This window comes from Nipponia nippon, unplaced genomic scaffold (genome assembly GCF_047370975.1).
Source record: "Nipponia nippon isolate SJK-2023a ecotype South Korea unplaced genomic scaffold, ASM4737097v1 scaffold_3, whole genome shotgun sequence".
In the NCBI taxonomy this organism is placed as follows: Eukaryota; Metazoa; Chordata; class Aves; order Pelecaniformes; family Threskiornithidae; genus Nipponia; species Nipponia nippon.
The window spans coordinates 29,752,227-29,824,315 of NW_028262347.1; the positions used below are offsets into that span (position 1 = coordinate 29,752,227).

The following is a 72,089-nucleotide window of genomic DNA, read 5'->3' on the forward strand; positions in this document are numbered from 1 at the left end:
AAATTTTGGTATGTATTGTTGTATCTCAATTAACAAAAGATCTACTAACTGAAGCATTGCTGTATGAATTCTAGTAAGGCTTTCAAGCATGACATAAATTTTGTCCTGATTGATTCTGACTCTTACTGTGTGCTGTTTAATTTGTTGCTTTGCATTTCAGAATTGTTCTGTGAACCCAGTGCTTGATGTTTTATACAATGATTTCTTCATCTGCAGCAATCAGATGTACATCTAGAGGTCTTAACTGATGCAGCATCCTTTATGACATTATTTTTACTTCAGCTTTGCGAGTTGTAGTCTCATTACCTTTTTTCTTTGATTGTGTCACAGGCTATAGGGATTAAATAGAATTACAGTTTTTAATCTCATCTTTGAGATGGTACTACTAACATAATGGGATAATTATCTCCACATGTCTAGCTTCTCTTTCATGGATATGAGGAGCAGTGAAGGCAGCAAACATACCAGCTATTAATACTGGAGCATCATTGATTTGCTTTTTACACCAGCTGTACTTCTTATATAAAGTTGTTCAACTTGTTGCACAATTATAAACCATTTAAGAATGAGACTTTGAGCATTCATAAATATGTACACGTGCTTATGTGCACACCCAGACACACACACATACTGTAAATGTCTGTGAACATTTCTATATTAGATAAACAATTTCAACAACTTACTACTGAGATGTTTGAAATGTGTCTTGTACAGAAAATATATGAATAGTTCAGTTCATGTGCAATATTGCTTTCATAACACTGTAATCTTCTGGATTATGAAGGTCAGTTTATGTATGTTTTCTGTAAAAATACTTTCACGACCTTTTTTAGATGCTGTTATCAGACAACATCCATTTCATAGTGTCTGCAGGCTTTTATCAAACTTCTTCTACAGTCTCCAGATTTAGAACAATCTCTGATTACAATGGTTTTCCTTGACAACTTCTTATTTCAGTAATTTTACTTGCTGGTTTTACACATAACGATAGCCATGAAAATATTAATAGAAAGTTGACAGTTAGAAAGAGAATTAATTTAATTTGTGGAATCCATATGTAGGTTGGGAAGAGTGGAAAATACACTGTTTCAGTTGCATTTAATGGCTGCTTTACTTGCTCATTTAGATATTTTATTGTTCTTAGTATTTACATGTATCACTGTCATACCAGGAACCCTATCATGTTGCTTGTGTATTAGAATGACTAAATAATTCTGAAACCCTTGAACAGACTGGATTGTGATCCACAACCTCAGAATTTTTATGGAAGAGGAGCAAAGAAGGATAGTAAAATTTTGTCCTATAGTGGAGCTGTATATCCCAGGCTATAGAGATATTGCTTTTTTTTAATTGGTATCTAACATTTTTATAATTTCTTGAGGTTTGAAACAGTACAATATTCTAGTTATATATTTTGATTTTTAATATGCTTATTTTAAAAATTTAATTTCATATTCTATTATTAAAAAATCCAGTCTGGGCATGGAGAGCTGGGCTCTCCTAGGGAAGGCCAGCATGGGGGAGAGTGCTGAGGGTCAGGGGTCTTCAATTTTATAGTCCTGCATGACATTCAAAAGCTGCAGCTTCTGTTACAAGTTAGGTGACCCTCTATTCCCTTCCCTCTTGCAAACCGGAAAATCAAGTATATACTAACTAACTGATACATCGGGCTTTTTTTTTTTTTTTTTTTTTTTTTTATTCTGGCTTTGTTAAGTGTCATATCTTTGCTAAAGGTTTCTCTTACACCCATTTGGACAGCATAGAAGCATGAAAACACTTTTCCAGAAGGCAGATTAATGTCTTTTTTCTTACTAATGAAAGGGGGGAAGCTGTTCTGTTGCAACTCACTGCTTAAAAAGGTAAATGTCTCCTCCAAAACAAAACCAATATTCTCTAAAAGAAGTCTATTCTCAGGCTATTTTTCACGACAAGTTCAAATTTATCTAATGTTTTTTCCTGGTGCTGAGGAATCTCCCATTATTTTTCTACTCCTTCACTTGGAGAGAGGCAGCCATTTAAAAATCCAGCAGGCCTGGTACTTTGTCTTGTTTCTACATGATCAGATGTTCATTCTTGGCTTCAGACACACCAGACCTTAGATGCACTAACACTTCACAAGTGTAGTGTAAACCATGCACTGTCTTCAAAGGACATAAGTAGGTAAGCTCTATATGCTGAAAACGCAGTACTAAAATGAATGTTAAAACAGTTAAATAAAAATGCTAAGTGTTGAAAGCTCCAAAGGGTTTTTCAATAGCTGACAGCTCTATCTGGAGACAAGAACTTCCCAGGAGCAGGTCCTTTAACTGAGACTTTGCTTGCTGAGCTATCAGGTTGAGTGAAGTCTACTACAGATTGTGCTGAGAAATCCGTCGGGCGCACAGGGAAATTAGTACAGTATGGTCTTATGGCAGAAATAAAGTCTACAAGCCTGAGTTATACTAACTTTATGCTCTGTTGCTTCCAATGAAATTAGTTCTTGTTTCCATGGTTGTTGGTAGGGTCAGAATCAGGCCCTATATCATCCTTCTGCATTGTTCTTACAGGAGTTGTTAAGGTCTTATTCAAGTATGTTGACATAAGCTTAGTTCTATCTCTGATGAACTGGGAATATTGGGATCCAGGGTTCTGCTTTGACAGTGTTGGCTGAGCCATACAAAAGAAGGTAACAGAGTAGGGCCATAGGAAAACTTGAAGTGGGAAATTCAGATTGGAACTGGAAGACAGCAAAGTGAACGCAGACACAGAAGGACAAAGTAAACCCTGGAGGAGGAGGAGGAAGAGAGGATGAAATAATTAATGCAGCTGGCCAGGTCCTCAGCTGTACCGGGAACAGGTAAGATGCGGAGGAGCCATTCATGGACGTTATATCCAATTTCCTATCTAAACATAGTGTAAACATAGGCTAAAACAGCCTTAAAGATCACAGGAGAGTCTGACCTCCAGCTTCTTTCAGCCACATCCTTTATGCCAAAGTACTGTTGAGGCAAGGTGGTACATTGGCTTTCTGACATTTGAGGTGGCCTTTCCGGGGCATTTCTCAGGTGCTTGGATGCACCTGGTCAGGAGCCTGTGTTGGCAAAAAGGTTCAAAACTTGGTTTATGGTACAAAAATTGTGTAGTTTCACCCATGTCCACATGATCCATGACACTACACCTTACTAACACAGATGGAATTAAATTTGCAAGTAATTATTACTATTTGGCATATAATATAGATTAGGGATGTTACAATTGTTGCATAGTTTTAACAGGCCAGATAATAAAAACCTGGGAAGGTCCTGGTTAAAATTACACTTCAAAGAAATTCAAAGGTTTAGGTGCAGGAGGGCCCATTTAAATCAAGCAGCCATAGCTGTGTCCTATAGTGATGCTATATTTTTCCTGTGTCATTGGGGCATTTTCACTTTCATAATCTCATTTCCGATTACACCAACTCTCAAAGAGGCTTTGAGTGTTTCCTTTTTTTCTTTTTTTCCCTCATGGTGTCACTACAGGCCAAACCTGACATATCCTCATGCATCCATGTACACAAGCCTCATGACGCTGGAAGAGGTATTTGTGCTCTGCTGCCTCCTAAGGGGATAGTTGTCTTCCATGACCTGTTGCAGGGAGTACAAGAAATGGATAAATCAGTGTGCATAAGTTTAAGTGGCTATACAGCTTGGAGGCTTCTTTTTCTGCAAAGCTTTTATTTGTGCCCCTGGACAGTGGTTATTTTCAATATGAAAGAAGACAAGTCAGCAGTTGTGCCAGACAGCAAATGTATCAGAAATTAAACTGTATACTAACTTTCTGGGCTTTATTGGCTGAGACATTTTATTGAACTTTTAGAATAAATATTTGTATAAACTGGTGAAGGTCAACGGCAAAGGCAATGTTATTATCTGGCTTAAAATTATTACCTGTAAACTGTTGTTAATAAAAGGTTCTCATGTTCAGGCCTAGTTCTCTTACTGCTCATCATTAAGATACAGTTTATTGAAAATGTTAGCAAATGTATGGTTCAAACATAATTTCATTATGCAGAAGTCATTTTCTTTAGTGCAAAAAGAAGAGGAGAGCAATTGGCAGTATTTATTTATGAGAGCATACGTGACCTCCATTCCAGCTATTTATGTCATACACTGGCATTTCATCTGTGTACTCCCGAAGTAGATCTGCTGTAAAAAGATGACCTCTGTCTTATTTATGGGCAGAACAGAGGTGACAATGGTCAAAATGCTGAGATTCTGACTTCCTGACATTTTTATCAACCCCGGTAATGCATTTCAGCTGGAAAACGCTGAAGTTGTCAACATGCAGTTTTTGGATACTGTGTTCATGTCAGATTTTCTGTAATTCAGCATTTGTAACTGTTGTTTTTACTTCCAAGGAGTCTCTTACACCACATGTGCTGCCTCAGACATTCCTGTACAAGCGTGTAATTCATCCATTTAATTTTCAAGAACCTTTCTGTCTTCTCATTAAATGGTAATTTCCTGTATCAGAAATGTAATGTCCTCTCTAGTTGTAGGATGATATTTCAAGATCAGAAAATTATTTATTTTTATATGCTAAGTGGATTTGGGGTTTGAAAATCAGGTAGAATACATAACTTGATTTGTTTCTTATTGCTTTTAAATTTTTACTTCAGGTTGTTTGCAAATTAGTACTTTGACATTTTCATCACAAAATGACATACTAACCCTACCCCTTCAGCTGTGATGAAAAACATTATTAAGATTGCAATGTCAAGCTTTCAGAAGCTAGGGGGAAAAAAATTACATCTTGTCTAAATTGTGCATTCCTACCTTGGCCCTTACCTCAGTTGAAGGCATTACAATATTGCCTTTAATTATATGAAAAAATCTATTTTTCCCTTGCCTTGTTTAATATCCAAAGTAGACCTGTTTTGTAGATTAATTAGAATCGCATAATGAAGAAATGCTGGGTTTTGTTGCAGAAGGTGGAAGGTATTTAGTGAACTCAGTTGGGAATTACAGGAAGAAAGAGGGTTGTCTATATTATGGCAGTTGAAGTTTGCCTTAAAGAGATGGATTCCTCTCTTTCATTGCTGCAGTATTTCTGGACAACTTATGGAAATCAAACTTTTCACAGGTGGTCACTGGTTTCCTTGTTGCTCGGGATCATTGGAAATGTTCTGAACACTCAAAGCTGAAAGCCAAGGCAATGGGAGCTGGACTTTGAGCACATAAAATGCTACACTAGGATTTCACAAACGTGATGTCCAAAGTGAGCGTGTAATTTTGACCTCAGTCTTTTTAAGCCTATGTTTCCAGATGTTCCTCATCTCTCAGGATATTTTGAAAGCAAATTATATGGCTTTCAAGGATAATAATAAAATAGTGATTGGGTAATTTTGTCTTCAGAACAGTGTTTGAACTATGCACAGTAAGAAAGCCACAGATACCCACTGAATGATGAGGACAAAATAAATAGTTGCTCATTACATTAAAAGAATCCACCTGCACTGCAGCATGTGGGTGCTATACAAACAAACAAAAAGTTAAAACACATTGAAAAAACAACATAAGAAAGCATACTGACAGCTACCTAATCAGACTGGAAATATCTAAGATGGGAGTTCTCAGGCTACGGTATGTGTACCACTAGTGGTATGAAAACTATTTCAAAGTGGTCTTCAAATAAAAGCTGAGCATCTGAGCAGAAGAATGTCTCCTCCTGCACGTGAGTTCCTCTTATCGCATTCCCACAGGAAACTGGGATGAAGATCTGGAAGCACGCGTATTGTTTGGTACATGCCACATTTCCACCACCATCACTAGTCTGGTAAAATACAATTCTTTTTCCAGAGCAAACTAAAATGGTTTCTCCAGGCTTAAAGGATGTCCTATTAAGCAATAGGTCACATTACCTCAAGCAAAGTGCCATGTTATACACTTACTTCCCTCCTCCAACTCTTACGTAGCAGGGAAGATGAAGTCAAATGGCAGCGTGTCCTTCTAGGAATATCTGCAGGTGCACTTCACAAGCTTTTGCCAAGTAAGCTAATGGAGCCAGTGAGAACAAACAGGAGTAAGTTGTTGTCTTGTGCAATTTTAAAGTAATTTGCTGACAGCTAAAGAACCATGAGTATTAAATTCCATCCCAGGCATTCTAGTACATAAACTATAGCAGGCAGAGACTTTTTCCACCTGCTACTCCTTAAACCTACCCTGACTCTTTTTATCCCTAGCTTTCACTCTCATCTGATTGTAATTGCCTGGTATTCACAGTTTGTATTCCTCAGCTTCTCCTAACTCCTTGCTCAGCACATCTGGGCTCCTTGTTCCAACCCTAATTATCTCCGTCGTTTCCTCAGCCCAGTCTCCCCATCCAGCCAGCCCCTGAGCCCCGTCTTCCCCCATCTCTGTCCAAGTCTCAAGTTTTATCCACAAGCTAGGGCTCTTCGTGACTAAGGCACAGCAGAGTCATTAGGGATTTACTACTCAAATCCACATTTTCAGTGAGCAAATATTTCAAAGCAAGTTTTTCTGAAAGCTTATAACTTAGCAAAAGCTCAATGTTTTCACCAGTATGCTTGCTACACTTCCCTGATTAAAAGTTCCTGTTGCAATGAGGTTTCTGGGTAGATACATACCTTTAACAAATATATTTAAGCGAGTGCTTTATATCATCATATGCTCTATAGCTTTGTAAGCAATCATATATATACATATGACTATGTAAACCGAAAGCATAGATATAAGCTTAAGCAATTATGCATAGGTGACATTATCTGAAAAATGAAAATTTCTTAAATGGATTACACCCAACTAATGGATAAACTCCTAATTAGGCATGTTGTAATTAACTAATCATTTAAGTAGGTTAATTAATATGTGGCTGTGCATTTAAGAACCAAATTTGAACTAAAAAACGTATTAAAGCTAATTTTGCAATCCTATTTCAGTTGAAATATTTATTCATCTGAACACTTATTCAAACAGAAGCAAGTATCCACTTAACTGCTAAAGATACATAAATGTACAGTGATTTTTAGATCAATACAATGCATCAGAATTAATAGTGCCAAGTGAGTACTAACCAATGTATAAAATTAAATGATTAGAAGAATTACTCACTTAGTATTTCCAACAGTATAGGAGGTGACAAGTAGCATTTCAAAGACATTCACAACTGACAAAGGAAAAATGTATTAATGCTTCCTACTCAACAGAATAAAAAAGTAAATATATGGGTGTACATATTTGAATATATAGTTATAAATATACATACATGTATATTAATTTGAATCTAATAGAGCAGTAGTATACAGTAATACGATTAATACAAGACAATTTAAAAATAATTTTATTGGGCAATCAGTGCTAATGGATTTACTCTTATACTAAATAATCTATGCACTGCCATTGACTAGTAGCATTATTAAAAACAGTACTCATAATTTCAAAGCTAATACACTTAGGTAATAATCATTGGGAATCACTGGCTTACATAAGTTCTTTTGCTGTCTTTAAACACATACAAATGTTCAAAACTGAGCAATATATATTAATATATTGTATCTTGACGGAGTCCCAAACAGAGCTGCCTGCAAAGTTACTGCACTTCAAGTACTTTCTAGTACTTACAGATGTGTCTGAATGCTTCACTTTGCTGCTGCTTTTGAGAAGAGAAGAAAAGGGAATTAGGGAAAGCCTGTTGAATATTTAGGAAAATATTCTGCTGCATAACAGAAGTAGCAGGAGATCCATAAAACCAGTCCACAGAAATGCTCTGTGGTTTATCAGTCTGTAACAGAGGTGAAAACTTCCCCATGATCAAGTCACTGTTTACATGCCACTTTTGGTATTCATGCACAAACTGCAGTCTGTCAGCATACAGCGTTTTCCACAGAGGATCCATAAGATAATGGGTTTGGTAAAGCCAATTTGGTGCTAGGTAGGAAGGATAGTGTTCCCGTGGCATGAAATAGTTCACAGCAAGACAATGTTCGAGCTCCTTTTGACGCCCTCGCTTTCGTGAACTTCGATGTTGCCTGAAGTCCCCGTGAACAAAGTCATTTAAATTTGATGGGTGGATACTCCAGTAGTTTCCTTTGCCGTCCTCACATCTTCCCACCTTGATGAAACAATCATTTAGTGAAAGGTTGTGCCTTACGCTGTTTCTCCAGCCTCGACCTTTGTTCCTGTAGAAAGGAAAATTATCTTCAATATATTTGTAGATAGCAGCTAAATTCAGTTTATTTGTAGGGGAAGAAAGAATTGCCTTTGCAATTAAGGCTATGTAAGATAGGGGTGGTTTTTCCAGAAATCTTGCTTCATCCACACTCACAGAAAGACCATTTTTGGCATCTATGTGAGAGCTGGGAATTTGGGGTGGAATCCTGTGCATGAGTTTTCCTTCTTCTCCTCCTCCTACTGTATGGATGTCTGGATTTCCTTCATTGTTTTCAGAAAAGTCTTCACTCATTATAGCAGCATAAAGTCTAGCATTTATTTTAAGCGTCCTGATATTTTACTGCAAGTAGTCGGTTGAATAATTGGTCCGCTGAATATAACCAGCAGGAGAAATTAAAGTTGGACTTTAAATGTGCTTTCTCACGTACCCAGATTCCTATTTTATACTCTGTTAAGTCAACATCCTTAACAATGAAAACTGAACTGCCTATGTTTACAAAAGTCAAGGTGCAAGTCCTAGCTGAATGAAAAAAAAATACAAAATAATTATGCTATGTTAAGTATGAAGATAAACAGACCATGACGTTAGCCTCTCACTTCATTATAATCTGAGAAAACACCCTTCAGTGTTCCCCATTGAAACATAATGATTAATGAAAAATTGATGGTGGCTAGATAGAGTTGTGAAAGGATTAGACCCTCCAGTGATATGCAGAACAAATTGAAACCAACATGTTGGTTCCTGTGTTCTACACTTAGTCAAACATGTTGTATTTAGTACAATAAACATTTGTTTTACACGCTAAAAGAAAGTACTGTGTGAAATGAAACTTGCCATCAAATTTTGTATCTGCAGGGTACCTATTCTTGGTGAAATTGAATTAAAGCACAGAACCCCCACAAATTGCTCCTCGTTTTTCTTAAGTCTCTGATCCCAATTGTGTGACTAGTTTTCATGCTGAGTATGCATGTGACCGGTCCTGCTGACCCAGAAAACCACTTGAGGGAGCAAGTACCCACTCGGAGGAAGCGAGTGTTGTGCTCTGTGACCCTCAAAGCATGACCTGTTGCTTGAAATTTGGCATTGCCCTCAGCCTCCTGAGGTCTGACACTGTTTAGGACAAGATACTCATCTGATTAGTCAAGGAAGGTAATTAAATATGTTCAAATATGTTCTAAAGCAAAACAAAACAAAATGGTAGAAGCTTTTGGGTCACTTTTGATGTTCAAAATCTGTATTCCCAAACGAGATCTGTGTTTCAAGGCATCAACAGCAGCCTTGAAAATTCAACCTTATGAGGCTGAAGTTGATGTGGTTGTTCAGGCTCTGACAGGTTCTGAAAATAACCCTTGGTTGCTTCATTCAGATGCTAATTCTGGCAAAAAAGAGAGAGAGAGAGAGAGAGAGAGAGGCTAGGGAACCCATTAAACTGATCCCTTTCCCTCTGAGCTTAAAGTTCACATCCTGGCTGATCATCTTGATTGGGCACTTGCAAGCCTTTTCTCAGGCTTTCAAATCTACCAGCCTATATTTCAGTTGGTAGCCACAATGTTTTTAGATGAGGAAACAAGACTCATAATGTAGTGCTATAGTCCACATGGGTTATCCAGCATTTCTGTGTCAGGGCAGAATTGCCACCTACTTGCTTGCAAGATTTAATAGATGACCTTTCCACTAACCATTGTGAATGGGATGTACCTGGTATTTTAACAGCCTTGGCTGTTCAAAAATCTTAGTGGTGACATGATGAGCTACTAATTCTTTTTCCTGGGTCTGAAGTCTCAGCAATGACTTCTTTTGAAGGCATTCATTTGACCTGCTCTATCTATCCCTACCAGAAATTCCCTGCCGGTCACATCCCGAGGTTGCCATCATCTTTCCATTACTGGTGGCTTTTCATAACATTCTGATGACTAATTTACCAAATTTGTTCTTCTCTCTTATTTGCAGCTGAACAGTTGCCAGATCATAGCAGAAATTATTGAGATTAGCTCTGAAATGTGTGATCTGGCACTTTAGACTATTTATTACAAATCATCCCATTTCTTTTGCTGCAACTGTAAGCAGGTCATGCCTAAAGGGGTTCCTACAATAATAACATCAAAGGTTTGATTTCAATTCAAAATACCAGATTTGCTATAGATTATTAGGTTATTTCTACTGAGATTTGTGTTTTTGTGGAACACTACAGCTGCAGACTGGAGAACAAATGCTGCTCACTGTGACAAGGACTTACATATTCCTTCCCCCATATCTCCAACAAAGAAACACAGAATCTACCACATTCTGCTATTTTAGTAGTGACTTTGTAAATGAAGAGGATTTTAAAGAAGGACCAGGCACAGAGACTAGACTTTGAGTGCCTACAAATACCCAAATTAAATCAAGAATAAGCAAAACCGTTTTATTAAGGTTTTCAATTTTAAGAGCAGGTTTTCAGAAACTGATGAAACTGGGGTTATTAAAGGGAGCCAAGTTGAAGAATTCAGAAATTTAAATGTAGTAAATGCCAAAAGTCAAAAGTATGAAACTAGAACTCAAATCCTAAGCAAGAAGAAAAAATTTGTAGGAAAGGGCTCCATACTTGAACAGATGAACAATCCTTTCAGTAAGTAAAGGAAGATTCTATGGGGAATGAAAGATAAAAGGGTGAGCAAAAAGTGATACATTTGGAAAGGCTGAAAGCCCTGATCTCCGAGATAAAAATTTTCTTCTTTTTAGATATGCCCTCAAGGAAAATATTCATCCCATACTTCTGGACATCTTGCTTGTTCCTCCTTTCTCCACATTATTTCTGGAATTAACTTTTGTTTTCCTCTGAATCCTACCTGTCTTTAAAGGTGAAAGGGTGAAAATCTTTCCCCAAATCAAGGTTCCTTCTAAAAAATGTAAGGCAAATTCCCTGTTTTATCCTTATTCTTTGTGGGAATCTTCTTGTAACTGCCTGAAATGTCTGCAAAGCTTTCACATCAGAGGGAGAACCACCTTCAGTGTCTCAATGTCCAGTTTTATCTGAAAAGAAGAATCAGAGGCAGGGAAAGCATACTGTCTACTCTTACTATACAGACTTTTTCCAACCCAGGGAAGCAGATTCTTCTTCAAATATTCACACACACCTTATTAAAGCAGCATTTTTGTACTGTCTTCTCTCCACTGCTGCTAAAATATTGGATGGTTAGGAATCTGAGGTGTCCCACAAAACACCGTAACAGAGAAGGGGCTAGCTTTATCAGCCAGACTGGTTAAATTTTTTATCATTTTGATTTGTTAATATATGAAATGTTCCCGAAAAGATGAATGGGGAAACCAGAGTATTTGGAAATTCTCTTGCTGTAATGTAATCTGTTCTAAATTTTCACGGTGCAAAGATTATCTTTTCCTCTGTCAGTCTTTGGCTCTCTGTCATCAATTTATGTTAAAGAGAGTTTTGTCAGTGACTTAGCTGTGATTGTATGAATGTGGGATATCCCCTTACAGTAATTCTAACGTTTCTTTTTTATATAGTTACAAAGACTACAATTTTTTCTGCTTGGCAGTGTGAAAACAGCACAAATTTTAAAGAGTGAGCTGGTTTGTACTCTGGGTCACAGAGTAAACCAGTTGCAGTCATAGGACAAAGTTTCGTAAAAAAATTCTGACAGTGCATACAATCTGTAACTAAGAGCAGAAAACAATTGAGGGCAGCCTTTGTCCTTGCTCAGCCTTTATTACTGATATTTAATTTCAATCATGTGTAATTTAGAGAGAAAATCTTACTTAAGTGAAATGCTGTGCTTTCTTCCTTAGCTGTACATACTTTAAGAATGAATTTCTGTTTCAAAATACCTCTTGCAATACTCCAGCAATGTTTCTTTCTAAAGGATATAACCTTTAAAATCTTTCTTCTACCTCTTGTTCAGCACTTTTGACCATTCAACAGTCAGCTAGAATAGTGTTCTCTGCAAGGAGAAAATGTTTTTATGCCTTATCCTAATAGATGTATTTAATAGCAGTGAAGTGAGTAATACATCTCATACTCTCAGCTGAAGAAGTGCAGTTTTCTAGGGCACTAGGGAATACACTGTTAGGAAGCCAAGTGGAACCAGATTTTATACTGCTCATCTTCAGTCCGTGCTTAAGACGTAATAGTTTTTCAGTTGACACAGAAAGGTATATTCTCTCTCCTTGCAGTTAAGGCCAACAAAGATCAGCTGGCCAGTGCTAATAATAGATATGCCAAAAACATTGGCAGGTGCAAGTATTTTTTAATTAAAGGTCTATTTGGCTATTGCTTTTGTTGCTCTGTTGTGTTTAATTAAGTCCCAAGCCTGTTAACTTTGTGATGGTCTTTTTTGGTCTGTTTACTATGCTGGTCAATAGAGAAGCTATCCCATATCGAGCTGTCTTATTTTCTACGCAGTCTTCCTCGGTTCTACCTGTTGTTTCCACTGTTACTTAAACAGTGTGTTAGAACACCTGGAAACCATTTGTCTTGATGCAACATTTGAATTTGGTGTGTTCAAAAATAGTAAGGAAGATGAGGCTTTAGAAACGAAGTGATTAGAGAAGTTGTCCCATTAACATGTTCTAAAATTACCTATTGCTGTTACAGTCTGAAAGGAAATAATTATTCTGTTGTCTTATTTAGGTATTTTTGGGCACCATTTTGCAAGATGCAGAGAATGAATGATATTATTTTTCATTACAATATTTTCACAGTGTTAATGCAATTCTTATATGTATAAATATGCTTGCTTTGTTGTAACTCTGTAGACACTTTTGGTAAAATACTTGCACTGTCATGAAAAGTTTAACCCAGCACAAACTGTCCAGGCAAGTTCTAAATCAGGTGGAGAATAAACATAAACTTCTACCCCTCTGCACTGAAGAAGATGAAGCTTGTGAATAGGAAATTGCTTTCCACAAGTATGTGGCCTTTGTCTGTTTTCAGCTGTGTTTGTTGGTCTCCACCCTTATAACCACTGATATTTCTTTTTTGTGTGAAGGCAGAATCTTTTCCTTCTTTTATATTGTTTATTTCTTATACAGCATTTTTCTGTTCCTTATTTTAACTCACCTTACTAACCACATGCTGCTTCTCTCACTAGATAATGGCACAAGACTGAAGACTTTGTTGCTCAGCGGTAGCACTTAGGCTAAACTGCTAAATAACCCTTTGGTTCCCAGCTCCCATGTTTCTATACATCCAGGACAGAAGTAAAGGATTAGAACTCAATGAATGGCAAGACAGTTACAGGTGCACAGAATAATCTGAGTCAATTAAAGTCACTGATATTACTTGGTTTAAAAAATAAAATAAATATTTGAATACATCTTTGTTTTCAGAACAACCTGCAGCCCTTGTTATGGCCTGTAGGGATTTGATGGCTTGGGCAGAATGTCTAACCTAATAGCTGCTGAAGCCAATGGAAAGGGTCTCCTTGACTGAACTGGTGCTGGACTAGACCAAGACAAATCACTGTTTGGTTTCAGCAAGCATTAAGAAAACAGAAATTACAACAAAAAATAATCAACAGATCAAAACCTTCTTTAACTGGACTATAACCTGTTTTCATACAGTCTAGCAGCAATATTAGTTTCATGGTTTTTCTTTTTCTGTTTTTCTCCTTCCATTTTCTACTAGAAATGAACCCATTCTCAAATCATGCCTTGGTCTGAGATATACTCTTCCTCCACTGGAGCGCAGTCGGTGGGCAGCCCTCCTCCTTCCTGCACCTCTTACCTCCGTGACCCACCAGAGGCCACCGAGAAAGTTACCTTCCCATTTGCATTTGTCTGTGCAGCTTTTTGTAAAGAAACATACAGAATGAAAAAGGGGAAATGGCTTTTCAAAGAAATAGGTGTAACCATTAGGGTAACACTGTCATAAATAAGTTCTGCTTGTTTGGATAATTAGTACAGTAGTATTTTCTTAGATTATGTTGACAGAAGAAATTGAGTTGCCATTAGAGCAAGAGGCCTCATTTCCCAAACTGTACTTAATTCACACAGTACAAAGCCAAAATGTGCATGCGGCAAATCAGCTCTGCAGCTATGTGCAGAGTGGTAAGTGGGAGCAGGCAGAAGTGATGCTTTTGGGATTCCACTGAGAAAAACTCTGGATTCTTCCATGGGGAGAGCTCTGGAGATCTCGCTCCTTTCTTAGACACTTAATAATACATGGCTGGACAGCACTACCATCTATCTTTAAACAAGGAATCTTGAATGCTTTTACTGTTGGGCCTTGTTGAAAAACACAGCATTGTACAGTACGGGTTCAAAATCAGTAATATCCACAGTTTATGGGCTGTGGTAGGGGTTATGTAGTTTACGGAGGAAAGCTGTTTTATAAATCTCTCCTTATGTGCTGTTGTCTCAAAATATGATGGTGCTAGGGGAATATGAATGTTTTTAAAATAGCAGGTGGGATGGCTATTGAGAGGTTAAGATGGAGAAGCATTGGTAAGACCTGGAGATGCTCTCATGGTGTGGGATCATGCCTCATCAGAAAAGGGGATTCACGGTAAGATGTGGTTTACCTTGTTGCCTGGTAATAAACATACCCAGGTCAGCTTTAAAGTTACCAGTGACACTGTAGCAACAGGGGGAAGGATTCAAAGTGGCCTGCAAGACCTGAGCCAATTCGAAATGTGAATGAAGAGTTAGGTTTCCAGCCTGTGCTGAGATCTGTGATGATGCCACTAATGCTGTCAGTCTCTGACATGGCTAATTCCAAGCAAGTCCCGTCATATTTATTAGCTCGTACTGCACCATTAGATTATAGTGTAGACTTACTCTTTGAGACAGACACAGGGGAAACAGGAGAGGTTAAGCAATATGAAGGAAAAAGGTGATATGTTGACTTCACGACCTTTGTCCCATAAAGACAGCATCTTTCCATGCGTGGAATGCCATAAAATTAAAAGCCAAATACTAACTAAGTTGATTGAGAAGCCGTGGTTTCATTTCATATCATGGGAAGGTGTCGTGCACAAAGGTTGAAAACCCTTTAAACAGTGTTTCTTCCCCCTGTTTATAGCTGTGTGGCACAGGGTGCATGTTTCAGGGTTGGCTGCACAAGTTAATTCTGCAAGTTGCTTTTCTCTCAGTTTGGCTGGATGATTCTAAATGCAGTCTAGCACTAGATGATTTCATAATCTAATTAGTGGTGAATACAATCATATTTACAGTGGTGCATTACAAGTTCATCTGCAGTGTGCTCACTTCAATGTTTTATAGCATTCCTGGTTCATTTAGGTTGTGATGGCTAATCCTTGGCTAGAAAAAGCTGGCATAGTCCTAGGATCTGGCCCACTGAGCTAGCATGGTATAAAGCCAGGGCAGAATGTGACACCGCACTTTTGTATTTGAAAACATTGTAAAAAAATCGCCTTGAAAATATATGCAGGAATAGCTTACAATATAGAAACTATTTACCTGATGAAGGATACATCCTAATCAGAGATTAATAGCTCCTCATTTGTGCAATGTGATGGATTTGTTGTGCAACATAAGTTGATGATCTAAAAATAGCTCAATTTTTTCAGTTTAACAATGCAAAATAGTTAGTTTTTAAATGCTATTTTTCTTCTTAACACGTAGAGCCACTTAAAAATACGGAATGCAATATTTGAAATGTATCGTTGAAATTATAACACCTAATACTGTCAGATGGAGAACAGGCCAACATAGCTCACACACCATAGCATCTATTAATAGGCCTGACTCCCTTTTGCAATGTCAACTGTAACATTAATCCTTGTTTTAAATCACACTGTCTCAAATATCAGCTGCTACTAGTTGTACAGTTCTCTTTCAGTTTATATCAGAGAGCCCAATGGAGTCTTTTGAGGGACCTAGTTCGGTTAGCAGGGCTAGCTTATTAGAAGTCCCCACCGTAAATTATTTCTCTTCAGAGGACGAAGATGACAAACCTGACATTAAACATCGTTTCTCTCCACTTCCCCGAAGGCGGAATTCTGCTTCTTCAGAGGAAGAGGAGGCAGATACCCCCAGCACCATCACAAGAAAAGTTTCATTTGCTGATGCATTTGGGTTTGATCTTGTGTCTGTTAAAGAGTTCGATACCTGGGAAGTTCCAAATACAGGACAAAATGATGACATAGAAGATGAAGTTTTCCCTCAGGAGGAATATTTTTTCTCTCAACTGTTTACGTTACCTGCTTCACAAGAAGAACTTTTGCAAAAAGTGCGAGAGCAGAAAGTACTGTTGGAGTCAGTCGTGTTCCTGCCTGGGATTACCTGTATGAACGGCATTATACGAGTCCTCAATGTATCCTTTGAAAAACTGGTGTATGTTCGAATGACACTGAATAACTGGCTCAGTTATTATGATATCCTCGCAGAGTTCATGCCTAATTCTTGTGGTAGTGAAACCGATCAGTTCTGCTTTAAGATTTCTTTGGTGCCTCCTTACCAGAAAGATGGAGCTAAGGTGGAGTTCTGCATACGCTACGAGACATCGGTTGGTACCTTCTGGGCAAATAACGATGACAAAAATTACACACTGATTTGTCACAAGAAAGAAACTGTGCCCAAGGTGGATAATAAACTGCACAAAGAGGTTACCGATAGACATCTTAAAGGCTGCTTAAAGACAACACAAAGCAGGTGAGGTTACACCTTAACTTTTGATAATTTACAATATAGCTGGCTAATGCTAACTTTCTAAGTGTGCTTGCTGGAGCTAAGACTGCCCATGCTGTTTTCTTCTTTTTTTTTTTTTTAATGGTAAATTAGACCAAGACTTGTTTTCAGGAAAGCTCTTGTATATATCAGCCAGTAGTTTTCTGCAGACAGATTGGTTGGGATCATAGTTTTAATATACGGCATGCGTGCCACTCATTTGAAAAGTAGTGTGAGGGTCTATAAATTATGGGCTGTGTACCAATTTTCATCTCTGTAGGATATAAACTGAGCTGACATCAGTGAAAGCCTTGCTCCAGACTGAGGTAGCTGTACAGTTAAAACACTTTACATCCACTTCCTTGGTAAGTCAGCAAAAATTTAAAAGCAAAACAAATCCTGGGTTTTCACGTGATTTATTTCATATTTCATTCTCTACATGCAATTATTAAAACAGAAATGGCACCGGTGGTTCAGGAAGCTGATAACTCAGGGAAGGATCCTATTGCAATTAGAACAGCTGGGACAAACTTCTCTGCAAGTCATTGGGCTGTTCTGCAAGTTGTATATTAGGGTAATAATTCCTTTTTTCTGCCACTGGTTGATATTTCTGTTTCACAAATGGTGAAATGAATAATGATCTATAAGGCAGAATTGGTAATATATTAAAGAAAAAAAGATGTATATAACTTAGGTCATATATATTATTCTAATTAAATGTAGGCAAGTACTATGTTAATTATAGAGTAAAGTGGCAGTGATTAACTTATAACTTAACCCCACATAAAGAGAGACACTAAGGAATAGCAACTTTTGGTTAGGGTTAGGGTTTTTAACTGTTTTTAACTCCTTTCTGTAATCAAAACAATGTTTTCTGCAAAAATCTAATTCTCAATTTTTTGCTCACCAGATTTGCTATAAATCAGTTTGAGTTCTGCAGAACTGAATCTATATTTTACCTGCAGTGTCCTTTGCAATACTTAGATCCCAGAACTGAATTCATGTTGAGTTTTTAGTTCCTATACTCTTTAGAAGTAAGGCAGTGCTGTTTGATTTCCCTGGTGCTCTTCCACTGGACTGAACTGGTGGGGAAGGGGAAACAAAACCACAGCAGTGGTGGGAGCATAAGGAGAAAGGAGACAGCCAGGGCTTCCCCTGGGCAGAACCTCCCTTCCCAAACGCCAGACTCACTGTGCTGAGAGCCTCTGCCAGCCCTAATCGCACATTAGCCCTGTGAGGAGAGGTGCGCAATATGGCTTTGTGCCTTCATCAACACCATGGTGTAAGAGCAGCCCTGGGGCTAACCCGGCACCGGACCCGGTGTCCCTTGGGCCAGCTCTGGGGCCACCACGATGATGCTTCCATGGGGAAACATCCTGGTACATCAGAGAAGAGGGAGTGATGCCTTTACCTGCTGTATGGTCAGATCCTGACATTTGTGCCTGGTTCTGTACGTTGTATCTGTCCTTCAAGGAGTGTCACACGACCCATTCTGGGTAAATAAGATAGCCTGAGGTCCCCTGCAGAAGGGCCATGATATCAAATACCACAGGCGTATGCAGGCAGTGTGACCAGTCTGAGTTCAGGTAGCCCACATGGAGCAGATGATGGACACGGAGAGCTGAGTCTTAATTTAGTGAGCCCTGGGCTTCCAGATGCTTTCAGGACTGATCTGCAAATTTAGGTACAATTGGGCATCTGAGGTCGAATAACTCCTAAGAGTTTAACTCCCTGAAGTCTCCTGTGACATACCTGGGGCTAGCATAAGCATTTATTCTGGGGGATCCTCTTTTACATGTATATGCTAAATGTATTATATTTAAGTCAGATAGAGAGGTGTTTTAAAAAATGGGAAAGGAGATAACATGTCTACTCCTTAACATAAAATTACCTTGTCTCTAATCAGAGTGTAAAGTTGTCTCCCTCCATATTAGGCTGCAGAGGAATGTACATATGTATATATGCATGTGTCTGTGTGTATACATTTATATATATGTATGTATACATATATGTGCATATTTGTTCATATATACACATGCACACATGTATATTTGTGATATTAAAACCAAAGTGGTCAGATTCTTGTTTACATTAAGATCTGTTACACATTTTTGGCAAACAGTTAACTAACATGCACTTTCAAGACCCTCTTTAGTGGCAGAAGGATGTAAAGAGATCCTACAGTAAATGCAAAAACCACTTGAAAGTATTTTTGGAATACGGTTTCAGTGGTCGCCAAGGCTTCTGAAAGACAGTTCTGGCAGACTGTAATCCAGGATCAATTTTATGCTACAGAGACTTCATTGACTTCACAGGAGTTGCAGTTTTCACCAGTGTAAATGAGGTCAGCATCAGGGCCTTTCGTTTCAAAAGAACTAAGATGCCAACCTCCATTTTTCACTTGTTTTTCAAAGTATCTTTGTACATGTTGCCCCTTTGAGTGTGGAGGAACACCCTGCAGACATCTGCAAAAGTACCTCATTATTCTCCTTCAGACCCTCATTAAAACTCCTTTGCTTTGATGTCTAGAAAAAAGCACAAGAAAAACAAACCCCCCAAAATTGGCAAAGTGAGGCTGCTGATGTGCTATGACTCCTTCATATCACGCTGAACAGTGCTGCCTGCTTCCCTGCTCTCCCCCACCAGCCCATCTCTCTCTTGCCTCTTGTTTCATGTTCAGATGATAAACTCTGCAGCATTTCTATATGCTGTGCTGGACCATAACTAGCTTGTCTTAGGAGCTGCAGCAATGCAAACAGATATACACAGAAGTAATATAACAATTTTACCTATGGTTCACACAATAAATATACAAGTAAGGAATATTGCTACCTGTGCCCACAAGCTGGACATGTTAAATTAAGGATTTCTTTATAGCAATCTGAATAGAAGGATATTTTAACAGGAGACTTATTTAGGCCCCTATTTCAAATTTAGAAGCCTGTTATAACTTTTTTTTTTTTTAATATCTCGGCTCAGAGATATTTATACTTTCTCCTAAAATGTGCAATTTACCTCTTCAGTTAAAAAATAGGACTGTTAAAGAATTATGTTTTTTAAGCAGAGAGTCTGATCCACTCTAGGGCATATTTGTGTGGCTCATTAAATGTCATTAGTGAGGATTAGTTGCGTTAGTTAGGTGAAAGGAATAATATGCACTTTCAGAGGAAGTTACTGAGGAAACACAATATGACTGTATCATGTTACCCTTAAGAATATGAGCCAGGACAAAGTTGTATGAATGAGGGCAATGGGGTGGCTTCTGACATAATTATTAAGAAATAAAATAAAAATGGACTTAACCCTCAAAAGTTACACCTGAAAAAAATGATAGTGAAAAGCAAAACGGCATGGAATAATTAATGCTGAGAACTGTCTAGATTCGGATATTCAGAACCACGTGACTTAAAATCCTGCCTATTCATTATGTGTTTCATTTGCTTTTGCTTCTATGTATAGGCATGAACAAATAGTCTTCTCTTAAAGTTTCATAAAATATTTGCTTCTAACTGTATTTTTCCAAGCTAAAATTCTTTCCAACATAAATTTTAACCATTTTTGTGTTTTTCAAAAATCTTGAAAGGACTCACAGGCACAAAATATCGTTTGAAAAAATAACATTTGAATGAATTAGTTTATGTTTTAGTCTATCTGGAAGTGTGCATTTAACTTATACATACTTATAAATATACTTTGGGAAAAAAAATTGACTCCTAAAATGTGAAGATGGTTACCAGAAAGGAGAGAGCTTCTGTCAGTAAACAACCCTGATTTCTATCATATATATACACATCTTTTAACATTCAGAAAAATGTAAATTAATTGTATCAGCTCCACTCTTTTCTCTTTCTGTTTGACTCTCGTGCTTTTGGGACATGGATAAAGATTCTGAACACAAATTTCTCCTGGTCCTCAGGTTTGGACCACATGAGTTTGTGGACCCCAGGCTCCTGCATCGGTCTGATCAGACAGGGACTGGTTGTGTGTTGCATGAGGCAAACTCCTGTAGATCATGCTGCACGGCGCAGTGATAACGACCTGCAAACCATTTCCCCCGTCACTGGTGAGGCTGCGCCCCATTTCCGTTCTTGGTCCTGGTTTGCCATCTGTCAAGAGAGCAGCGGGAGCAAGAGCACAAGAAAAATGGCTGATAAGCATGAGAATTGTTTTACAAAAGGGTAAAATGTGTATTTAGACTCCTGTCCTCTAACAAGGAAGGGGGAAGCTAGTATTTTTATCGTAACTGTTAGCGTTATCCCCCTCTTACCTCTCTGGGCCCACAAGTGTATCACTCTGAACTGACGTTGGTCCTGTGCTTTTTTTTGTAATTGCCAGACTGTACCTTTCTTTGAATGGTAGCACATCAATTCACTTCCCTCTGTGATGCCACTTTAAAACAGAATACAAAATAGGGCCATGCCTTGTACAAGAGCTGCTCTATGTACAATGCGCAATGGGAAGGAAGAGATTAAAAACCCCAGGTCTGTGGGCTGCCAGTGCCAGCTTCGGCAGCATAAATACTGAATGGTCTTAAAGCAATTGCCAGTGAGAAAATTTCTTCTGTGCATGAGTACTCTCCCATCTTCAGCTGCTGTCTCATCCCCTTTCTGATGGAAGCCAAAGGAAGTAAGCTGCTGAAGATCCAGCCTGGCAGGACTGCGCTCCGCTCAGTCAGTCTTCCTCAGGCAGATGGCAGACCAGTGCCTAGGCTGCCTTGAGAAATGCAGTTCTGCGTCAGCTCCTCTAGGCCTTTCCCACAAACCCATGATGTGATTAAAAAATCAAAGACTTCTGAGGAAGATGTTTGGAAATATACTTCGCATATACTTTGCTATGAGGAACAACTCTATTATTCCCAGATGGTCCATTTAAAATATGGCATTTAAATTATGTTCCCTTTTAATCCTTGTTCTTTTGATTATTGCACATCATAATCAGAAAGGAAAAAGGAGAGCAGAAAAGGTGTTAAAACACACGTCTTCTTTGTGTACTGCTATTTAATCTCAAGGTTGTTTCTGGCATCTCAAGTCACGGGTTACACCTTTATCAGCATACAGATATGGGATTTGACTAAAGTTTATTACTATTATTAGGAAGTGACTGCAGTCACTGTTTTTACCAGGAGAGCAGCTGCTAGAAAAGCTATCCATTCACAGGGAGCCAGCTAAAAGCAGCACTCCTCTGCTGTTCAATCTGACCTAGTATTCCCAGCCCTTCTCTTGCCTCTTGGTCATTGCCAGTCTTTGCCAGTTGCAGAAGTAGGTAGCACTGGCACCAAAATAAGACTTCTCCAGGTACTTGAAGACCGTGATTACCAGGGACACAGGATAATTATTTAAGGTGGTCTAAAATATGTTATTCAGACAAGTAGGGTAAAAGCAAGCTGTGGAACTGAGGCTGAGTATTAGGACATGCTTCTCAATAGTGACTCGAGTTATCTTTTGAGGAAATTGCTGCAGCCGTACTCTCTAAAGTAATTTAAAATAAGTTAGGATAAGCCACTTGAAAAGTGTTCTACAGGGAACAATCCTACTTGGCCAGGAACTGCGCTCAATGGTCTTTTTTCTATCTGTCTAATCATAATATTTCAAAAATCCTGGCATACTTACTATATGAATTATGAAATACATTAAAGACCCTAAAGATAGATATCTAAGTTAATGGCATAAGGCTTTGAATGCTATCACAGAAATGCTGAAGAAACAGGTGGAAATTATGGATGAGATTGGCATGCACAGAGCAAATAGACACCTGCTAACCATACTTGTGGTCTCCTAATTGGAGAGTACCTGCAGACTGAAAAACTGTCTCATTTTTGCTTTTGGTAATTGTGAACTGTGGTACCCCTGTACCATCCATTTATTGCACTGGAAATATTAAAATAAGCTTCTGAACTTTCAAGTAACAACATATGAAAATAGCACGTTGCTTTGCTGGCAATCTTAGCGTAGTATTTACTCTGGATCTTATTAGTATCAGTGGTTTCTCACTCACTTCCATGTTCTACCTTAGAAACTGCTCTCACTGACGTTACAGAACAGAAATCTGTGCTCTAATATATGGGAAATATTGGTTGCTATGAAGCTTTTTCACTTGTTTGCATAAAACCATATAAAACTGATGCTTTGTAATCTGAGTATCATTTCTCAACCATATGATAAGTAAGTCCTAGTAATTATACATGCATTGCTTGGCTTTACACTTGTAAGATTTTTTTTGCAGTTGCTACAATTTCATCAGTTTATTTAAATATGCCAATACTGTAATACTATTACAACTGACTCTTAGAGGTCTTTAATGCAGTCACTGGCCTGTGACTCTGCATGTGTAAAACTCTGCATGTGTAAAACTCTGTTACACACTCTGCATGTGTAAAACTGTCCTTGAATGTTAATATTTACAGGACCAGAGTTTATTTCTACTCTCTTTCAGATCACTGATTAAGGACCTTTGGACAAATAGAAATATATTGCTAAAGAAACTCCTGTATTCCATTGTTGAATGACTCTTTTGTTTAGTGAGACATCTGTTTTGCAAATTGAACCAGGCTGGTAATGACCATTTCAATACTCTGTCTCCTGTCCACTGTTCAGGTATCACAGTTCATAAATGTTCAGTTGGAAAAAAATTGTTCCATTACATTCGCCTTGACTTGGCTAAATGTTAGTCCTGAAAAGATGTTTAAAGTCAGTGAAACATTAACTGAGAGCACTGGAGTCATATTTAATCAATGCATTCACTACCAGTGTCATTTGAGCTGTTTATTCTGATTATGAACTTTAAGCCGTGATCCAGCCGTAGCACTGCAGCTCTGAAATTGAAGCAATTGATTCAGCTACAGCGTAAGTCCAGAGAACAAATCGCCCATCATATTTTTAAGATAAAACGTGTATTATCTTCTCAGTTACAAAATGTAAAAAAAATGGTCCAAACAAATACTTTGCAAATTAAATGCAGTCCCTGTCTTAGCAGAAAAGGAAAAGATAAGAACTTTTAAACACAGTGGGAGCATGTTAGAAGTGGCTATTTGATCCCTAGGCCTTCAGTGACATACAAGAAAATACTAGTTGATATGCCAAAGCATAATGGGGGGCTTGGTTTTCTGACTGTCTCTCCACTCTCCTCCTGATCTGTGGAACCAGCTGATACTCTGACGCTAAAGCCAAAGATTTATTACTGCTGGTTACTAATAGCAGTCCTAAAGAGCACTGAAGATCACTGAGCTACACAATTGAGTGTGAACTAGGTAAAGCTGGCAGGTTTTTCTTACCTTGCACTTAGGTGCACCAAGTGGATTTGCATTTACATTTTGCTTTGATGCATAATAATTGTCCCTGGTTTATATCTGCTGGACAATAAGCATAAGATGTTCAAGCCTGGATCACTTCATGTTGTGGTGGAGGGTTGGGGAGTTTGTCAGTCTTTTTCTCTCACCAGCTACCCTAGTAAATCTGCACCAGTGTCTCCTAGGTTATATTCCAGGTCTTCCTGACAGAAATATTGATACGTATCACACAGCTGCCTTCTTGCTGTGTGGTAATAAGACAGCATGTGAAAAAAAAAGATTATAGAAGTCTCTTCTTGTCATGATAACACCTGGGAATTTTATTCTCTTGAGATACTAACTGAATTTACAATTGCTTTCAAAGATTTAGATCATAGTTGTCCTCTCTCAAGAATGACTGGCTAAGGCTTTGTGTGGTCACCCATTCTGTTCTCCTCCCCACGGGTGGTATTTGTGTCTTAGTCTCACCTGACTGCCATCTATCTATCTACAGTCTCTCTAAGGCATCTGTCACTCTCTTGCATACGTGCCTCAGCATATTGCAGTTAGCTGCTAGGGAATGACTCTCTTCTGACATGCCAGTAGGGAACTGCTCCTTCTCTATTTTTTTCCACATGAGGTCCAGGGGAAGACCAGGTGCCACATAGGCTAAATTCTTCTTCCTCTCAGATGTATCGAAAACAGATACAACTTGGGCTAAGTGCAAGACCTGTTAATGGTACTTGGTTTACTCTCCTTCCATCTTTTAAAACAGTGGGAGAAAGAAGCAAGAGAACAGAAAGCCTCTAGCCCCAACTCCTTTCTACAACACCATTTTGGTATTTGACCATGGGTCTTCCAGACAAAATAGCAACCTATAAGTGTCTCCTCTGACCTAAGGCCAAGCTTAGCCCTTAGGAAACTTGACTCCTAACTCATCTTTTCCTCTTTTTCAGTAGCCTGGCCCTGAAGATAGGCATCCCAATAGTAAGGTGCTGCATTACTAATTCACAATAGAGCTGTCAATAAATCTTCTGACCTTGTCCAGGGAAGTCTTTCCTAAAGAATTTCCTTGTTTCTCAAATAGTTAGCCCATTCTGTTGAGGGATATATGCAATTTTCTGGCCAATCTGTGTACAGAACAGCTGTGTAAAAAGACTTCTGAACTGGTTTCTTTTCAACATTGTTATGTGCGTATCATAATAAGGTACAACAATCATGGCAGCTATAAAAGGGTCTGATAAAAGCTGCAATCTTCCTGTTCATAGTTTCTGTAGCTTAATTTGAGATATAACTGACTCATTATGCATGGGTTTTTCTACAGTCTTTGTACCTATAGTCATGAGAATTTGGGGTAGACAGAGCTATATTAACGGCTTGAGCCTGGAACCAAATTGGTGTTGGGCTCCTGGTTCAGACTGTTTGGAACTGAAGTCTTCAAATGGACAGATACACATCTATATTTTTAAAAAAATTGTACGAATGTTTTGCCATTAAAACTCAAGGTCTTTTTTAATGAGCTAGAAAATAAAGACTAATTTCTTGGGACTCTGCTTGCTTTGAGGCTATGATTATTCTCATCCCAAACCAGGCCAATGCATTTTGTTCTGTGCCACCTATGTCCCTGCTTCAATCATAAACTAAGACTGAAAAATGAAAATATTAGTAATTGGAAAATATAATCCCCTGGATAGCACCAATCCAATAATCTTAATAAAAATAGGTTTATTACAAACATTGCCTGAACCCTACTGGGAATTATCTTTTCAGAAAAAACACTCAGATTCCCTTACAGCTGCTCTCTTGATCAATTGTCCCCCTCGATACTATTAATCATCATACTGTATACCGCTTATTCTAAGCATCTTTTTTCACTTTGCTTTCCAAACTTCCTTTCCAATTTCTCCTTGTTTAGAAGCTACTGAAAGTCCTTTATTGTCCTTTTGCAGGCCCACCTTTTCTCTTCTTCTGGTGTCAGCCCCTTTTCTTAGATGAGATGGTCGAAACTAAGGGGTATTTCCTCAAGGCCGGGAAATACCACAGATTAATATTCTCTTCCTCAGATTTCAAATGTTTAAGTAGAGGCTCTTTGTGGCTCTGTTTTTGTGCACAATGCTTGTGAAGACTGCTAGACTGGCTCTCCTGATAATGCAGTCTTCGATTCACAGCATAGTTTCAAGATGGATGCGCAAGCCTCCATTGCCATGCCAGCGTGCAAATATCCTCACCTACCGCTCTAATGATGAGTGGGTCACTCCGTCTCCATGCCTCTATCCTCTGTGTCCTGACTATCAACAAGGGAGCTAATTAGTGTCAGTCCTATTTGTTTGGTGACACCTATTTACTAAGAATTAGATTGAGCCTTCTCTAACACCGCTGGTAGTTGAAGGTCGTATAAGAAAATCAGTCTTGCCTAGATTTGTAACGAGGTCTCTGATTTTACGTACAGCTTCATTCTAATAGGATCACTTGTAATGCCATTATATTTTAAAGTATTATTCAGTAATTTCTACTTAATGTTCACACAGCTATTCATTTATGACTGTTGATTTTCTTTGCAGTTTTTGCTTTAATTTCTGAATCTTTTCCTGTGTGGTCTCAATTGGTTTGGAATCTAACAATGAAATTTAAATTATTGTTGTCTGCATTGTTTAAATTAAAATATTTTTCTGTTGTGCTTCTATTTTTTAAATACCTCCTGAAAAAATTAAACATATATACAGAAGGCAATGATACTGACATACGTGACATGCAGTAGCAATGTTGCAGTACAGGCACACATAACATGACATCTCCACAAGGAGGGATCATTTGAAGCCAAAATGCTCCTTGGCCATATTTTCAGGTAAAGCCATCTGGCAAGTAGAAATTCGGGTGTGTGCATTAGGAGCCCAGAACTGAGGAATGGTGCTCGCTGAGCTTCAGTCACCCTCTGCTTTGTTGTCAGCACGGACAGCGATGCTCCACGCCGCGCTCACACCTCTCTCTGCAATTTCTTGGTCTGTCTGTAGTTTGTGCAGCTGTTGGTTTCTGCTTTACCTAAGGTCTAGTTCCCTCGACTCTGCCTTGAGTTTTTGTAGCAGGCAGTTATTTCAGCCTGAGGACGCAGCCAGCTGCCCAGGCCCACAGCCCAGCCACCTCCTGAGCTCTGCTCCCCAGCACCTCCCTGAACTTCGGTCCGGCGCCGTCGGTTTCCAACACAGCTGTGACGCCCCTACCTAGCATTAAGATCAGCTTCTCTTAACAGTATGTAAAAGCCTGAAAATGACTTAGAGCATTTCCCTGAAAGGTGGTACAGCTGAGTACTTAGTTTCCTTGCAACTTTCTTTCAAAGCCACTTTACTGCTTTTTCCCCCCCTGCTACTAATGGATTTGGTAATTCAGAGCTCACACATGCTGCAGTGTTGACACTGACTGCCTTTTGCTGGTTGTCATCTTTGCTCAGCTGCTCACTTTGTCCTCTCCTCACAAACGCTGGGCAGACTCTCCCCAGTTCTTATTTTATGTGCCTAGCACCTCTGTCTTCTTGGCCAGTCATAATTCTGCATCCAGTTGTTTAGTGCTCTCCCTGGGGTCTAATACTTGAATTTTCTTTCATTGGGTTTTATCCCTATGTCCTATCTTAAAAGAGCAGAGGTCCTTTTAATTTTCTCATGCAGTAATGTCACTTTTCCTATATTTTCTTCATATGTACCATAGTCTATCACAACACGTCTTCGTGTAGGGTGCATGTCTTTTTTTATGGACCCTAATCTTCATATGCTGCAAATCTGGTCTGAATGACTGAAATCCTTTAACAATCATAAAAAAATCTTATTCTGCATTTAGATGATTCCTAAGAAAAAAATGTATTCCCTTAATTTCTAGCAAATTCTTATCAATACCTTTATATACAAATTGTTATAAAGATAAGCTATTCTTACCTAATGGTTTCTAGGAGTTTAAGACTGTCTCAGCAGGAGTTGCTGAGGGATGAAACTCTAATGATGATTTAAAGCAGTGAAGTGTGTAGGCTGAAACTGAAATAATTATTGCTGTAACCCTCTAAGCACTCTAAGTTCCTCAAGAGAAAATACTTTGTTCAGAACAGACCCTGAACAACAAAATGCTAAAAAAGTAAAATAATAAAAAAAAAAAAAACCCTTGGAGCAGGATGATAATTTAGAACTAGAATCAGTATAATGTGAGGATGTTCTCAACAACTGCTCACAAATGCATCAGACATCACAATTAAAAAGGAATAATAATTATGGCCCCATTCTAAAGTATGTAATATTCTATTCCATTCAATAAGCCACGAACACTTTAAAACCATCAGTGTAATCCACAAACCTATATTTACAACATTAAACTGGATGTTCTGCCTTTTCAATAACTGTCATCTCATCTCTATTATTTTCACCTCAGACTCTAATTGTTTCTTTTATAGGAGCTAACCTACCAGTGTCCTTGGCAGTACAGTTTATGGCTCATGCATTTACAGTAATTGTTTGGGCAATTTGCCACACAGTATAACAATCTTCACATCACAATCAGTTTTTATAATAAACAGCATTAGTTGTGAAAAATACAAGTGATGCATGATTCTTATGGTAGATAAAGGGCACTGAAGATGCCCTTTAGAAAAAGAAAGGAAAATGCTCAAGCCTTGAACTGCTTGAGAAAAATACTGATGTCACAATAGAGCTAATTAATTTGATGGTACAAACAAGAGGGGGAAAGGGCCTTGCATTCATTAGTGTCAATTCCAAATGAGAGCATACCGTTCATAAAAATAATATTCTGCCTTCGTTTAGATGAAATGTGCAGGTAAACAAGTCAGAAATAAGCATCAGTTCCTGCAATAACAATGGTTTCGCTCCTTACCTTTATCAAGGCTCTTTCTCTTCTTTAGCCGCAGGGACCTCAAAGCCTGGCTAGGTACAATTTACAGGTAGACCTCTGGATGAGGTTGGATCCTGTTGCCTACCAGCCTGGCTGGCTCCAGTGTGGCCACCACTTCCAGGTGCTCCTGGGCACTGGAGCCTCTGTGCATGGTACTGGTCTGCTCCCGGGAAGCTGAGCACTTACTTAATGGCTTCTCTCTACAACCCATAGGTGGTTGCACATAAAGATGCCCCACCACATGCGGCTCTGCTGAAGACATTTTGTGGCCTCTCGATTTTCAAGTGCCCAGAAATAACAGGTCAAGCGTTGCTTGGTGGGGAGGCTGTTTGACACACCTCTAGCAGGAACAGTATCCCACGTTAGAAATTCTCCAGAGGAGAAATAAGGTATATGCCCTCGTATGCTGGTGCACAGGCAGCTAATCCTCAGCCTTCCTGTCATCTCCATGCCACCTAACAGCCCTGGCTTGTGCTAAGGCACAGTGAAATGAGGCCCCAGGAAGCACAAAGGTGGCTTCAAGCCAAGGTTGCACCTCCTGTTCTTGAGCTAGGCTGTGAATTCTCTGGCAGCACCAGGGCTTGAGACTAATATTTATAGGGTGCTGGAACCACGTGTGATAAGAAATCGTGGAGTGGTTGTATTATAAGACTATAACTTCAACATTTGATAACATGGGCATCAATTTAAATCAGGAGGAGACGTCTCTGTAGTGAGTTTTGGACTGAGCTTTATGGAGGCAAGGAATGAGTTTATCTTTACTTGTTAAATATTTACTTCATATATTCAGTGAGGGAGATAGAATAGAATTAACTATATACACCCCTTCACAAGAGAAGTCAAAGTCTGCACTTTCAAAATCCACACCAGGATCCTTGGTGGCTCCCAAACCCCTTTCGTGAGTTGTCGTACAAAGACAGAGAGGCCAGGACATGATTTGGATCTAGATCCCAGAGGATGGGTGGGATGCATCTTCAGTGGTAGTCTCACCATGATAATGAGACCAGAATCAAGCTTATGTTTTAAACTTTTTTTTATAGTACCAGCTTTTTTTCCTTTCTTGCATTTTCTTTTCTCCATGAACTGGTTTTGTTAATATTTTCTCCCCTGTCCCACTGGTATTTTAAGACCAGTACAAATAGATCAATATTTTAAATGTAATTTTCCAGTAAGCCAACTGTTTAGGGGGAGTTATTTTAGTAAAAAAAATGGGTTGAATTCTTACTCTACTGTGTCTTACAAACAATTTAATAGAACTTTAAAGCTCTGTTTAGAACTTTATACATACACAGCCTTTTCTACTGCTTTCCAAAATTCCTTCTTCCTTAGAAATTTATTTTTGTTGTGTGTTCATTGGTTTTGAATAACATTGCATACAATACTACTGAAGTTCAGAATTACATGTGGAAAATCCTTTATTTAGTTTCTCATAAATGTTCTTTTAACCCAACTCCTCCAGAACTTCTACAGGCTTTCTGCTTCCAATCTGCATGTAAAATTTTTTAAATAATTTTTGTTCTTGCTTGTTTTTTTTTTAAATATGTGTAGTTATTTCCTTTTCTACTTCCTTTTGACATGACATCTGCTGCTAATGATACAAAAATAACCAAACCAAACTACCGGCCCTTCCCTCCCCATGTCCCCCTCCTCTCCCTGGCTTCATGGGGTTACAGTTTTGTGTAGGATGCCTGTCTGGCTGCAGTGACATCTCAAATGTGAGCACTTACCTGCACTAATTTACTTTTTGCTCTTCTGCTTCTCAATAAAACATTGCTGATACATTTAACTTCTTCTTTTCAAGGTTCTTGTATGTTGTTTACATCCCAGTGGCATCATTCTTCAGCAAGGCTGGCTATTTTCGGCACTAGATCCAAAAGCACTAGAGGTATTGAAGGTTGCTGCTTTATTAGGCTCCTCTTAGGTTTAGAAATCTGACCTGAAATTAAAATAGAATTACTGTTTGGTTAGCAACTTCAATCTTGCCAGCTCCTTTCATGAGGACATTTTAGCTTCACCTCAACTTCAGAGTAGAAGAGGATTGTTTTCATTTTGAATCCACCTTGAAGTAAAAACCAGAAGCATGAAAGATTCTGTGAGAGCCTAAGCCTATCTGGATTTTTAAATAAAAATATATGGAAAACTTTTTTACCTCTTACATGTTTTTAACTAAATATTTGAGAAAGATATTCTTTAAATACTTTAACAACCCCATACCTCTTTGAATTTCAGACTAAATAATGTATTCCCACATTTTCTTTTAAATATGAGATAGCATAAAATTGCTCAGGTTGCATTAATTTCAAGAGTTTTGCAGGTACATTTTCATCTTTCCATACTCTGTACTCCAACAATTTTAGCCTTTTCCCACATTCTGTGAAATAAATATCTTATGATTTAGGTATTAAGATCTAGCACAAGTGGATATAACACAGAACAAAGTGAACAGTGCTGCTAGTTATACAAACATACAGACACAACTTCGGCCAAATATGGTGTGTGAATTAAAACCGCAACAAGCTATAACAATCTCACCCATTATGAAGAGATTAGTAGCTCCTGGCTATAGTCCCAAACCTATTTCAGACCAGACCAAAGCACCTGCTGTCCCACAGTGAAATGTGTGCTCCTGAAAGCATAACTCTCAGGGCATATAGCTGCATAGCAGCATTTGAAATAAGGCTGGACTGGGACTATGGGACCATGAAGTCTTATCCCTTGGGAAATGTGTTGCATAATCCTGTTCACAAAAATATATCCATGTTTCCATACTGAGACCTTCTCAGTTTCTTGTGCCTGGTACTTGCACTGAAAAACTACAGGATGTACTTTTCTAATACTTACAGATCTTCTTTTAAGTTTCCACAACCAATGTTTTTGTGAACTTTTTCTGTTAATATTTTAACAGAGTCTTGCTGCTTAATATCTTTTCTGCCTTCTCAGTATTTACCCCTTTGCTATATTAATAGAGGGCATTTATTTCTCCTCTCAGACTTTATTTTGCTAAGCTGAAAATAGAAATACTGAATTTGTCTCCTTGTTTAACATAGATTTTTCACCCTGCCAGTCTTCTTGTAGTCCTCTTCTGCACCTGTTCCAGTTTGAATTAATCTTTCTTGAACACTGTATATAAATGTTCTAGAGGAGTTCTTACTAGTGCCTGGTGCCATGACGTGAATATTTCTTGGAAATCTTTCATTACTGGGAATACCTTCTCCAACACATTCCGACTGCAGAATTCTGTTTGCCTTGTTGCCACAGCCATCTCACACTGGTGGCCTGGAAAAGTTTTCTGCCAAAACCAAACTCAGATTTTTCTTGTTCGCCTGTTTCTTCCAATTTCTGAGCTGTCGTTTTGTGGCAGAAACTCTTTCTAGTCCCTAAATGTATAACCTGGCACTTTATAATCTTGAATTTCATCCCTTATCTATTATTCTGATCCTCCAGGCCACCTATTTCTTTCAATCCTCCTCTGTGTTGGTGATGTCTCCCAACTTCCTATCTGCCACAGATTTAATTTAACTTTGACTTTTTGTGCCTTGGTCTGTAATAACATGACTGAGTAAGTCTGATCACATGACTGGTCCTCTCCAATTCCCCAGCGATGTCTGCCAGCTCTGTGCAGCCCAGCTCGCGGGGCCCCACTTGGCACTGAGCCCCTCTCCCACCACCCAGCTCTTGTACTCATCTCCCTCTTCTCCAGTTTAATTAATAACTTTCCCATGGGGCTGCACACCAAATGCTTTAATGAAGTCCAGATAGATTAGATAACTGATTTTTAGGCAAGGGAAATATAGTAATCTTATCAAAGACAGATATTATCAGGTGAGTCTGGCATTTTTATGCCATTTTCCATTTATCTGTATTTATTATCTCATTTAAGTTTTGTCCTAAATCTATTGTAAAAACTTTTTGAAGACACATGGGCCTGTAGTTGCCCGGATACTACTTCTCTTCTTTTTCCTAAATATAGATACTACTTTTCCTACTCTTCTGATACTATTACAGTAGTATCAGGACCAATTTGATAGATTTGAATAGCAAAGATTTTAAACCATTGTGTGATTTCCTCTGTTGGGTCTCTCAGTATTTTGGATTGGAGATTATTATCTGCTCCTCTTAACTGGAGCATATTTAAACACCAAGTTCTTCTCCCAGACTGGATGAAATAATATAATTTTCTAACTAACTCTCTGTTCCTATCAGTTATGCCCTGTAAGATCTTTGTTCCTATGAGATTCTGCCTCACTACTAGCACTGTGGTGGAAAAGTTTAGGAGAAGTCTTTTGATTTTGCGGTATTACACAGATTATCTGAAACCTTGATTAAACCTCACTTCTAAAAAAAAATTCCTGTTTAACTTAAAAAGACTAATTCCAAAGCCTTGACATGTCTTACTTTATCCCAACCCTTTCTGAAGTCAAAGCAATATTGTTTATTGGCTAATTATTTTTTTTTTCTCATCACTTATATGTTGTCTATCTACTCCTCACATCTTTAGGGTACAAGTTTAACATTTTTTCTCTGTTTGGGATGCCAATTCCATGTAACTTTGGGACTTCTGAACTCCTTTGCATAATGTCCATCAAACTTCAGTCTTCTCCGTCCTACTAACTAGTCCCTGAACTTCCTATTTGTTCTTTCTAAATGCAAAATTATAGTGATAACCTGTTTTCATTCCTGCTTTCTTTTTATCACTCAGTCCAAGGGAATGGTAATTCCATCAAGAATGAATCATATGAGCATAAGTATCTTTTTTTGAAGCTGGTAGAAATTCTTGAGTTCCTGATGTACTTTATGAAGATTTACCCTATTCAGCTGAAGGAGAAAAAGCAACTGAGCTTCTGCAGGTATACAGGTACTTATGTTGGAGGGGAACTGCATCAGCTGATATAATGGATTTTTCTAGCTCGCATTGTTGTCAGAATGCCTGGATCACTTAAAAATAAAAAACAAACGTTTTAAAACAGAACACAAATTTTGTGTCTCTCACTACAAAATGTAGGCACCCTCCTACACCCAATTTAGACCACCCTCAACAACACAATGATTTAATTAATTTGGAATAGAAAAGGTTAATTAATATTATAATTAAAAATCTGCTCATAGAATTCTGATAATGAGCTAGGAACTTTTCAGAGAAATATGGAGAAAAAACAGTCAGTTAAAAAGCTTACTGACTAGACAAACACCTCCTAATTGCCACTATTTGATGAAGGGGCTAATTTTTTTTGGCTTTTGGGAAGTATTTTAGTCTTTAGGATGTACATATATGTTTGAGACTGTTCTGTAGTTGTATGCACCCATAGTCTTAGCATCTTCATATAACTTCTTAGATTGAAGTAGTGCTGTTAAATGACTATTGGTTTATGCTCCTTGTGATCTTCAAAGACTGCAGTATCAATATCCTCAATTTAGGTTAATTTTAGATTTCCCACTAGAATAATCATATGAGGACAGATATTTCTGATGTAGAAGTAAAATAAGGAAAACAGCTGTTACACTGACTTTCCCTGTACTCAAGTATTTGCAGGATAGGTGTGCACAAATAATAGGCTATAAACTAGCAATCTTCATAAAATTCAGTGCAACATGCAAGAATTTATGTTACAAGCCCTGCAGTGTGGATCCAGGCTGTGAGGCTGTATTATCATTGCTATTTATTACCTATGTTGCAGTTGTGAAAAGAAACTTGCGGACCAGGGCTCCAGATGCTACTAGAACAAGAGTTAAGGACAAATTCACTCTAATGAGAACACAAGTAAAACTGAGGGGCTCAGGTCACACACCATGTGTAACAGCCCCAGCCACTAAAACTCAAAGGCTACATTCCAGTTTGAATTTAGAGTTACAAGGTGAGATTCATTCAGCTAATTTCAGTTACCTAAAATTTATGGTTCCAGCCTAAGGCAGTCACTGTATGTTCCCTTTATGGTCAGTCTCTTCCAGAGGCAGAGAAGCTCCTTTGAAGGATGTATCACTCCGTTTCACGCGTGATGTCCATGACAGAGGGAATGAATCTCCCTTTGGAAGTGTTAATCTCTCACTGATGATAATAGGGATGATGTACATGACTGCCTGAGCATAGGTGCTTAGAAAACTAAGGCTAGATAAGGTAAACCCCATCCTGGCACATGCCCATAAGCACGAGACAGAATCTAGTTTCTCTTTTCTCCAAGGAACAAAGAGTAAGCTAAAGAGTAAGGATCCTGCTTGTACATCCAACTTCAAGAGCAGTAGGCAAATCTGCCCTCCAGTTTCTCCCCAGATGGTCTGCATCCTGGTAACCTGGCTATCTTTCGGATGTGTGTGAAATAGGGTTTTTAATCTCATCAGGGTGTGATAGAAGCTGAAAGTGTCACTGCATCTTGGATGCGAGCTCTGGCTGCTGGTAGACTATTATATTAGATGTGGGCATGAACATCTCTCCTTCTTCTGGGAATGCTTCTTGAAAGAAAAAAATGTGTCAAACCATTCCTTTAAGAAGTAGATGAGGGCCCCTTCTAGCAGCAAAGGATGACATCCTTACTTCCCGAGAGCTGTATCCACATGGCTGAACGCTGCAGGTAGCCAGCTCCATTCAAAGAAAAGCTTTGAAACCCTCTTTTTTTTTCCCCACTGGATAACAGTAGAAGGTTCCCTGCTGTGCCTATGTGGTTTTGGGATCATTATTTTGGGGTGACTGACTCAGCTCATGCGTTATACATGTCTTGGCTCCTAATTTGGGGGTTTTGCAGACACCCTATTAGCACCTAAATGCTTTAATGCATGTCTCATGTTTAAGCCCCAACCTACACAGTGTCTAGGCTTATGGAAGCAGGTGGGTGAAAAAGATGCAAAAGGGCAGAAGAAAACTGGGAACTAGATGTAACACTAAGACAAGCATTTGAACGGTAAAAAAAAAAAAAGGAATAATGATGTATAAATAATAAGCGGTAATGATTTACCTTAAAAACCCCACAGATCTACTGAAAATAAGGGCCTGGCTCTGCCAACCTTTTCAGGATGAGATGCAGATTATAGCAACTGCTGGCAGGAGAAAGTACAACTTGGTGTGAGTAGGAGAGTGAGAAACGTGCGGAGGCTCTGCATGTACCAGAATTCAAGAGTGACGTGACATTCATATGGATAGCAAGAATATTCCAGTGTTACTGCAATTAATGGTGAAAAAGAACTGTTGAGAGAGCTTTAAATCTTGTGCTTCAAGGACAGCTCCTAACAACAAAAGGCCACGAGGAAATTTAATAGGGCAGTACAAATTACTCCAAGTATTTTCCTACAAGAACTTTACATCTTCCCCTGAAGTATCTGATGGTGGCCAGTGTCAGAGATCACATGCTAGACTGGCAGGATCTTCTGTCTCCTTTAGTCTGGCAATCCCTATAAAGGCTGGATTTTAAAAAGTTGGTGACAGTCAATGTCTAGGTTCTTTTAACAGAGTATAAATTTAGCATCCTCCTTCTGAATTAAGCATTTAGGTGACAGAGTTAATGTTATATCAATTCAAATGAAAGACGCTAGGAGAAAATAGAAGGGGAAAAGATTAATATTTGAAAATTAGAAAGTAATTTTCAGTAACAGAGGTGGACGGCTGGTTGAAAAACGCATAAATTAAGACCTACAGAAAAAAAATTGCTCCTCATAGAGAAGTCATTAGGAGTGATATAATAATTTACATTTTACATAAGTGACATTCTTTTTACATTTTTTTTCCCTTTTCCACTAAAGGTTACATCCCTATAAGCACGCAATTCAAACTGCTATCACTTTGCATTGATATTGATGAGGACTGCAGGCACAGCATCTCTCTGTAGGTGTTTGTCGTGTTGGACCTGGCCTTTGTTTTCACAGCCAGCAAAGCAACAGCAAAATTGCACCAGCTGCAGGGAAGCGGAATTCATTCCTGCCGGCCAGGCATAGCTTAGCAACAGGATTTATACTGTATACATGCAGGGAGAATCTTTTGATTTATTTCCGGTAACAAAGATGTCTTTTTCCAGTGATCTCTGTATACATACAAATATTTGAAAAATATAAGCAAGAGAGAGGCCCAGTCTCCTGAGCACATATATCCTTCCAGACCCTTGCCTGACCCCAAAGTTACGCTCTCCTGTCACTGACCCATCTAATCACCTTTGTGCTGCTTTCTCAGAAAAGGCCTGGGAAAACCCATCAGCTTTGCAATGTAATCTGAAGGTCAACACATTTTCATTTTCTTGGCCAATTCTTTCTTTGACCAAGACTTACTATCAGGTCACTTAAAAAAAGCTACATTTTATAAAGCTGTTATTTTCAGAATTTCAAACAACATTCCAAATTTTGTGTAATAAACTAGCTGTCTTTATAGCTGAGTCTAAGAGGAATTAGAACAATAATTTTTGCAGAATAACACAGGAAGTTTCTTTTTGTTTAACAGCAAGGAAGAAATACTGGCAACGTCTGACGATGACACATGGAATAATTCAAGGACTTCAGGTACAACACCCAGTTTAATTAGTTCTTTCTTACCGCACATGTTAATTGAAAAAATAGTGTAACAAACAACCTCATGGAAATGATTCAAGTATGTTTTTGTTAACTCTTCAGACACAAACATCCCAGAGATTGTTTATTCACAAGCAGAAGACAAAGACACCAAACCAGCTAATGAAAATATAAAAGATAAAAATGCAGAATACAACCAGGGTGATCACGAAGATGATGAAAAAGAATTAGAGTTGCTGGTAAGTGTTGTACAATTATATCTACAGTATTAAATGATATGAATCCATTTACGCTTCAAAGCTGGTGAAATGCCCCCTTTTAACAGAGCTGACTGATGTACTAATTTACAAATGTAAAGCCTTGGTCTGTACTTTCATTGAATCTCTAACTGATTCAACAATAGAAGGTGCTTTGATTTCAGTATAGTGCATCAACTTTTTCTGGTCTTAAATTAATGACTTCTCCCGTTTACTTCTTTACCAGCGGCTCTAAATGACAGTTTGAAGGAATTTGAAGAGTAGCATTTCAAAAATCTCCCCTCCTAGTCTCTAGGATGGGAATATCCTTAAATAAATGCTTTATATTTGGTAAAATTCTTATATTTATGGTACTATTTGCTTTTGGGATTTTTCAAAGGATAACTATGTAACATGCTATATGAGCAAAATAAATATATATATATTTATATTAGCAGATTTTTCTATATCAGTATTTGACATTACATTTTTTATAATAAATTTCACACTCAGTGAACATTCAATCTATTTGGATTTGTGTGTGTGCATGTGTGTGTGGTTTGGCTTGCATTTTTCAGTATGAAAGAAAAAATGGCAATAAATGAGACATGTACAGCAATCTATTATTCTCAGTGTCTGTTCTCAGCTCATATCATTTGGGTGCACAGATTCATAATCATAGATTATAATAGCTATCACCTGTGAAAATGTGAATGCTGAATCAGACAGGAGAGGAAGATGAGAATCTTTTTTTTTCCTTATTGATAGAGAGAGAATGAATTCCTCTTATTTGAATATAAATTTTTCTTGTCTTTTACTTAAAAAAGTTGAAAATTGTTGCCTATTGTGGGACTTTCACTGCCTGAAAGTCAACGTCTTCTTTTTTTTTCGTTACGGTGAAACATAAAAAGGAGGACCTCTAAAATCCCTTGTTGTTCTCAGTCCACCCCGTTACAAAAAGCAGGATCAAATATAACCGTTTGTTTATCAATTGCCAGGATTGTCCATACAATAAATGAAGGGGGAGCTATAATTTAGATGTTAATTTGCACTATGTGCTCTTTAATGAATTAAACAATGAAGGCTTATAATAGATGGAAATACAACTAAATCTTTGAAATGCTCAGGCATTGGCTCACAAGACAGCTGTGCAGTTGACAAGTAACATGAGCCTTATGTGAGAAGAAGGCGAAATCGTAAGATTTGCATATAATTATTGAGATCATGCAAATGTCAGTTATGAGGAGGGGAAAAAAACACAGGCATCTCACTGTTAAATCCTGACAGTTGGCATCACCGAAGAACTCAAATACACTTGAGCACTGGTTGGCAGAGGGTCATTAAAACAGAATTTGCAGAGACATTAGCTCCCTCACTTTTCTTTGAGTGACGTTTTACTATTAATAGTTTGCAGAGGCTTTGCAGAAAACATATTAATAAGAGAAACTGTAATGGGGGTATCTACAGCAAGTGCAAATGCATAAAGGGGTGCCCAAGAAGCTAGCCTCTAATTGATCAGCTAGTGCTATCACTGTGACTATGCTGAAGTGAGAAGAGAGTGCAATGACAAGCAGGCATAACTGAATAATACAATATGATATTTGGGAGCTAGGAGGGAGAGTGATTAGTTTCTGGCCTTTTACTTCGCTAATCTCATTTCCAACTCATGTCTTACCAGATTGTCTAAAAACAGTCTGGTTTGAAGCCTGTAAAATGGTCCCTGAGAGAAATGAAGCACAGATAATCCTTACAGTATTTGTCAGTGTGAAATGTGTCTTTGTTTTACTGGACAATACTGTACATTACCAGGCTTTGATGTACTGTGTCAATGCCCTCATTTAAGCGCCAATCCTCCCTTCTTGCCCCATGCCTCACTCTCTCCAAACCCAGAACCAAATGTATAGAGAATGAATTAGCCTCCCTTTAAGGGAATATTCTCTTCAGATTTAATTTGTGTAAAATGTACTAGCAGCTTACTGAACTAATGAATAAAGAGAGAGGGTTCTGAATGCTATTTTATTTTCTGCTCCTTTCAGCACCACCATAAAGCTCATTACCTATGTTAAAAAATACATACAATGCAAATTTTGCAAATGGTTTGGAACACGTTTCCAAAAAAGCTTTGTTACTGAAAACAAAACTTTCAATAATGAAATCCTGCCTCCTTTATTTGGCATATATTTGCAAAGTGCTTTTTGATCATTTTTTTCTATTCTATTGTTTCAGGTAAATCAGCACTTCATAGGAGCTAGAGGTACCTCTTCCAGAGATGAAAGAAATTTATACATAACAGAACCGGTTAATTTTCCAAGTGAAACTGAAAGATTGGAGAAAAAACTAACCTTTATAGAAAGAAGCAGTGACTTGCTAAGGCACCCTGTGCCTATCAGCTCCTCATCTGAAAACACTTCACAAGAGATAGGAGGAGAATTAAAAGATAAAGTTAAGTATTCCCTGGCAGATTATAATAGTCAGCCATCAGGGAAGGAAGTCGTTGCTGGCTCGGTAAACAGCAGTGAGTGGTCTTTGGAATGTACTGGTACCACTGAAAGCCTTTTATCAGAAAAATATTTTCCTGGGACAAAGCAGAATGAGGCTATCGATATTACAGCTACTGTCTCAAGCCGACAAGGAGAGAGCCACACAGATATTTCAAAAGATGAAACAGATAGTGCCTCGGGAAGTAAGATGATGGAGAGGTTATTCATCAGTGAGGATGCTGCTGATACCTGGAAAAGGGTCTGTGAAATGAGACCAGAAACCATTTCTCCAAAGCATGATGAATCCATGCAATTAAATGCATGCATAGCAGGAACGCTGGATGGCAATGCTAATCCAGCTCCGGAGCACCAGGCACCACAAATGTCTCACCAAACTCTGGATTCATTGTTATCAGACACTGACAAAAATGAAGGAAAAATCAAGATGATTGAAAGCAAAGTTCAGGTACATTTAAGAGGAGATTTATATGCCAACACTTTTGCACATGCTGATGTCTCAATAGATTCCACAAAAAGCCAGTATACGCAAAAAAAAGAATTTGGTGAAATGTCAGGAAAGAACTATAACACTGATGCAGGGAAGGAGAAGAAAGTCATTGAAGTAGCAGACTTAGCACTAATCGGCGAGGAGGAAGCACCCAAGCCTTTCAAGTCACACAGAAAACATACCGCCAAAGCGTTGAACACAACGCCTCTGTCAGCCGAAGACAACAAACAGGCACCCTGGCCCGCACAGGCAGATTCCCTGGCATCCTCTCCAGCGGATGAAAGGAGAGCTGAAGACACTCGGGAACACAGAGGATTCACAAGGTTAAAAGACAGAGAAAAGTCAGACAACACAAATGAAGGAAGACTGATAGGAAAGGAAAGCAAAGCAAACCCCACGGAGCAGAGCTGGCAAGAACTGGGTAGCGAGGTTCGGTGGGGAGCGAGGGGGAACACAGGGCCTTGGAGTGCGGCTTCCACAAAGGAGTTGTTTACCTGCCAGGAGGCAGAGAGTTGTGAAAAGTCTTCTGTCTCCGAACATGGTATTACAGAGGAAGCAGAGGCAGGTACAGCTTATATAATTAAAACAACATCAGAAAGTGCTCCAGAAAAAATGTCTGCCAGTGAAAAAGCAGTAATTGCTAAGCTACCTCAAGAGACTGCACTAAGTGACAGGCCCACAGAGGAAAAGGAAACAGCGTTTGATACACATGAAGGGAGAAATGATGGTTCACATTATGCTCTTTGTCAACTCAACACAGTGGGTGTATTATATGACACTGGATTTGAAAAGGAATCAGTTTTAGATATTTATAATGCACGCGTACATGAAACACTGCAAGGAGAAACGATGTCTGTATGCAATAGCAGGGAAAAACGTGCCAAAGCACAACCAGACATCGGCAATATTCTACCCGTAGAAGAAGCAGTAAAGGCTTCTGCTACAGAAAAGAAAGAAGATTTGCAGCAGGGCTTGTATTCAGAAGTGTCTGAATGTCTACCGAGCACCCAGAAGCATCTATACAGTGAGGAAGCCGAAGCGGTCTGTAGGGAAGAAAGCCATGCTGGTGCACCTTCCTATTTATGTGCTGAAGCTGAAACAAAAATGCCACCTTCTGGTACAAATGCTGTGCCCAGTTACCATTTTAAAACTTCTTCAGTGTCATCTTCTGAAGGGTCCACTGTGGCAGGAGATATGGAGCATCTGTATAGACACTTTGGATTCAAAGTCATTGACAAGGTTGCTGCTGAGTCAGGGTACAATTTAAGTCTACCAAATGAAATGACATGTATTAATAAAAACCTCTCTCCTGAAGCTGAAAAAAAAGAAGTACCTTCCACTTCAGATGTAGCAATTTCTAGAGAAGGAAGAGGAAGGAATATAGGTCAATGTTTCCATCAAGCAGAGTTCAAACAAGAGAAGTCATCGAGGCCAGAGGTTTTAATTAGTAAGCCTACCGAAGAAGTTGGAGGGACAGGCTCTCAATCTGGGCATTTAATAACTGAGGGGAAAACGCTAAAATGGCTTGATGACTCACAGAAGGAAAGCCAGCACATTTCTGATTCTGCAGATATTTCTAACCAGAAGAGTGAAGCACTTAAGTTACCTAGTGAGTCTCCAGGTTTAAAACATATTGCTTGCAAAATCTTTTATTTCTTCTTCTTTCTTTTATTTGCTGCAACACTCTACCACTATGATTTGATGGTTTGTCTTGCACTCTACCTGTTCTCCTTGTATTGGCTATGCTGTGAAGGAGGAAGAAACAAGGAGTCTGTCAAGAAGGAATAACATTGATTGTCAACTGTGCTCAAGATCCATGGTCAATAGTCTCCAGCCCCTCCAAAGCATTTTCACTGTTAAAGAGCTTATTCATTGTTAGAACCAAAGCAAGTTTTCCACTGAAGCATCTTTTTTAAAAGATTACATATGAAGTTGAGCCTTCATATAAGTAATTATACTATATAGGACCATTATGTTTGGATCATTAAATACCTACACGAATATGAGTTCTGAAGCACGTCAAGTTAAAATGAAGTACAGCTGTTGCTCCTTAGCAAGATATGAAGAAGCAATGCTTCATATCTCTTTAGTACTTAAACCCATCATTTTCTTGCATTAATTTCTTTTGCAGTAAAGCTTCATATTTTTCTGGAAGTTTTTTCTAAGGTTTTGTGTAGTACATAACAGCACAAGGAATGGTATAAAAACTAACTCAGTATTTTGGTATTCACATTGCAGTTGATAATCTGCTAGTGTAATTCGGCAGTGCTCTAGGAAATATGACATCCGTTGATAGGTTAACATTTTTTTCCAAATTTTTATTTCATTGTTTGGGCTTAGAGCTCCAGTGGTACCCCTATTTGAAAAATGTAAGGCTTTGACTTCAGTAACATCACATAACTTTCAGGATCTAACTGCGTAGTAGAACAGTTGTGCTGTTTCCACCCTGAAGAGATTGAAGACCACAGCCACAGGCCTCTTACCATTCACTCACATGCGCAAATGTTTTTGGGTTTTGTAAATCAGGACTGTGTAACATGACTGAGAATTTCACTGAACTAAGTCTTATTCCAGACAAAGCCTTTGAATGATATTTTTTCATCAGTGTTGCTTGAGCATATCTACAAAGCATTAAATAAATTTTACAAAGGAGTGCTATGACTGTGTTGAGCATGTCTGAATTAGGTTTACTGCTTTTTTCTATGGCTTGTTACCTAGAGCTAATCAAACACCAAGAGAAAACACAGGGCATAACCCTGGCATTCAGTGAGGCTGCTTTGTGTGGTTTGGCTGAGGCAGAAAAGCCTGGTATCTGCCCTAAGCAGAGCCCAGATTGATCCCGTGCAGCAGGAGTCCCACAGGGCAGGCACGTTGGCAGCTCCGCTGCTCCATCATCACAGGTGTCCCATGTAGGCTCATGCCCAAAGTTTGTCTGGAAAGAAAAGGATGGACAGATTATGTTGCACTTCAGCCATTTTCCAGATGAGGGTCACAAATGCCATCATAGGTAGTATGTTAAAAGAAGCAGCAAGGCTACATAATGTTATTGGAGCCCTAGAATTTAAGAAGAAAAAAGAGTTGTTTTTAAGCTATGTTTGTTTCCCTCTCCTCACTGCCACTGTGAAATACCACATCAACTGTGAAAGGCTTGGTTGCAATATATGGCTGAAGCTACCTAATAGTGAAGTTATTTAGTTCTTAGCTTAGCTCTGAAATAAATCTTTTAAAGTCCACTTAAAACGTATTCACGTTTCAGGATGTTAGGAGACTCTGCTACAGGAGGCACCTTGGCATTCCTGTTCTCCAGGGGAATTGTGGGAGTGGTGCATTCAGTGGGGTGAGCAAATGTGTGAGTGAGCTGATGTGCATGGTGATGGCTGGATACCTTGGCAACTTTTGACAGCAATCCATGAATAAGTTAGTTACAGTGATGGGCTAGAGGCATTAAGGAGTGACACGGAAGGCTGTAATACTGGTCCAGATGTTCAACGGTATATAGAAGATAAATGTTAATTGAGATTAATTAATTAATTCAATAGGCATAGGGGCTAGATCCAATAAAAAGCTTAGGCTTAGACTTAAAGCAGGATTGAGGTTGAATCTGTGTAAGTCCAAAATAATGATCACAAACTCTTCTTCACCAGGAGATCACAAATGCTGAAAGAACCTAGCCTTTTCATGATGTTTATAGGCACTTTTTTAAAGAGCATGACATTCCCTTACTTTTGGTGGTTTGCTCTCTGCAGTGTGACAAGTCCCTGGTCTAAGTGGTTCAGAATTTCAGCCTCACTGGCATAGAGACGTCAGGTATTGCTTTGCTTCCCAATACAGTGGGAGCTCTCGAGTAGTGTCTAATATATTCTGACAGGATCAAGGTCCTCACTTAGAGGGCTAAACAGGTGAAGAAAGGACCCTGCATCTGTCCTGCTGAAACCATCACTGTGCAGTCAAGTACCGGGCTCCTGGGGCCAGAGAGAACAAACACATAAGACACATTTTAGTCTAATAGTTAAAACCACCATGCCAGGACGAAGAATCTTTAGATTCAGTTCCCAGTTCAAAGCCTTCTTTAATCTAAGTTACCCTATAACTGTTTAAAGCAAAATTCATAAAATGCAGCACAAGGACCAAAACCCAGGTTCCTGTCCTGTTAGGTAAATACTCTTTTCACTGAACCACAGGATTCCAGCTCATGTTTTAATATCTTCAGCTTTACCAAACCTGGGCCTTCCATCCAGCAGGATGTACTTTAACCATTGGACTACTCTTGTTGTCAGGAGGATTCTGGTCCCCAGCATTTGGAAGTACCTCTGTGCATAGGTTGGTTCCTACTTTCTCAACTGAGTTAAGCTGAAAGTGGTTCTCTGCTCAAAATAATAGCTACTTTGCTTTGCATTTGAGGGTAGACACTTTCATTTGCAGCTCACATCCCAAGGGAGTTTTCTTCTCCCAGAGCTTTTGTCCTAAAAGAGACAGGTAATGTCTGTTTCTTAGAGAAATCTAAATCAGACATAGTCCAAATGCTTAAGCATCTGAGATAGCTAAATAACTTTAACTATCTTGGACACAGGCCTTATTGCAAGCAGAGCTGAGCAGTTCAGCCACCATGGAAGCGGGAAAGCCTGGTTACATTTTTTATTGAATCTTGGGGACTCCAAGGAGTGTGCACTTTGGGAAATCTTTTGCTCTTTTACCTGGGAGCCATGACATCCTGGAGCCATGGGAACCTCTGTGTGGTGCTCCTCTGTATGTAATGTGCAAGTTGAAAGTAGTTTCTCTCATTTATTTCAACCCAAAATATTTGATCAGTTGTCAAAGATTCAGCTCAGCTGATTGGACAGCAAGAAAAGGGGTCAGGGATAATTGATGGGCCCAGGACTATGGGTGGAAGAAAGCTGTTGGATTGAGTCAGTCTCTGGAGAACAGCAGAAAAATGTTACGGAGAGCCCAGGAGAGTCAATATGACCCGCAAAAAGAATGCAGGGGATAAATAGAGAAGATCTATTAATACAGACATTCATTAAAAATTAGTGGGCTTTCAGTGTGTGTCATAATATATATGAACCAGTTGCTAAATACCAGCTAAAATTTAGCTACGTTACTTCAGTCTCTACAGAAAGCTAGCTTCAAACAACTGTATTCCTGTGTCCAACAGGTTAAACATCTGGGTTTGCCATTTTAACACGTACAGTCATTCAGAATTGGAATTTAGGGTAAATATTTGAATGTTAGAATAAGCGTATTTCATCTACATACAAGTGGAATACTGTTAGCATTTCTCAGATTTGGAATGGGATTTTATGTTCTATATTTAAGATATTTAGTCAGCATATCGTACCTTATGATTGCAAAACAGGACTCTAGACTGATCTGTGAACACAGGTGCCCGAACTTTTAAGTACTTATGTACTTAAAACAACAAAGCAAGTAATTTTATCTTTTTTATTTATCATTTGATAAGCTATCTTTTAAAAATCCTCTTATTTTTGTTTGTAGTATAAAAACAACACCTTTATAACACTGGCAAAATATTCGGCTTTTACTTATTTCAGGGAATAAGTGATGTGTTGCGTTTTTGCAATGATTCATATTTAGCTTGCCTACTAGGCCTCAGTAACATATTTCTAGTTAATACTTTAATTTCTTGTAGTTTCTAGTTATTTCTTCAGGCTATGCAAAAGAAAGAAGTTATGATCCTATGTGGCAGGCCTATGGTCATGAAAGGCTTGACTCTGATATAATACAGAGATTAAAAATAATATAGTGGGAAAAATCTTGCTTGCATTACTACAGGTATATGGGGTATACACATCCCATACCATGGGAGGTGTGTCTGATGGCTATTATCTGAACTGTAACAAATACATTAATTTTCATATTGTGGCATCTATAACCTGTTGAATTTACTTAAATCTAAATTCAGGGCAGCAGGGAGAGGAGTGGGAGGAAGGTCTGTATCCAGATACCTTTCTAGAAGAGAGTGAGAACCAGCCACATTATTAATGCCTCAAATATTTGTTGTTGCTAATTGCTTTTTGCTTCTGATCCATCAGTGACTTTTGCCTCAACAGTAGATAGGCTACAGAAACAAGCTACAGGCTTTAAAGGTCTACTTAATATTGGAAATGAAAGATATGGAGGACAGTATGAACTAGATCCCTAAATGAACGTTAATATGGTAATATTTGGAGTCACTACATTAAATTTTAGGTGTCTAGTGGTATCTGTACCCCTGAATAAAACATCTAAGCTCTCTAGTCATCAAACCTATGAACCTATGAACGAGAATCAAAATAGACATTGTGTTGAATAGGAAACTGCTATCTAATAGGAAACTCTGATGGCAGAGTTGGGTCTTATACCTTGCCCTGTCAAAGGGATTAGATACTTAATGCTGGGTTGCAAGGACACGTTTTTATCAGATCAGGTTTCATATCCTGCAGCCCTCTTGTGCACTGAGGTACCTAAGCTGCTGCTTTCAGAAACAGAACACTGTGCAGAAAACAATCCCAGAGTTTTGGGACTGGAGAAAGGAAAAGTTTAACCCCTTAAAGCATGGATTGGGACATTCATCTAAGAGGGGGTATTTGGGTATAAACCCTGTTCCAAGAACAACTTGTGAATTTTATGTGAAATTCTAGTTAGATAAAATACAAAACACCAAGACCTTCATGTCTCTTCAGTGAGGTCAACTTCTTCCTTAGTCTATAAAGTCACTCTTCCAGGCCTACACTAGTGCCTCACAAACCGGGACTGGAGAATTGTTCTAGCCACGAAGGTATCATAGGAAAAAGGGTAACATCTCCAATGGCTGAGCCCACTGTGCTTTTTGAAGAGCTGGATCTTATAACTGTACTTTAAGGTCAGGGCCCTCCTGATCAAGCATGGTCAAGATTGCTCTGCTCAGTTACACAGACTGGACCAAGGAACTGGACTGGTAACATGTATAAATGTCTAAAGACAGGTGGAATTTGTGGATTTCTCTCTTAGACCTACAAATGTGCTTACATCCCAACACAGTCCCACTTCAGGCAACAATGTCCTTTTGCGAATCTCAGCTGAGCTTTCTAAGACTTGTAGCTCTTCTGAGAGCACTGTCTGCAAAGGAGACCATAGAGGTACATGGATAATGAGGAGACTCAGGATGCTTTGCTGATCTAGGAGGTCTTGATGCTGTTGAGGATTCAGAGTTGAGGTGGTAATCCAGAGCTCTGGTATTTTTTGGGTATCAAGGGAGATTTTTTGACCAAACCTACATATGCCTGAGTGAGAACAATATTTGTGAAACAGGGTGGGTAGGTTGAAGAGAACTGATAATTTCTGCATTCTGAGCAGGCATGAACTAGGTGAGCTGAATCATTTAATAAGTGAGGTATGTATGACTTGGTGGTATATATGAGAGGTGTGTCTGCGTGTGTGTGTGGGTGGCACTAGGACAAGTGGGTGGAAAGGTGAGAACTAGATTTCATGGGTGAAGGGAGAAGAAATAATAAACAGAATGGCTAATTGGAAAGTTTCTGAATAACCTTCTCTAGAGATGTGAAAGTTTAATAAGTTCTGAGTAGGTTGGACAGATAACACAAATACGGTATCAGCTATATAAAGTAGTAAAAGTTAAAGTATACGCTAACTTCTTTTTGTAACATCAATTACCACTTAATAGAATTATAGTGGAGAATATCTTGCCCTTGACCTTAATAGTCAATGATTCAAGATTAGAGCACAGCTCTGAGGGCCAGAAACACAGGCTCCTTCTCAGGATGCTATAGCCCTCCAGGGAGAGACAGCCTCCAGCTGGAGCCACAAACCCCTTGTGGCCATTTACTCAGGTCAGTCCCTAATGACATGAAGCCATGTGCATCAGGAGAAAACCAGAGTACATGTCAGCCTGTGGTTATTAGTGCAGAAATATAAAACTATCTGTAAATAGTTAAGGTCCTGCAATCCCTGTGTTGTTTAGTATAGTTCAGAGCCACCTAGGAGCTTCTTTAATTTCTTTTTAGTACACATGGATGCAGGAGGACATTCAGATTCCCAGGGACCACAGGGCATGAATGTGCCTCATATGTGTGATGGCAGAGAGATCATAGGACATATAGACTCATATGAGCCACTACACTGGTTGTATTTAAGGGGAAATTTCTTCTCCTCTCCACCAGGGGATCTTTCTGGGGCTGAGTGTGCCAACTGCTTGTGCTCTTGGCACTGCCTTCTCCAGGGGAAGACAGAAGACTGCTCCATGCTGCCATACTTCCCTGGTGTCTCTGAAGGGGGAATGAGAACTGCCAAGGGTTAGGCAGTGAAAGAGCTAGCTTACTAATTAAGGCCTCTTTATTAGGGAGGAATACCTTCTACTCCCAGGGCAAGCAGGGACAATTAGTTGCAGCCTGAACTCTTTAAATACAACAACAGTGACGTGCTTGGGGGAAAGTGCTGGTTATGCTCCTCAGAAACTCCTTATTTCTTCATACAAGCTACATGCCTGTCTGTCCCTCTGTGTTATGGATGAGCCAAGATGCATGACTGACAGATGATAAGGGTAGGAGGCCTCTCTTGTGTAGATTTCTTCCCTCCTTGAATGGTCTAGGCTGTTGAACAGCTTGGGGTAGTTAGAAATACTAAGCAATGCTTTGACCATCCTCAGAACTAGGCAAACCTCTGGGAAATGAGCCAGCAGGCACAGGGGCACTTGGCTCGTACCCATCATAATTTCATGTTATGAGGGACACAAATCAAGCTTTTATAGGAGATTATGTGTGAAAGAGAAAAACTGGTTGATAAACTACTGGTTTATCCGTAGCAAAGTATTTGCCTAATCAAAGGACCTTCTAAGTACTAACTAGAACTCTTTTACACAATTTTGTGATGTAATTTTAGTGTATAATCCTTTTTTATAATGCACTATTTTTGTAGAATTATGGCAGAATGAATAATAAACCTTTAAAAACCAGAGGGAAGAAAGGAAGAGAGAGAGAGCTGGAAAAGAGAGAGAAAAAGTGAGCAAGCATGCATCTGCATTGTTCCATAGCAGGCAAGAGATTCAGAAATAGGAAAATTTTATCCTTCTAATTTCAGCTTGAGTTTGTGATCAACGCGTCACTGTTCTCTCAGGCATGCTGCCCTCCAGAAAAGGGCACAAACCCAAACAAGGCTTTTCATTTCCTTCCCTTGTGTGTTATTAATAACAACAGCATCAGTAATAGCAGGCCGATTGACAAAGGTTGTGCTCCTGGGGGCAAAGGCAATGCCTCTGTTAGCCTTGCAGGCAAGGTGGGCAGGGTGCTGTAAATGCAGAGTGTTTGGATGGTGTGGCTGGGATGTGCTATCAGCCCACTTTGCTGGGACTCTGCTTCCACGTTTCACATACACCCATTCATGTGACCATTAGCAATCAAGTAAGCCACCTGTGTCCTGGAGCACGAACACTTGCCTTCAATCTTACACTAATGTGCATGGTAAACTGCACGTACAGTAACACACTGTTTTATTCATTACATGATAGATAATTTGGTATAAAGAAATGTTTAAATAAGCTGTTATTATCTTGAAATTATCAAACATTGCAAGACATAAAGTGCAAGAAACTCAACACTAGCAACTGTGGCTGCGACCTTTTAGACTAGCTGATCTGGCCAGACTTACACCTGTAGCTGTACATCATCTTTTAGTGCAGACATATCAAGTGAGAAGCAAACACTCTGATTTTTCAAAAGTGTGTTGTCTGGTACTGCATAAGGCAATAGCATGACTTGCCATGTACTTTCCTTTTAATTCTACAAAAGTAAAAAATTTATACATTCAATAAACATTGATTATAAATTAGATTAATGACAACTGTAATCTCATTAATTGTATTTTTAATAAACCAGTGCTAAACCATGTTGTATTGTGTGAATACAAAGCTACATTTTTTGCTATGCACTAGGCATCACAATTTTCATGTTTATTTGATCTGTGGGATATTTAAGCCAGTCATACTGTTGTGGGCAAGTTTTCTTCGCAGTCCACAGAGCCTGACCCAGGTGCCCACCAGCTGGGAGTGCAACCCAGAGCCCTGAGCAAGGCTTCTGTGCTTGCTATCCAATGCAATCAAAAATGAGCTATTTCTGAATGATGTCTCAGACCCACTGAATACGGTCTCATCGCTCTTTTGAACAGAAAGGCAACTGATGAGTCTAAATAAATGCAGAATTAGGTAGAAGGCATGGTTGAGTGTACACAGTGGGGAAGAGGTGCCAACACTCTGGAGAGTCTTACTCCCAGAGAGCTTCCCGCTCCAAACTCCAGGTTGGGTAAGACTGGGCTGCCCCACCACTCCTCTGCACATCTTCATTTCTTTCTTTGAGGTCACTGAGAGGAAGGCATATCAGGTATATGTCAGGTCTCCTGATGGGGATGAGCAGGAGACCATAACTTGGGGCGCGCTGTGGACCCTGCCTTACAATGAAAAGCCATCATGAGTCACTGGATGACAATTTTGGCTTCACATGTCTCAGCTCCACCTAATTCTTGTTTTAAGCACCCGATACCTTTATTGAATATAGGCTAATATTATACAGCCTCTTCAGTGCATGAGAAGAGACAGTATTTTGGAATAGAATTTAATGGTACTCTTAATTAAATTAGTAATAAAAACTTGCAGTTCTCCTTCAATACCTACATTGTTTCTTTCTTGACAATATTTTGCCTCCTGTCTGGCATCATAGCTATAATTAAGAGAACTTCCTTTTTAGGTGCCCAGTTCTTTAATACTTATGTCCTCTTAAATGTTCATATTCCGCAACCACTCTCATTCAGTTTAACATTATGGAGACTGCATTTGGCTTTTCATACTTCCGCTTAGCACAAAGGCATATTTATGCAGATATTTTACTCATGTACAAATAAAAACTATAGGATTATTTAATTTATTACTGTTACATTAGTGGTAAGCAAATCGTGTCTCAAAACAGACTGATGCCAGATAGGCTGATGCTGGCAGTCAAGCAGATGATAGAGTTCTGCTGTGGCGAGTCTAGAAAAAAGAGACTGCAAGAGCAGAGAAGTCAAACTCCTGACCCTGCAATGTCTACTGAATAGCTTCTCTTCTAAAAGGACTGGAGCTTTTCCAGCACTACAGATGCTGAAGATTTCAGGGAGAACCTCTCTAACTGCATCATTAAAAACTGCAATCCCCCTTCAAATACCCACCTTGATGTCTTCACTATATTTTTCCTCCTATTTGACATCAATGGCAAAGATGCTTATTAATCATGTTATAATTCCCCCTTCTGGAATGAAAGCTCCTGCAGAAGCTGTGCTGTGACTGTAGGTATCTCTACATGGCATGTTGCAGGCAGGCGGAGGCTTGATCAGCTCGTACTGTGGGTCAGCATGGGACTGCTCTCCTGCTGGGCAAAAATGGTTAAGCACACAGGCAAGTGTGACCGGTGAGCTCTCCCTGGGATGAACTACTCTGAACTGCTGAGATGGGAAAGTGGTCTTTGGTTGGCACAAAGTATGGTGCAATGAGCCCGCATCTGCTTGGAGGAAAGGAAGAAATAGCTCATATATTGACTGGATAATGCTGAAGGTGCTGAGGAACTGAAGGTGGCTGGAGAGGCTTAAAGTCACGCCAAACAAATCATTCCACAAATCCCAATCTGGAATACATGAACTTTAGACAAATTCTTCATAGGGATTTTCTCATAAAATCTTATTAAATAAATATTTAAATTAATTTATAAATAAATTAATAAATAAATTTATATTTAAATTAAAAAATGTACAAATTGTGTTTCGTTATGTCATTCTGCAATGACACAATTGCAATTTCAAGAAATTGATGAAAATTTCACAGTGATACTTAGAATTAATTCTCTCAAAGTATTAGTGGAAAATCTTTCCAGTAAAAATCTGAGCATTGGACAGCACTGAGAAAAAAATGCTTATTTAAAAACTACATGCCTAGGACACAACCTGTGGAGCAGGTCTGTGTTGCCTGAGGGTGACTGGAAGGTCTAACAAATCAAACTGTGTGACTTCTGGGGTAACTTTGGCTACAGTCTTTGTTTTATGCTACAGTGATAATCTATTTCCTTACACCATATTAACAGCATCTCCTTGCCATTATTACTTGTGCTCTGTATTATGAAGACTGTGTATTTTGGGCTGAATATTTTCCCATAACGAGATACTTAATACCACAGCTACATGTTGATCCCTTGAAACTGAGTGGAAATTAAAAACACTGAATAAAATTACAGATACAATAGGGACATTTTCTGAGGATCCTGGCTGCTGCCTGGGAGCTGCAGACACCTCCATTGAGCTATGAAATGAGAGGAAAGCAGAAGAGAGGACAGAGAAAAAGCAGAAAGAAACCATCATAGCGCAATCCTGTTGTGCTTGGGTGGATTTGCCAACAGAAATCCCTACCTGACTTATAAGTACTGCTTAGGCCAGCAATAGCTCCCCTACTTAGGATAGGACTAAAGTAGGCTGGATTTAGCTAACAAATCCTCAAGCGACTGACTCTGTCCTTTAGTGAGCGCAGGGATATCCCCTGGGCTCTTGGATCCTCTGGTTATTTCAGTGAGAAGCAGGTCTAGTCTGCACCCCCAGCCAGAGCAGCAAGGGTGGGAAATACTTAGGGTAGAAGTGGGGAAATTTCTGCATTGGAGTGGAATTTGGGTCACTGCTTTGCAACAGGTATGTAAGCTATTCGTGCCTGGGACAGCATTTAATTCAGTGTTTGAACAACTCTTGGCACAAGAAGGTCCAAATATTTAAGTCTAAGAAGTAACAGCTGTGTTTCTAAAGGTATTAGGGTAGTGAAATCAATGAAAGACGTCTAAAACACCTCTTAATTGTGTTCTTACATCTTAATAAAAGATGCGGGATAACTTTTTCTTTTGTAAAACATTTTCAGAGCAATTGCTGTATTATTTTTATTCTAAAAAGTAAAGAGATTTCAAGGCCAAGTGGAGGGATGTACTAGGGGCAATGTGGGAAATGCAGACCAAATGGGGACAAATATCTCTCAAACTTGCTGGCTGTTTCATATGCAGGAAAGAGGGATTGCAGGCTGATGGCAGCTGACGGAAGCCAGAGCTCAGGGATGTGGTATGTGAGTGTCCCAGGAGCCAAAAAGTTCTTTGACATCTCTGGGAAAAAGTGACCATCATTATTACGATCTCCTGCATAGCACAGGTTGTGGAACTTCAAATAAACGATCCCAGGATAAGAGATGGTGTCTTTTAAAAACAGACCTACTCTTGATTTAAAGAGGGTGAATGAGAATGTATTGTATCCTTTGATAGTCTGTTCCAGTGGTTAATTATTCTCACTGTCAAAAATGCATGTCTTTTTTTCTTGTTTGGATATATGCTAATTTCAAACAGGTGTTTGGTTTTGATTGTGCAATTAAAAAACTGTGGGGTAATCTACAAGGAACTTTAGACAAATGGAAATTCTGAAATATTTCTTTATTATAAAACTTTGCAATTGTATGATTATGATAAAACAGTTTTTCACCTCTCTCTTTAGCTGACTTGTAACAAGTTTTGAAAAAATTTGGCACTTTAAAGCTATAAATTAGGAAGTAAAGTTGTAAGACATTTTTATTTCTATAAAACAAATTTTAATTAGGAAAAGCACTTTAAGTTAGTAGTTTATTACTGTCGTGGTTTAACCCCAGCTGGCAGCTAAGCACCACACAGCCACTTGCTCATGCCCTCCTGGTGGGATGGGGGGAGAGAATCAGAAGAGTAAAAGTGAGAAAACTCATGGGTTGAGATAAAGACAGTTTAATAGGTAAAGCGAAAGCTGTGCCTGCAAGCAAAGCAAAGCAAGGAATTAATTCACCACTTCCCATCGGCAGGCAGGGTTCAGCCATCTCCAGGAAAGCAGGGCTCCATCACACATAATGGTTACTTGGGAAGACAAACGCCATCACTCTGAACATCCTCCCCTTTCTTCTTCTTCCCCCAGCTTTATATGCTGAGCATGACGTCATATGGTATGGAACATCCCTTTGGTCAGTTGGTGTCAGCTGTCCTGGCTGTGTCCCCTCCCAACTTCTTGTGCACCCCCAGCCCACTCGCTGGTGGGGTGGGGTGAGAAGCAGAAAAGGCCTTGACTCCATGTAAGCACTGCTCAGCAATAAAGAAAACATCTCTGTATTATCAACACTGTTTTCAGCACAAATCCAAAACATAGCCCCATACTAGAAGAAGGCAGCTATTATAAAGAAATTTATTCTTTAAGAAGAAGAAATTCTTCTACTGTAAAGGAATTTAACTCTATCCCAGCTAAAACCAGCTCAGTTACCAGCTTAACTGTTATAAGGCCACAGCTTTTGCCAATCAAAATGGGACTGTGTGTCTCACAAAGTGTGAGATAAACCATTCTGATCTAGCCCCAACATAAAGCTAGTCTCAGAGCCTCACTTCTCAAAGAATAAAATAGGGAAAAAATGAAGTTATAACAAGTTAAGACCCATGTGCTCTTGCTGCACTGAGCAGAGAGTCATGGTACATGCCTGACCCACCTCTCTATGGCCCGTGATACCCTTTCTTCACATCCATGATCCTACAGCACTTCTCTAGCCATCTGAGAGTGTGCTCTGTGAGCTCTTGGCAGGGAGGCTGCTGCCTGCCAGCACGCACTGCACACAGCCTGTGGCACCACATGCGGCTGCATCCAGCTCTAGGAAAAGCAGCAGTTTGTAGGGATGCTACTTAAGGGTCAGAAGAAGGTGTGGAGATCAGCCAATGCATGGTGGTGATGGTGATGGTTCAGACTAGCGCCTGCACAAAGCTGGAGTAATGTGGGCCCACATGATGGGAAATACGTCTGCTGGCAGTGGCAGGGCATGGGAGGGCAGGGCTACAGCATCAGCCCTTGCCTCCTGCGGGTTGCAGCTGGGGAGGTGCTGAAATTCGGTGTGCTGCTTGGTGTCTTTATTGTTATGGCTTCTCTCACCAAAGCCCACCCTTATGTCCTCAAGTGTGTATCCTAGCATATCTCACATGAAAGGTCTGTGTGTATTTCCTTTGCTCTTCACATGCATTATTAGCAATGAGAGCTTGCAGCGTCTCAGAAAGCAGAACTCTGTGAATGTAGCAGTATCTTCCTCTCTGGATTAAAACCAGTTCTGGACATATAGGATCAAATATAGTTTGTACTGCTCACCTCTTTCCTTGCAGTTGCTCAAGAGGTAGCAGAGAAACAACCAGCAGAATGGGAAACAAAGATATGCTTGGACAGATGTATTTCTTTAGTGAATCAAAAGAGCTCCTGTGGCAGTTAGACACACTGCAGCACAAGCTCTTCCAGCAAGCTGTCAGGTCAAGATGTGACTTTAAGCTGGCCAGTGGGAAAAAATGAAAGGGGAGCTAGCAAGTGAAATGTCAGGAAAGAGGCATAACATTTGGCACATTTGTGAAGGTGCCTTGTGATTTTGGGTGCTTGGCTGAAATAGAATATGGGCCAGGCATCTTTGATGGGCACAGGAGTTGCTTTTGGAAATATTAGCTGTGATGTCTCACACATGATGTAGTCACGCCGTAGTCAACAGGGCACTGTGGGTCATGATATAGCACAGAATTTGCACCTGCAGTGTTTGCACAGAAGGGCCCACAGCTGTTCTCACACCTGTGTAAATCAAGATCCTTTCCAAGAGTTAGGATTTTGACTTCTATTAAATTAGGGCAAATAAGATCATGTAGTGAATAGTGATTGTAAAATTCCTGAATTATTACAGTTTACACTAAGATATAACAGCATAAATTGAAGCTTGCATCACTGTTTTCAAGGCAGTTTGACCTTAGATATTGTAATTGCTACTAATTCCACAGTAAGCCAAGCTAAATGAGAATGAGATTTACTGACGGTTTGTTTAAATGTTATTTTTTTCATTTATTGTTATTTTTATTTCACAAATTATTGCTGCATCCTGCAGTGCTCAGAAATTTATTTTATAGAAGTATTATCTTGTTACTGTGAGATGTGCTTCTGAGTCACACCGCAGTGAGAAAAACAATGCTATATTTGTCAGCCCAGCAGCACTGATGTAGCTATAGAACAGAGCTGTGTCCCAGGCACTGCATGAATCTTTAACAAGGCTATCAGTACTCCACCTAGATGCTATAGTTATGATCACATTAGGAATAACAGCTAACACTGTACAGATATGTGGCTTCCAAATCATTATTGCTGATGCTTATGTACTAGACTTGGCAGAAAGAACACAAATTGAATTTTAAATGTCCAACATGGTCAAGCTGAATTGTCAGTGGAAAAAAAATTGGTTTTGACCTTGTAAAGTGAGCACATAATTCTCTTATGTGAATTTATTCAAATTCTGCATTTTAAAATAGCATATGTACACCTATAGTTGCAAACTGTAAAGGTAAGATTGTAAGAAAGAGGAAACTAAGAATGCCTGGTATGTTAAATGACACAAGTTTCTTAGGTCTCATATATTACTTTCACAGTCTCACTACCATTAACCTCAATCCTTTTTAGTCCACCACACCAGAGAAGTGTGCTAGACAAAGTGAGTAAGTGAATTCTCCATCATTCACTTCTTTATGTTATTGTGAGGATCAATAAATGCCCATTCAAAGGAACTGAGGTTAAACCACTCATTAATCCTGCCTCTCAGAGATTCTAAAGTATGATTTTCTTTTCTTTGTCATCACCTTTAAAGCATGCAAAATGTAGTTTATGGAAAGTGGGAATAATATAGAAAAGAACTTGATGGAAGATTAAGGAAGTAGTTTTACAGGGAAAACTCAGTGTTCATTGAACAGGTACTCTTGTAATCTGTGGCTGGGCCACTTGTAGCACTTTTTTTCTTAGCAACTTTCTTGCTCTAGGACCTGATTTCTCTCTGTATTTATTTTTTTTTCTCAAAAGATATGCATGGCTTCACAGGCAAAAAAAAGTGTGTCCTTGAATGTAAATGGCATTTGACAAAATTTTTTTAAATCATAAACTTGGAATATAACCAAAAGAATTGTCAATACATCAGTCCAAACTCAATGAGAAGCTGCTCAGAACTGTCGGACAGCTCAGAATGGCTTTGCTTATGCATCCCTGTATTTTTTTAACTCTATAATTTTGATTTTCTTTTAGCTGTCTTTTCAGTAAATAGGGAATCACTCGCATTAGGCTCTAAGGTTCTTGAAACACCAAGGCACAGAGCAACTGTTGCAACTCTTTTGTCACCTGTAACCAAAATGCTTTACCTTGTGATGCATATTGCAATCCATTTATGCTTTCCCACCCAGACTTTCAGTGCTGGGACTCACGGCAGCAGGTGCTCCAGCTGTTTGAACAGTACTGTACAGACCAGCTATCAGGAAGGTCTGCTTCTGTTTGATTTTGCGTTTATTTTGGCAAAACCCCTAGAGTTAATGTTTGTTACTCTAAAACAACTTTAAATCTTGCTTGGGAGTGAACCGTTCAAGGTATGTACAAACAGATATATATCTGAGCTGAAATACAACTCTGGCTTGGAAACAGGGTAACTATATATGCCTGAGCTAATAACTTACTTTGGAATATAAATAAAGAAAACTTGATTTCGTTTGCACCCATCTACTTAGACATGACATAAATTGTCGCTCAGACCAGGGTTCACCTAGAATGCCAGAAAAATAAATAAAAGTTGCTAAATGAATCCAGTTCACCACACAAAAGGATGCTGTAGTATGAAGAGAGGAAGGAAGCATGCAGCTGAGGCTGTGGGGAGAAGGCAACCTGCCTTTCCAGCAGCAGCTTGCTCTAAAATCAACTGTCAGCATGCATCCCAACAATCTAACATAAAGTGAAAGATTTAGTGCAATATAACATTATAAAGTAAACATTTCAAAATAAATGCATAAAAGGCCTTAATGAGAAATTATTTTACTTTCTTCAAAATGGATATTTTTAAAACCTTCAGGATTCTAGCTTTCCTAGAAAAAGAATTTACAGGAGTAGCCATGTTTTATTTCTGTGAAAAGTTGGTGAATTTGTATGAAAGTCTAGTCACATACCCTGCATGAGTGAGAGAGAAGTATATATAAAGCTTCTTGTCTAGATAATTCATTGCAGTACCAATTCCTATTCTGTAATGTTAATGGGATACTGTACAAGACTACCACTGTATAGGAAACCACTCTTAAATCCATTCATCTCCTTTCCATCACAACCACACGAAAAGAAAGACAATGGCAGGATGGATTTTATGTCTATTCAGTTACATTTTGTACACAAAGAGAATACAAATATATTGTTAGTCTTGCTCTTTATTAATTGCCTTACTGGCTATTGGCTCAAGATCAAGTGGCATATTTTTTCAAAAGCATTAATAACCTCTTTGTGTTCTAGGCCAGTGTTCCTCAGTCTTTTCAGGATGATGATTCCTTATTTCAAGTCAATATTACAACCACCCTTCCAACATTTATTGTAGAGTAAGAGTAAAAAATGTTTACACATGGTAATAGTAATGAGTTGGTTTAATCTAGTGTGTTTTGAAAGAAGGACTCCATCCATGTCTAAACATCAGCCATAAATGACATGGCTGGGGCCTCCGTACCCTGGCTGCCCCCATCTGGGATGTGACCCACCTGTGCCCTAGGAGGTGCCCAGCTTCCCTACCCACACAGGAGACCAAGACAGATGCCATGCACCCGGCTCTTGTCCCATTTGAGACAAAAGAAGAGATTTGCACCCAGACTGGGGAGCTAGGAAGCGCTACACCATCCAGCGTTTTGGTTTTAGCCAGAGAACACTGGTCTTCTAAAGCTGAAGTCCTATGGGGACTGAAATAGCAAGGAAGGGTCACTTGCGGTGGTTGAGAGGAGCAGATCTCAGGCACCTTGATGGTTTTGACATCCTGTGACTTATTCTGGGACTTCTTTTCTTTGACATGGATTCTACTTATACTTTCAGCTCTTTGCAAACCCACTAATTTTGCAGTCACAAAGTATCACAGGGTAACGATGATCCAGCACTGCTGCTCTAGGCAGATGGTGGCTGCGGGCTAAGGAGGTGTCTCATGTCTGATTCTACAGTTCTCCCCCTACTCACAGAGCCCAGCATTTTCTTTGGAAACCACACACACATGCAGGTTCAGTCAGAACCACAGTGCCTCGTTTCTTTGCACCTCAGGCTTCAACTTGCCTTTTGATTTTGTGGAACCCATAAATTCTCTTTCTCCAGGCCAATACCTCTGACACCAATTCACTACAGTCATCTTGGCAAGCCAGAATGTATTTCTGCACTTGAATTCTTCTCTCCTTGAAGCCATTACAGGGCAGTTCAGTCACCTGCCAGCCTTTTAAAAGCACAGTAGCATTAATTCAACACAAAAGCATATCGGAGAAGTAACAGCTTTCCACATCTGAAATAATAGGCAGCCAGTGCTTGATGTTGTATTAAAACTCAGATAAAATAGGTGAAGAGACTACAGGCACTCTGCTGTTTGTGCGAGAAGGCAGTTGGGTTCAGCTGGACTTACTGTTTTTCTTCATGTTTCTGGACCTTCTCTGGTCCCCACAGAGCTAGGCTCTGTGCCGTCATTGTGCATTCAACAAAACTCTCCAGGCTGGGCAAACTACTGATCCTGAGATAGTTCCTGTGTCCTAATAGTAATGGGCCCAAATTAAAAGTGTCATTGCAGGATAAGTAGAAAGTACTGTGGAGCATGAGAAAAGTTAGTGGAGCAACATGGAATCAGTTCAGGTCCTACCTGGCCAGAGCAAATAAGCGTGGTAGGAGCCAGCTTGATTCCAGGGGGACTGGCTGGGTGTTGCTGTGATGTTTCTAAGTGCTTCCAGCTCTGGAAGTGCCTTGCAGATTTGCATGAGCTCATTCTCCATGGAGCCAGCTGGGTTTGTTCATTCCATCTCCGAGCCATATGGAATGCAGTCAAATCCTTCCTGAACCTGCAAGTCAGGGCTGGGAAGGGATGCTCTCACACACCTGCTGGACTTAAACTGTCATCTGCATCTGGGGCATGGACAATCCACAGACAATATCATATAATCATGGATACAATTATCTTAAAATAATTTATACCCCAAGTTGTCTTTTATCTTTCATGTTCTGATACATCTAAAGGATTTCAAGTGTGACTACATGGCCTGTTTCAGTCTAGTGTTTGCTAGTTTTCATGCAGCGTATCTGTGGGGCAGAATATAATTTAATGTCTCCTTAGGCCTTCACCTAGACAAATGTAGGTGCTTCCTCTTCAGGAAGGTGAGTTTCTGTGGCCTTTCAAAAAGCTCATTGTCACCCATGTTTGGCTGCTGGGGATTTCCCTTTATTTACCCCCTGTTGCCTTTAGAAACTGCAGTAAGTGCTCCTTGTTGTGGCCACTTAGACAGCAATGTTAGAATTTGCAAGCTTCTAAAGGTACATTTGTCATGCTGTGCTCATGGTGTGTTTAAGTAGTCTTGCATTCATTAAACACACAGGTTTAATGTGTATTCAGGAACCTTTCACCCAGGCATCCATGGACTTCAAACATCTGCTTTAATTTGGAAATACAACTCATGGGGTGTGGCTTTGAAGGTAATTCTAGCTTTTATCAAGTCAGATGTTTAGTTTAGCACTGTATTACTCTCTGTAAGGGAAACTTAATATGGCACTGTGTAAAACAAATTCAGATATGGTGGAAAAGTATATCAGTGTTCCCAAGATAAGGAAAAGTACTGTTTCACGTGCAATATTTGTACTCAGACTTTTCTTCTGCCTGTGAAAGAGCAGTGAGTCAAAAGACAGATAAAATCACTTGAAGTGGATAAGTCACAGTTCCCTCTTCACTATTATGTTCTGTGCAGAAACACCACCTAAAGTTCATGGTACAATGTTACATTATTATGGCGTTTTTGCATGAAAGTTGTGCCGCATTAGACTGAATGAACATACTGAAAATATCCCTTATTGAGTTTCTTACTCTCTGTAACTACTATCTACGGAAGAACGGAGAACCAAAAAATAAAATAGAATTATATGATACAGAAAATTGCTTGTCTGAAACCAGTTTACTACTATAAAGTGTGTTATTCCAGCAGAGTTTGCATAGTTGCCATGTCACAGAGTGACACATTTCGGAAAACATCAACAAAACTGGAGTTTGCATTATGTCTCTAGGGGATTTTAGAAAAGGAAAATAAAAGTAGATGTATTTTTTTTTTTTACTTGATAGGCTGCTTCACATTAGCTGATTGAAGCATTTTGAAGTAATGGTGAAAAAAGAAAAAATTATTATTTTTATTTGTCAGTAATCTTTAAGGATCTTTGTCTTAATTAGGCTAGTAGAAGCTTTATCATGACATAATTTCCGTACCCAAAAGGTCTTCAGAATATTTAAAGTCATAATGCAACAAAATGAGAAACTGGACAATAAAATATAAATCCAGTATGTACAGATGAAAGAGTAATATACATGAATAGAGGGGACATAAAATTCACCATAAAATATGATTAACCCAGTTCCAAGGAAAGACTCACAAGTGGTGATCTCATTAGTGAGTTATGGGGGTTTCCACATGAGTGAGGAAATCACGTATAATAGTTGCTTATTACATACCCTATTTATTCATAGGGTATCTTCAGAAAAGATTTTCTCCCCAATTAAGTTGGGACTAGTAAAAAAAAAAAGACAAACAGGAGATTTCCCATTTCTTTGATTGTATGAGTTTTTTTCACTAAAATGAAAGTTTGTCAATGCAAAAGTAAGAAAACCAACCAACAACAAAAATCCCTAAAACCCAAACTCTTCTCTTTTTTAACAGATAAATAGAAAGTATGCTGATTTTAGAAGTTATTTGATAAGGACAAAAGCAACATGTCTGCATAATGTCTCTGCAAGCTTTTTCAGCATCAAGGTTTCAACTTCAAAGACAGACATTTACGGCAGTAAGACCAGGGTATGAATCTGGAGTATCATTACATGGGCAAAACTGAAAAACCCCACCCTATTTTATATGTACTAAGAAATATTTTCCAATTAGTAAAACTAAATAAAGAATTAGATCCATTGTTACTTTGGAACTGAAGAACAAGACAAAAGTACAGAAATACCTGGGAAGAGTTGTAGTCTGTGAAAACATCTCCTAGCTGTCCTCAAACTCTGATGAGTAAGGGCTGCTTAAGTATCAATAACACAAATGTTGAGTTCACAGGTAACAAGACGCTGTGAGATACTCCACTAGCCTACTCTCATCTGATTAACACCTAACACCTGAAGTTGAGTTTTCTCCCCTAGGTTTAGTGGGAATATTTACAAATAAAAAAGGGGAATCTTGATTTTTTTTTTCTTTAATTTTCTATTCCGTGGCATTTTTGTGCCATAAAAACCACTAAATTGAACCAGTCAAATATGGAAACTCATAGACTTTTAATAGAATAAAAATGGAATATCAAGAGCTGAATTAGCATTTTTGGTACAATGCAGAGCAAGAGACTATTTATGAAATAGTGGGACTCTTTTTGGAAACATCCAGTTTTGAACATTGTTGATGTTCCATGTTTCATTGTTCTAAGAATTTCTAAAAAATGTCAGGGTACCTTTTTAATATATGCTGGGACAATTTTTCTGCAAATACAGTTTTCCTTTTACTACTAATAAAATGAATATTTTCAAACAATTTTCACTGCATTAATGTTTTGTTTTCTCTCAGTGTTAGTTCTGACAAAATCTATCATATTTTGATAATGTTGTTTAAACTTGACATACAGAGAAACCTTTCATAATAAATCTCACATTATACCCTCAGCAGACAGGATACAGTTTGGGCTAGCTTGCTCTACTCCTAATGGAGGGAAATGCTTTCTCTGTGTAGTCCCTCTTCTCACATATCTGTCTTAAAAATAACAGCAATAAAGATGTGATATGCCAGTAATACTCATTAGGCCAGACCTGGAGCAATTCATACTGTGGATTAAATTTCTAGATATTGAAAATGAATCTAAAATTCTGACAGTAACCCTCACAATAGCATCATAATATTTGTATCTGAAATGTCCCAACTAGAAGTGATGTGATTCACCGGCTGATCCCCATCCTGATGGACAACGTAAGCCTTTCTGGTCAGTGAAACAGGTAACTCGGCGACCTGCTTCAGGGAATGTGGCTGGCTGCTTACATTTCACGTTTTCCAGGCATGGAAAGCCAAAAACTTGATGAAGGAATTCATTCCGAAGTGAAAAAAAGGAACATGCCTGCTTTCTGCATGCCACTTTATATGAGCAGTCTGGCATATTTTTTAAATTTTAGTGACATTTTCTGCAATACAGCATGTACTACAGGGAAAGTAACATCCTTTTTCATATATAATCGATACTGTACCAACCCAGTTCAAAGACAAGTCAGACTAACAATACTTTGAGATGTCTGGCACATTATGCATTCTGGAAATTCTAATTTTATGTAAATTTGGGAAATGTATGCATGTGCCAGAGTTGCTCTTTGTTCATGCACTGTTTTAGCATGTCTAAGTAGGAGAGGCTGCCATACAACATGGGTTGCAAAACAGCAGATGGGGGTGATTTAGTCTCTGAGGAACTCTAATTTCCTCTGAAAAAGTACTCAGGTTTGTTATTTTATTACTATGGGGAAATATATTTTTTAAAATATATTAACAGTTAGTGCTTGTCTAGTTGGGAAATATCTCAGAATACCTTTAAGAAATAGTTCTCTGTGTAGACACCAATTCCTCTGTAGGGGTCCACTGTGAAAATGGATTAAGTTAAACTGGAAAAAAACCCCAAAGTCTTAGTGTTGAAGAGCATCTACATAGAGACTTAAAGCACAGCAGTTATTGTGCTTGAAATTCATGTCCTGACATATTTTGTTGTAACTTCCCCATACAGACAGACCCACACTTTATTACCTCCAGATGGAGTTATGAAATGCTACTATTTCTTTCTGCATTTACTGATAAAATTCTGCACTGAAGACTGATTAGGGGTGACAAAACTTTGCAGTCAGAGGTTGAATAGTGCATCCCCGAAATACTCATTTTATGCAGATTTAGAAAATAAATACATTTACAATGGTTTCCTCTTTGTTCTGCCACTGTTCTGGCATGTCAGATTAGTGGTAGATGCCAGACAGCAGGGGCTAGGAAATTCTGTCTGAAAAGGAGATGAGGTTTAGAGTCATTTTAGTCCCTGTCAAGACCAGAGTTCCCAAGTAAAGGGACATAGATTTAATACTGTTGTAATCAGGATATTTAAAACATTTAAAGGGTTCATGTTTGTGTTGTCAGATTATTTGCTGGAGCTTCATACCCAAGCAATGGTGTGTGTGTGGTGGGGGTGTAGGAAGAAAGGAAGCTTGTATTTATTGTGCTCTTTTACATTACTTCAGCCTCAAGATTTGTAGCTAACACAACTTTGATGTAGAATGTCAAACTGATGTTCCCGAAATCCTCGTTTTGGTTCTCACCTTTCGGATATAAAATGCAAAAGTGGCTCTAAGTCTTGTTGGCAGTAGGATGAGGTCAGTGTACACAGAGCTTGATCCACCGCTCGTCTGAGTTTGTGCAAAAGTTCCCACTGATTTTAGCTGTACAGAGTCAGGATACTTATGCCAAATTATGGTGCTTGGAAAAAGCATGGCTCGATTACAGTGTCTACAATCTATGACTTTTCCAGAATGTCAAGATATATTTGCCTGTAAAAATATTATGTTCAGCTGAATATCTGTGATTTGCCTGTATTCAACTTGGATCTTTTGAACATATAATTAGGTAGCAAGAATCTTTTGCATTTCTTTGAAAAATACTGGTTGCAGTGAAAAAAAATGCTGAAACACTATTCGGGGACCAATCACAAAATTCAGTATGGTGACGAACCTTTACTGATTAACAGGCTGGTATGGGTTTGCAAAGTTCCCTCACTAAGCATTTATTGGACTTCTGAGTTTGAATCCATGTATTCACTTGAACAATTTTTAGCTCCATTTGCTCAGGGCAGCCTTATAGGATTGTCCTTTTCCTTGGCCTCTGGCTTACATCCAGGCCTAGAGCGTCTACAAGGCACATCATCTTCAAAGTGAAACCCAAATATACAAGCGGCTGAGGCCCCAGGAACAGGCCTGCTAAGTTTCCCTGGTGGCAAAAGTGTTTCTTTCTCAGAATAACCCTTTCATGGAGGTTAAGTAAATATGTTTTAAGGAAATTCACTTTACTTTGCAGACCTCTAGGAACACACATATGGAGTCAGCTACCACATTTCAAACAAGCCACTGCATTTCAAAAGAGAGTATCACATTTAGCAACTATGGAAGTATATAGGACCATTTTTACCTTTCTTTTTATAAGCATATGTGTATTAGCAGGATCCTGATCTTGGATTTTATATTCTGGTGGATGCAAGGACACAACTACCCTTATTCTGTTCAACTGTGAAGAAAATGTAACCATACATTGGATCAGGGAGACAGTGAGGGAGATTCAACTTGCAGGCTGGGATATGGAAGTCTCTTCATTTTTAGTTTTCATTGGAGAGGATTCTGTTTCATCCTGTCTGTCGCTCCTTATAAATCATATCACAAATTTGAAATCTGAAGCTTACTGTTGTTGGCATTTGAACCTAATGTCAAAATGCTTTTGCTGCTTTACCTGTGAAGTAGACAATCTATATTGAATGCCCTTGAAATAGTCATTTTGGTAGACTCTGACCTTTTTCATGCAGAGCAATCTCTGTTTAGAAGCACAGATACACCAAATATTGTTAACATTCACTAGCCCACTTTCTCACTCATGAAGTGGGAGTTATGAATATTAGCTATTACATCATCAGTGGGAGAAAAATGGAATAGCCTGACTGCCCTTTCACAATCTGGAAGTCTTGGGCCCGCAAAGAAAGAGGTGCAGAAGCTTTAATTGTCCAGGGGCAGCACCAGCAACCCCTATGTCTGCCCCATAAGGAAAAGCACCATCTGTCCCGTGACTGTTTCACTAACTGCATCTTCCATGACACTTATAATGCTAGTTTTACATAGTCAGTAAATTACATTTTTGTATTTTCACAGCTGAGATGGTCTTGGATCCAGTCTTGGGTCTAAACCTGGTAAGTTTACCAGTGTGTAACTTCACTGTGTAGCTTTGCATAACTAAATATTTTCAACACATTCAGTGGATCTGTGCTTCACATTAACTCAGGAACATGTGTGATCCAAATAGGCCCTGGAGAGCCTGACATCTGACTTTCCAGAATATGCAGATTATATAAAAAGCCAAAGTATAACCTAGAACATAGATGCAAACTAAGAAGCTAGTATATTGATATGATTGAAGCGATATAAGTATATATAAATAATCTTCCCATTTTTATAAAATATTTAGTTTTGCTCAAATTAATAATAAATATTTCCATAGTGGAATAGTGAATGTAAAATAATTATAATTTTATCTCACCACTTATTCACATCTTGCATTAGTCATACGTTCTTTTTTTTCCTTTGCATTTCCTTTTTCTGATGTATTACAATTACATTCTAGCACTTACTTCTTTCAGGCTACTTCTACAGCTCACCACTTTCCTGCATCCACTTGTGAAGAGTGTATCCTTCACTGACAAAACTCAGTGCTCTTTTGTCTTTGCTATTTCAGCTCTTGTAGCCATATCCAGCTTCAAAGATTGAAACTGCATGTCCTATTGATGCAGTAAAAGGTCCACTTTTTTTTAATGTTTGCATTTAAAGTTGCAGTGTATATTAGGGTTCAGCTGAGGTTTTAAGCTGTGTTTGTACACATAAAAACTCAGATTTTGAGGAGATGGACTGTGCGAGAGCTTTTGCACCCAGCACCAACACATGCTGTATTCAAGCTCTGCTTGTCTCCTCAGATGAAAATTGCAAAGAGGGGGTGATGGGGATGTGTGGGTGTAATTGTATAATTAGGCACATACTGCTGTATTTTAGCACATACTGTCCCCTGCTGGGAATAATCATATTACTGGTAAAAGTAATCTTTAAGTGCAGGTATGTGTTCATCCTTCCATCTATCATTCAAAAAGGTAAGCTGGTAAGGCCTCCTTTGCCTTTCCCTCTCAGACAAAGGTATGGCCTCCCTGACCCATCCCTTGATCACCACAATGCCAAGAATGTAAGTATTTCCATTTGCTGAGGATTTCACCCCATCAGATGGGATTGCTGTACTCAGGATGTAGTTGAAGGCACTGCAGAGGCTCCCGCAGGGAAGGGAATGGCATAGTTTGACCTTTCCATGGGATGGCTGCCATGTGCCCATCAGCATGTCTGATGTCCAGATTTGTTGCCCTAGGGAAAATCTTCTCATGGTGTTAATGATTGCCTCGCACAACCCTCACTGAGCTTCAGAACCATTTTATTTTTCCAGAAGATGTCAAATGGAAAGGAGTACCCTCTGCAATAAAACAGAGAACTGTTCATAAGAGATGAACATTTACATTCCCCTCTTCTTCCCAGAGGTCAAAACCTTCCCTCCTCACTGCAATGCAGAGCAGCAGGTGATCAGTGGAAAGCAAAGGTCTGGGGCATGAGGGCAGCCTGGCTGCCATGGCCTGGGGTCTGAGAAACATAACAGGGCTTCTGGCCTGACCACAACTCTGTGCCCATCCCTGCTCTCGCCTATCTCCAGGTCACTGGAACTTCCTGACTGATGGTCTCTGAGGTTATTTCAGTGCCCATGCTCTCAGGAACTGCACACCAATGCAGTCCTTTGGTGAACAGCAGGATTGGTGCCATTAATGCAAAGCTGACACTGGTGGAAGTCAGAGGTTTTTGTTTGCTTAGAAGATACACTGGTTTTTTTGGGTGCATCTGGCTATTCAGTTTAAAATAATTCTTTTGGTGCAGGTTTGCTAGACTTCATGAGTTTGTATATGCTCCTCTTTTTCCTCTTTAAAATTTGATTTGTTAGCTCTATGCATGAGGTAAATTCTTGCCATTCGTTTCTACCTGGCAGTGATGAGGCGAGAAGTTTCAGGAACTGAAGCTCCCTACATCCTTCATCAACAAATTTTCTATTTTGAAGACTGAATTTCTGACATTCATGTGGCATTTTCTATAAAACTTAGCAATGCATCAAATACGATGACTGTCTGGTGAAGCTCTTAACAAAATTATGTACATCTTGCAATTATGCAGCCTGTGTGTGACTTTCAGAAACCAAGAACAATTTTTGTTAGCTGCATTTTATGTTGATATCCCTCTGTTTGTTAATTACCATTTTGTTTTATCTTTCTGGGCAGCTGTTTGTCTTCCCTTTTAGAGGGTAGACTGTATCACACACTCAATGTGTTACCAAATATTTGTTTTTCTTGGAACCTCAGAACTGAGTGTTTTGGATGAGAAAATTTTTTCACTGTGAACCACTATTCAGATTCTTTTTCAACACATTGTGTAGATCATATTAATAAAGCTATAAAATAATGTGTGAGTAGGAATCCCCAGTATTACTTGTTCCCTTATTGAAAAATATAGTAACAAATAGGAAATCCAAATTATCCATTGCACACAGAGATTGCTTTACAATGTCAGCCATGGGATGTGTCGGCACATTATATGAACTTTATGTGAGTCCATTATTAGAGGATGCACACGCTTTTTTTGTTGTACATTAGTAACTTTAATAATACAGACTATAATGAAATGGGAATTGTAGGAGAGAAAATAGTCTAACTCAGAGCAAACAACTTCTGGGAAATTTTGATTTTAATGTGTTTTTTCTTTGTCCTTAATGCATCATCTCTAATGTTTCTTTACTTCTCCCCTTTCAAAATTATTAGTTTCCTGTTAAAATAGAAACAAGAGAATAAAAAATGAAAAGGAAATGAAAATAGGGGAAGAATTCAAATTAAGTGCCCCATATGTGCATGTGGAAACTGGGTGGAAAACCAGTTTTGATGGGAAACAAAATCTCCATTCAAAACCCATTGATGTTTTTTAACTAAAACACCTTTAACCATTTTTTCCTTTCATTAAAATATTAAGGACTTAAACAAAGGATTTCAGCATCCACCAGGTTCACAGGAGAAACTTGAACCATTGATAACTGCTGAGCAGGACTGACAGCTTCACTCCTGTGTCCTTCCTTAATTTACTAGTTCTTATCCACCTTACCTTCAGCTCATGTTGTAAAAAAGGCATGAGATAGAAGTGTTATTTTTCAAACTAAAAATCTAACAGTTACATTCATAAAAAATGTGGCTTTTGTGGAACATGGGGCACATCCATGTGGAAAGCGAGACCAGACTGAACTCCTGTCCCTACTCCAAGCTGCTGGAATGGGGCCAGATTCGGGCTGGAAGCTGTATAGCCATGCAGAGGTGACACTGTATCCATTCCAATGTGCACAAAGAGAGGTCATCTTGGTGTGCACACTTTGTTTTGTTTTGTTTTATGTTCTCCTGGAGTTGGCTCATTCTGGCAGAAAAGGTGAAGTTTCACTGTAAAATACCCTAGACCCTAAGGCTTCAGGTGTCCTGGAAAGCAGGAGATGTGAGTTCAAGTTTCTTCATCTGCTGGGGAAGCTCTACATGTTTGGTGCCTGAGGAACCTCACTGGTGAAAGTAAGGGATATCCATGATACCTCTGAAACATAAACCCAAGGCCCTGCATCCTCACTATCATCTGTCTTGCTTGGCCATGAGTTTTGTTTTAACAGAATTGGGTAGTTTGGGGTCTAAATCTTACGATGACTTTTATGTGCAACTATCCTATATTCCTGCAATCTGTAGACATGGTATCTCAACTATGACATTCATCCTCCTCGGACTGGTCCCTAACATACAATACAGATCTACTGCAGGGTCCTTACATGCCTACAAAATTAATTGTTAACAGAGTTGAAGTTTTGATGATGTAGGTTTGTATTTAGGGTATAAAATTTGAATTCACCACAATGGACACCTATATTCTTTTCTGATAATAACAAGCCAAAATAACTCTGATTTATTACACTTAGGCATAAAGGTCTTAGGGAAACTTAGCTGTATTTTTGGTCAATAGAGAAAAATGATATTATTTCCTGCATAAACAAAACATATTTTTGATTCATTAATTTTAAAATATATTGAACAAAAGGAATATACTTCACTGGACTTGAAAGCCACTGTGAAGAAAAACAGAAAGCAAGAAAATGCATGCGTTACTGTTTTGTGAAATAAAAATTTTCAGAGAATTTTCAAAGGTGCAGTCAGAAGCTCGATACTTAGCTGTCACTTGTGGCTTTAAAGTCCTTCCCTCGTGATGAGCAGTTGCCTGCAGGAGAGCCAAGGGACCGGGTCTCCCTCCACTCTAATGAGCATGGTGGGAGCACGTGCCTGGGATTTAGGCAGAGGACAGGAGGGGCAGCACAAGGTGAGTGATTTGTCATACCAGCTGCCTAGCCTCTTTATTTTTATTACAAACATTTTTCAAGTGAAAATGTCCATGTGAGAAGGCCATCACAAGCAGGGGCCAGGCTTTGGCTGGTTGCTAACAACAGGAGCATTGAGACTCTGCTGTTCTGCTCGACTTCCCCTGTTGCAGTCAAAGCTTAAAGAAATAATGTGCTTTTTTACATCTGTTCTGAACCTACAGCTTTTTGAAGAAAAATTGCCAACATAAAATAATAGAAAAAATATGTTACCTTTGCAGTAGTTTACTTTAGATTTAAACTAGACTACAGAACATGAAAACTAAGCAGTTAGTTACAGGAGAGGTATCACACCGGCACCACCCTCTTGTTGCTCTTACTGAAGAAAATGCATGCAATGTTTAGACTTTCACTGCAACACCTCTCAAATGTAATGTTGCCCTAAACAATAACATTGATGTCTGTTTTCCTAAGCACTGTATTGGTTAGTACAATGACATCTATGTAATTAAATATGCAGATGGATGTCTTAAATTAAGTTTTAAAACATTTTGAGTTGTAGTAATTAAGCCAAATTCACTATGTAAAAAATATCAAACCATCTTTACAAGATAATTATTCTGATATCGAAACAGTACGCACCGTATTTTTTGTCTCTCACTCTTAATACAACAACATGCAACGGTGGCAACGTTAGGGCATGCATTACACTAGTTTTCTTCCCGCGCCATGTGTATGGCAGAGGTTGATGATATCTGGAAACTGTTAAGATTGTTGGAAAATACTCTTAACTGTGCTCTCAGGTTCATGATGATTTTAGCCATTAGTAACAGAAATAAATCATGTTGTTTGAATCAGCTTATTATATTTAAGTACAGTTCAATAAATATTCACAGAAGTATTGAATGGCTCTCAGAGCAACTGGAGGTTTTCTACTGGTTTGGATAAGCATAGGTTTATATAAACCATCTGAATTATCCAGACTTCTTTGTTATGCATATTAGGACAGAGACTATAAAAGTATGGTTTTCCATGGGGTAATTTACCACTTTTGCCCCTTTTCAGAGCTGAATAGAAAAGATACACCATGCTGTGTGATCTGGTGGGTTAAAAAGCAACACTATTATTTACCCT

At 38.9% G+C, this 72,089-nt stretch overlaps 1 protein-coding gene and 1 long non-coding RNA gene across 2 annotated transcripts; one reads left to right on the plus strand and one right to left on the minus strand.

The window, feature by feature from the left end:
• Nucleotides 1-6,910: 6,910 nt before the first annotated feature.
• On the minus strand, nucleotides 6,911-8,557 carry LOC148054537 (uncharacterized). The gene is made up of 2 exons (XR_015706287.1): nucleotides 8,302-8,557; nucleotides 6,911-8,155 (listed from the first exon to the last, which is right to left on the minus strand). It is a non-coding gene; the product is annotated as an uncharacterized LOC148054537 (long non-coding RNA).
• Nucleotides 8,558-15,964: 7,407 nt separating this feature from the next.
• On the plus strand, nucleotides 15,965-42,414 carry PPP1R3A (protein phosphatase 1 regulatory subunit 3A). The gene is made up of 4 exons (XM_009466114.1): nucleotides 15,965-16,758; nucleotides 37,335-37,393; nucleotides 37,505-37,641; nucleotides 39,865-42,414. Exons 1-4 carry the CDS (start codon nucleotides 15,965-15,967, stop codon nucleotides 42,412-42,414), a joined length of 3,540 nt encoding a protein of 1,179 aa, XP_009464389.1.
• Nucleotides 42,415-72,089: the final 29,675 nt, after the last annotated feature.

Bases quoted from the DNA above. Each gene is read 5' to 3' on its own strand.
- PPP1R3A (XM_009466114.1), top strand. From the start codon at position 15,965: ATGGAGTCTTTTGAGGGACCTAGTTCGGTTAGCAGGGCTAGCTTATTA. The intron at 37,394-37,504 runs GTACAACACCCA...TTAACTCTTCAG, and splicing joins GAATAATTCAAGGACTTCAG to ACACAAACATCCCAGAGATT. The intron at 37,642-39,864 runs GTAAGTGTTGTA...CTATTGTTTCAG, and splicing joins AAAAAGAATTAGAGTTGCTG to GTAAATCAGCACTTCATAGG.